At 34.7% G+C, this 72,089-nt stretch overlaps 5 protein-coding genes across 10 annotated transcripts in view; 3 read left to right on the forward strand and 2 right to left on the reverse strand.

Moving 5' to 3' along the window:
• LOC138696773 (1-phosphatidylinositol 4,5-bisphosphate phosphodiesterase epsilon-1-like) overlaps positions 1 to 3,283 on the forward strand; it is a 561,655-nt gene extending 558,372 nt beyond the window's left edge. For all 5 annotated transcript variants that reach the window (XM_069822163.1, XM_069822165.1, XM_069822164.1 and 2 more), the window contains one exon: positions 1 to 3,283. This exon is cut by the window's left edge and continues 8,125 nt beyond it. The gene's annotated coding sequence lies outside the window, so the exon portion shown is untranslated.
• A 3,862-nt stretch (positions 3,284 to 7,145) lies between these two features.
• Positions 7,146 to 14,901, forward strand: Dpm3 (Dolichyl-phosphate mannosyltransferase subunit 3). The gene is made up of 4 exons (XM_069822162.1): positions 7,146 to 7,303; positions 8,261 to 8,432; positions 9,619 to 9,696; positions 13,214 to 14,901. Exons 2-4 carry the CDS (start codon positions 8,283 to 8,285, stop codon positions 13,274 to 13,276), a joined length of 291 nt encoding a protein of 96 aa, XP_069678263.1. The 5' UTR covers positions 7,146 to 7,303; positions 8,261 to 8,282; the 3' UTR covers positions 13,277 to 14,901.
• A 5,061-nt stretch (positions 14,902 to 19,962) lies between these two features.
• On the forward strand, positions 19,963 to 36,364 carry LOC138696774 (A-kinase anchor protein 7-like). 2 transcript variants are annotated; one of them, XM_069822168.1, is made up of 8 exons: positions 19,963 to 20,115; positions 21,100 to 21,278; positions 25,496 to 25,624; positions 27,559 to 27,695; positions 28,026 to 28,125; positions 28,534 to 28,701; positions 31,773 to 31,920; positions 33,335 to 36,364. In XM_069822168.1, the coding sequence occupies exons 2-8, from the start codon at positions 21,120 to 21,122 to the stop codon at positions 33,619 to 33,621; spliced, it is 1,128 nt and encodes a 375-aa protein (XP_069678269.1). In that variant the 5' UTR covers positions 19,963 to 20,115; positions 21,100 to 21,119; the 3' UTR covers positions 33,622 to 36,364. The 2 variants fall into 2 exon arrangements, with proteins under 2 accessions (XP_069678269.1, XP_069678270.1); XM_069822169.1 differs by lacking the exon at positions 19,963 to 20,115 and adding an exon at positions 21,377 to 21,450 and having other exon boundaries at positions 21,142 to 21,278.
• A 2,044-nt stretch (positions 36,365 to 38,408) lies between these two features.
• LOC138697068 (esterase FE4-like) lies at positions 38,409 to 58,578 on the reverse strand. Its single transcript, XM_069822663.1, has 10 exons — positions 58,381 to 58,578; positions 54,689 to 54,826; positions 52,153 to 52,312; positions 50,781 to 50,966; positions 49,880 to 50,082; positions 48,627 to 48,798; positions 47,336 to 47,508; positions 42,678 to 42,825; positions 40,256 to 40,388; positions 38,409 to 39,076 (listed from the first exon to the last, which is right to left on the reverse strand). The coding sequence occupies exons 1-10, from the start codon at positions 58,426 to 58,428 to the stop codon at positions 38,884 to 38,886; spliced, it is 1,554 nt and encodes a 517-aa protein (XP_069678764.1). The 5' UTR covers positions 58,429 to 58,578; the 3' UTR covers positions 38,409 to 38,883.
• A 10,567-nt stretch (positions 58,579 to 69,145) lies between these two features.
• The window catches only part of LOC138696776 (esterase FE4-like), a 47,169-nt gene continuing 44,225 nt past the window's right edge, over positions 69,146 to 72,089 (reverse strand). Inside the window, exon 10 of the mRNA XM_069822172.1 lies at positions 69,146 to 69,491. Coding sequence (XP_069678273.1) covers positions 69,308 to 69,491 — 184 coding nt within the window. The 3' untranslated portion in view covers positions 69,146 to 69,307. The remainder of the gene's footprint in view (positions 69,492 to 72,089) is intronic.

Consider the following 72,089-nt stretch of genomic DNA (forward strand, 5'->3'; position numbering starts at 1 on the left):
ACTAAAACATATTTATTCAGAAAGAATATCGGTATGTAAGAGATAGGCGACATTTTTGTCTGTGATATACTGTATCGTAATACAAGTGACTAAGTTGTAGAAGTAAGAGCAACCATATAGTAAACATTATATTATTTGTTAAATTATATAAAAAATTGTCATTGTTACATCAAAGATCAATTTTTATAATATTGTAAACGACTATTCTGTATTTCTGTACAGTTAATCTTGTTTAATAAAAATAAGTGATGATTTTATTACGCAATCCTGCTGGTTGGGAACCGTCTCAGTTATTTAATAAAAGTATTTAATGATGTACGTATTGTAGCTTACAGCAGCCACTATTTACAAAAGCAATGTTGTGTGCCCAATATAAACGGAGAAAAATTTATAAAATGTAATATTTTTATTTAATAATTTATGAAGATGGGAATATAAAATGTACATGAAGGAAGATATATTTGTTTTATCCAATGTTGATATGTATACATGCACCAAAATCAAGGATGTATTTCAACAAATTGGACATGTCTGCTATTGCATTTATTACGTTTTTCTGACTAAGCACGCTGTAGAAAGTAGAGTGCTCAATTAACACAAATGGTTGTTCTTTGAGTGACAATCAGCTTGCCACACTATCATTCAATGGGGGCCAGGTTTTTTTTCTGTGCCATATTTTTTATTACTACGGTGAGTATGAAAGCATTTGCCAAACTACGTTAGTTGCATCACGTAAATAGCACTTTTTTATAATTTTATTAGAAAAATGTAATTTATTTTAAGTCCAGTGCACAAAATATATGTATAAATTACCCCGATTTTATATAACGTCTCTTTCAGTCACTACACTAATAAGTAGGCCTACCTATTGTGGCACAGAATGTCTGATGAAGTTGGAATATATCCTTTTGCACAAGAGGATTTGTTAATCTTTACTGGTAAGATAGAATGCACTGATTGCATATTGATCATACTTTTGAGTAGCCTAGGTTATGATTATGACACAGTTTAAATAACATGAAAAAGACATTAATAAAGTCCTATAATTTTCAGCACCCCTAATTCAGCAGAATAACATTAGCTGTGTTTCATAGAAACTACCAATAGCTTTCCCAGTCCACGGCCAATCAAGAAAAATTATCTATTGCAGCAAGTAATAAAAGCTGAATATTAGCATAAGGTAAATATATATATACATAAATAGAAAGCATAATTTGTATTGAAGAATGGCAGCTACGTATAATTCCCAAACTTCATCTTTTGGGTCAGTGTTTCTTATTAAATAACTATTACCGGTATTTGTAATATTAGTTTCTGTAGTACAATTCATTCATAATACAACTTTATCCGTATTTTCCTCATGGCTATTTAGAATATTATAGGTATCAAACGCAGAGACAGGTTGAAAGATACATTGGAAATAAAACTGTCTCAAAATTTGTGAAACAGTGTACCATCTCAGTACCAGTACCACTTTAAATTTTTTTTCAAATCGAATACAATTAAACGCTATAGAAATGTAATAAAATTTATGGTGATCACTTTCACGTGTTTAATATGAACTAAGTTTATAAATAGGCCTACCTAGTTGACTAGTTTCAGCTTAGTAGGAGCCATCTTCAGAACTAGTTATTTATAAACTTAATTCACAATTAACACGTGAAAGTGATCGCCATAAATTATATTCCTAAGTGATATAGTGTTAAAAATTGTGCAATCAAGATGTGTAAATGCTATATTGGTAATTCTTAAACCACAATTAATATGAACAAAGTGATTTTAGATTAATATTTTATTCTATTGAAGAGATGGGAGTACCATAAATAATTGTAAAGGTGAGTAATAATAATAAATATTTCCTCTGCATATATTCAATTACCGGTATTTTTGATAAATAAGTCACCTTACTGTAACTGGTTTTACCGATATTTTCAATAATTCATCACTTTTTTTATATTCTATGTATGATGGACCATAATTATTTCTGCAAGTAAGTGTAGGCTACTCTATAGCCACTTACTCTTCAGTAATAAATTATTTACATTATAAAATTAATAAAGAAATGACTTTAGAATCATTATGAGGTAATACTAATTTAAGTGTATATTACAGAGTAGCAAAAAAAAAAAAAGCATCCGGTAGTCACTCATTAACAGTGAAATATGTAGCGTACTGCAATAAAAAAAATTCTTCTCATAATGAACGTTTTTTTTCCTCCAAAAAATGTTAATATGACTATTTATCATAAAAATTATCATCAGCATTGTTCTTCTTTCTCTCTTTTAAGTTTAGTACATGACACTGACATGCAGAATTACTAACTCTGTAAAATTGTTTTCTTGAAAAAGTAACGAGTAAATTTGAGTCACATGTCGGACAGTATTAAAAACAGAAGACAAATGAAAAATATGATAATTATGTACCGGTACCTATCTTACATATTATATTTACAGTAAGTAATTACATGAATTATTACATTTTAACAAATCGAATTAAAATCGTTGGGAAAATTTTAAATATGGATTCAAAAGAAGTAATGTCAGTTTTTCTGCTTACTGGGTATGGAAAATTTTAGTTATTGAAGGCAAAGTTCTTGTTTGAACTAATAATAAACAAGGATGAATACACTTCTTCCCTCTTCCAAAACAATACCAGTAATGACATAATAAACAGTATATTAAAGATTGTAAAGAATATGAATATGGCATGTGACAATACAGTTTTAATAAATTAACAAGCTTGAAAAGTTTAAAATAATACTTATAAACTGTCCTCTCTAACGTTATATTAAAAAAAATAATAATAAGACGTATAACTACCCCTGTTAGTCTAAACAAAATATTTTGAGTTTCTATAACTATTTCTTCTCCCATCCCATGTAAAGGGGTAAATATAATTTCTTTATACATTTTGTTTGCTTTGCTGTAAATATAATCACAACCTATTAAAAATGTACCTTGTTCTTTGAATATTAATTTGGAAAAGGAAATAACGGTATGCATATTACATTTTAATCAAGATAATACACTGTAGGTATAAAAAAATAAATAATAAGTGTAACTACCCCTGTTAGTCTAAACAAAATATTTTGAGTTTCTATAACTATTTCTTCACTCATCCCATGTAAAAGGGTAAATATAATTTATTTATACTTTTTGTCTGCTTTGCTGTAAATGTAATCACAACCTATTAAAAATGTACCCTGTTCTTTGAATATTAATTTGGAAAAGGAAATAACGATATGCATATTACATTTTGATCAAGATAATACACTGTAGGTATATCAGAACTGGCACATGCAAAAATTACTGTATCAAACGTATTTTTACGTACCTAAACTTCTGAATTTATTTACGGGAGAGATAAATTAAGTCGCCTAAATTTTGCAGAGTACCAGTAACTATAATTTTACTTCATAATTTAATACTTGAAGTCTGTGGAGATAGTTTTAAACACCACATGTCTCGTGATTATATGGAAATTATATCTCGAAAGGAAGAGAGAGTGATTACGCAATTTCTTCTCTTTGAGAGCATATCCAAATACGTGTGTAGTTTACTTTTGTTACAGTAATTTACTAGGTGTATCTTTCAGTTATATTTATTTTCTTTATACGTACCTCTTTCCCTAAAAAAAATAATATCTAGTGACGAAACACTGACCCATGTATAGTGACGTCATGTCACCTTCTGACTGAGAATAGCCGTGTGCAGCCACATGCATCAGAAAACTTCAAATTGTTATCCATTTTAATATCAGTGTCAATATCGTAGATTTATAAGTCATGTGACACACAACACAAGACACAAGTTAATGTATATAGAAAACACATTTCACTATCATATAATAACATATTTATAAATACTGTAACTTATAGAGTATAAAAATTCTTTTTCTGTGTCACATTACACGTAGTCCAGTGCTGTGCTAGAATTTCTACTTTTCGGCCACACTTTAAGATGTCTCTTACTTAGTAAACTGATGAATGTGTTACAAGAGCGAAATAATGAAGAAAAGGAGGTAGACAGATGCATGAGTATAGTTATTCTCTGGACCAGTATTTTGCTCTACAGTAAGTGGTTGATTTTGCACATTTCTTAAGAGTTCCTCATTACTTACAAGTAGCTGACTGACTTGAATAATAACTTGGAGGCAGCTAAACCCTAGCTGTTAGTATATACTGTACCATGCATGTGTTCTCTTTCGCCTCAAATGTGAAATATTATTTCTTTTCTTTTCTGTCAACACATTGTTGAGACATCACATATTTTGATAAAGATACTGTCGATCCTTCAGATCTTTAAAATTAATAGACAACTCTGTTCTTCTTGAAGATTAGATCCATGAGGGCATATTTCAAAATAGAATTTGTTGTAAAACATAGGATTAATTCCCTAACAATTTTTAAATTATTAAGAGAACAGAAGTCTTGTTTGTACCTGATTTTTTCCCAAAATACCATAATGTATTATATTTTATATAAAGACAAGCATATTTTGCAAAATAAATAGATCAGTGCCAAAGTATGTCTTAAACAGTAAATATATTACAAAGGAAGGGCACTCAAACACTTAGTTCAGTAGAGATGCTATATAATAAATCAGTATTAGACATGAACACTTAAAGTGTTAATATTCTACCATCTATAGTTGAAACCCCATTCCCACCTCCAGTAGTTGGGTCTTCATACTTCATATTGTTATTTTACTATTAATAATACTAAACAAAATAACTTTAAAGTTTAGATTGTTCCCAAGGTCTATGCAACAATTTCCTAATGGGTTTATAAGCATTAACATATCCCGAATATTAATGAAGAAGAATATAGCATTAATATTTACAAAGTTGATAAAGTGAATTTGTTGTTTATTCTTTGGAATGTGATGTTGGAGATTCTGACAGTTGTTGAAATGTTTAAATCTGAAATGCAGAGGACAGGATGAAAAATGTGTTTGTAGAATTGAAATCTGTCCTCATGGCCTGAACAATAACTTGCCTAAGGCGAGTATTTATATCCTAGATCTTAAATTACTGTGACTCTTCAGTCATATTTGTTGTATTTTGACTAAGTGTATTTATTTTAAGAACCAGAAAACTCTAGAATAATGTTAGCTGCTTAAAAAGAATAACTCTGTTATGAAATCACTATTTTAAAAATGTTCAGCGCAAGAGTCTTAAAAGACATCTGTGTGTTTATATTTTGCAAAGAAAAAGAGAAAAAAAGAAGGCATATTTATGTCGATTTAAAACATGTATCATACAAGTCAACCCTTTAATTACCCACATCTTTCCATATCAAAATGTTGCTTGTAAATAATTTTCCACTTTTATATATATACATAAATATATATGTATATCTTGTTCTTGTTTCCTTCATGTTGAAGATTTTTTCTGTGCAGCTGTAATTACCATAATATTATATTTGATATATTGTTCTCAACATATCCTGCCCCCTGACTTGAAAATTTCCAATAAATGAAACAAGTGAGCAAAATATTTATGTTTTCTTTAATATTCTGTGCAAATTTTTGTGTGCCCAATATTTCCTTTCCTGCTGTAGTTATGCTTCAGAAAAATAGTTCTGTTCTAAGTTACGGTATACATAAACTCTTAAATCTGTTCCAGCTCCTTTGTTTGATCTACAATTACACTGCTAATCCAGAAATGCTTCTTTTACCATCAGTTCATTAGACCTAAAGTTCGTGGGCTCAAACGTGACTGAGGATGATGAATTTTAAAAAGAGATAAAATTCTAAGCATGGTTTCCTCTAGAAGGGAAATAAAGCTATAGATTCCGTGTCACAGATTTATGACATGTAAATGAACCCTGTGGGGGCAAGTGGTACCATCGCAGTTAAGGCATAATGCTGCAATGTCGAAAGGTCACGGGTTCAATTCCCATTGACCTAATCTTTTCGGCCCTGGGGTTTACTCAACTTCTAACAGAAATTAGTACTAGGGACATTTCCTTGGGGGGTAAATGTGACGGGCACATAGAACTGACATCTTTACTGTCATTTATGCAGCTTGTCAGTAAAGGTTGGAGATTTAACTCCCCTGTCAGCTTCTGGACCCATTTGGCCTGTAGTGGAATTGACACCATTTGTTACGTCATCATTGTTGTTGATTATGTTGATACAGTGATTAATTCAGGAGGTGGTCCGAGGGTTTTCCTTCAACCAATTGAAGCAGAATTTCTAGGTGACCTTTGGCTTTGGATCTCGGAGTCATTTCGCCATCATTAAGTCACATATCATCATCTATTCTATAACATAGCCTGGGCTAAGTGCACAGTGTGGCATGATGTACAGTATGGTACTTGTACAAGAGTGTGGCCATTTGGCTACAAGTATAAGCTATCATTCACAGAACAGGAGTGGTGAGCACAATAAGCCTCATGCTGCAGTTTAAGCCTTAGGTCTCTCTTCTGCAAAAAAAAAAAATATATATATATTTTCATCTTTAGGAGGTCACTAAGTGCTTGGAGTTTTAAGCTGTTTGTCATTTTTTATTTTATATCAACCATCATAGTGAAAACCCCTGTTTACTTCTGCATTTATGTGAGGACAACACTAGCCTCACCTCATCTCACCAAGAAATTGTATAACTCTTGACTTGTTCCATATCTTAAAGCTTCAATGCTAATAAGATCTATGGAATACAATAAATGAAATCAAAATGGAGAACATTTTATAATAGCTAACTTGCAATGTTTGGAAAAAAAAAACTCATTATTTTTCTTAATTTTTTTCTACATAAATAATTGCAAAGAAAGGGACTGAAAAGCAAAAAGTTTCTATTATAGATTTATTAATTTGTCATACAGAATAATATCTGTAATATCGACAATTAATACTTGAGGAGAAAAATTCGCTCCGGCGCTTAGCTGAGTGCGCTCCTAGTATAATGGCAGTTGACATTGGACATACAGGTTATAAAGGGAAACATTGAAGGAGGAGAATTCGATCTGGTGCTGTGGCTTAGTTCAGTGGTCAGAGCGCTTGGTACGTAGAACCAAGGACCCGGGTTCGATCCCCGGCGCCCAAGCGAATTTTTCTCCTCAAATATTAAAAAGTTTCTACTTTTCTGACATTTTTCAGCGCCTTCCCACAGGCCTCAAATTCTGCTACCTTTGCAAAATTCCGCTACAGTTGGCAGCACTGTGCGTAACACATCACATCAACCTTTCGTTGCATCATCACTCCCATCTGTGAATCTGTCAGCTGGTCAGCACTTACATTCTGTAGATTGACGCAAACGAAGAACATGTTACGTATTGCTTCGTAAGCAGGAATATATCACGGTAAGGATTTTGATTTGCAAAGGAGCCGGAAGAAAGTGCGTATAAATTTAGGATTTAGCGTTAAGTGACGTTTATGAATATGACAGTAGCCTTTTTGTTAGGGTGTACTGGCTCTGTGCATTTTCTTCAAATGACTATTGCGAGAAATTGCTAAGGTATATGAGGTTATAGTTGTTTTGTTATACTTTGCAGCGTAATAAATGTATTCGTATTTGTAAATCATAACAAGAACAGGGAATTATTAATTAAATTAATATTGAAGTTAATGCTTAAACATAACCTTACCTAACCTTTATATATTTCCTATGTTGTAAATAGCCATGTGACATGGGAATCATTCAATTTCGGCGTGTGAAGTTTTTTTTAATAAATTTCTGTAAGGGATGTATTAAAAATTTCGTTAATAAATTCTGGCCAATCCAGTGTAAATTGTAGAATGATTACTTTTATTAAAAACATAAGGCAGGCCCTAATGTAAATTTAATTATGATTTCCCGTGATAAGTTGGCACATTGTAGAATTATACTGTGAAAGCGAGAAGGTCGTATTATAATTTAGTATGCTTCATAGAAATTTTGGTAAAACTTGAGTAAGGGTAAGCAGTATTGCAGCATACGAGGAGTGTCTTGAAATCATTGCTGTCACATCTCAGGACTACGTATCACACTATCACAGATTTCGACCTGTTACCCCGATCACAATATTGTGTACTTAGTTAACCCTTCATGAAGTTCTGTATAACCTTGACACAAACCTCTTCGTGCTGTTATTGTGAGTAAAATGGTGCTCATTCGTATTCAAGTTTGTCCATATGTGTTAATATTATACACCACTTTGTATTACATGTTGAACACTGTTATAAAGGTAGATCTATCTAATTTGTCTGATTATGAATTTATACGTTATGACCATTGTGTAATTTTCATATAGGCCTACTGTGTTTTTTTTTTTTTACAGAGAGACCTAATATTTTAACGAGATGACGAAGTTACTGGAATGGCTTCTTGGTCTTGGAGTTTTCGTCGGGGTGTGGGGAGTTTTGATTTCAAGACAGATAAGGTCCAGAGTTGTCGATGAGTGGATGTCTGTAATCATTCCTTTACCAATAATTATCATTTTAATGTTTGGGGTAAGTATTCATTCATTTAGTGTTCTGTCCAAGGGCAGGTCTTTCACTGCAAACCCAGTTTTCTGCAATCTTTCCTATTTTCTGCCTTCCTCTTTGTCTCTTCATATGGTCCATATATCTTAATGTCGTCTATCCACTTACTATTGCTGACGGCACGTTTTCTCGACAAAATTTATTTAGAACTCCTTCATTTGACTTAGGGAATGCATACAAATTACCAAAGTTGAGTGGAAAGCAATAATAAGTTACTCTAACCTTGTCAGAGTCCTTGGTCTCCTGTCACTTGTCTATCCCACCATCTAACTCACTCTAACCTTGTCACAGTCTTTGAGCTCATGGCAATTATCCCCTCATCTAATCCACTCTAACCTTGTTACAATCATCGATCTCATGTCTCCTAGTTATCGCCTCATCTAACTCACTCTAATCTTGTCATAGTCCTTGGAAACTTGTCACTTATGTATCCATTCATTTAACTCAACTTACTTTAACCTTTGTTCGGTCTCCTATCCCCTCATCTAACCCACTCTAACCTTGTCACATTCCTTAGTGTCATGCCTCTCATCTAACCAAACCTTTAACTCACAATATTTACGAAAGATAAAACGTAGTGCAACACGATCCCCACAGAGCAGTAGACACTAACACCACAGTCTAGTATATACAGTCACGAAGCTTGAGTTGTGAGGATGCTAGGAACAATTGACTGTGCCAGTACTATTTCACATTGTCTGTAATGAGGCGATATTAGCGATCCTAGTGGTTAGCAACTATCTATGTATGCATATTTACTACATATTGAGCTTCGTGACTGTATATACTAGACTGTGCTAACACTAATGTACTGCTTCCATGATAGCACAAGACAGAATGGCAGACTAACTCATCACAACGCCCTCAATACAACATCAAAACAAACACACAACCTCAGTCGTTCCTATTAACTATACCATACATTGAAGTCTACCCAAGAATACATAGGTACCTTAAAATCGTAAGCACTAACTAAGTAAAATAAAAATTACTGTTTTCCGGTCAGTTTCAATAATATCCCCAAAGCCAAATCAAGAAGTTCTGAATAAATTTTGCTGGGAAAAGGTCCATAAATAATTACCATTTTAACTTATTTTATTTTAGATGGAATAACAGTGGTTTATGTTTTAATACGAGGCCTTGTGTGTTACAGGTTTACTCTGCAATAGTAGTGCTCTGGAGAGTATATAATTTTAATAATTGTGAAGAGGCAGCCAAAGAATTACAGAAGGTGAGATTGTGCACCATTTGTATACCTTACTCCATGCTATAAGTATAACATTTATTTCTCAACAAAGCTCAGTTCTTATTTATAGACATAAAATATTTTTCTTTACCATTGTTAACTACAAAGATTTCTGTGTTTGTTTTTCATATAACAAAATGTCGAAAATGTTTGTCCACAAAGATCAGTTGAAAAAAAAAGTGGAGGGGGAGGGGGGGGGAGTGAAAGAACTGTATGTTCCGAAGTTTTTAAATGTAATTTCTTATAATCAGAAAAAATCATCACCCAGAATTGATTCAGTCTAACTGATTATTTAACAAAATGTTTCCAATGAATTGCCAGAATCTGTAAGTGAAACTTTCTTTCGCAGATGGAGTTGTTAATTGTACAGTGCATTCAAAACAATCACTAAACTGGGGAATTCGTTACTGTAGCTTTCAACCGTGTCATTATGGTTACGACCAAATGGAACTAAATATACATTGTCGCCAACATAAGGGCTTGATGTTGGCCTGTGGCATTGTTAGGAGGAGAAATTGTTCCCCCCCCCCTTCTATTCTTTCGTTCTGAACATTACTGAGAGATAGCACCACTGTTAGCGACAAGGTTAGGTAGGTTTTGACGGGGAGAATCATATATTAGTCTAAATTAGACACACGGATAGTGATAATGCTTATTAATGAAATTGTTGTTTCATATTTTGAAATATACTCTCGTTAGGATTATGTTGTTCTTTAAAAGTATTTTGAAATATATTATTAGGATTATGATGTTCCTTATGAATATGTTAACATATATTGACATTAGTATTAGATTACTTCTTGTTATTTTTCTTATCAACAAAGAATCTTGTGTTCCACTATGTTTTACTCTACCCCGGCGTGTATTTGTGTAAATATTGCGAGTAGATTACCCAGCTTAGATAAGATGATAGCTAACTGGCATGAAGTTGTGGAATGTGACAAGGTTTTTTTAGAGAGGAGGGGCTCGCGACAGGAACAGTTTGACTATGGTGCATGCGCTGACCTTCTCATGCAGTGCCAGTGTAATCCTCACCTGGATTTATATTCGCATGTACATTCCAGACCAAATTAAGAATTTATTTCATGCTCCGGTTACACATATTGCACATACGAAGGCTAGGTTTGGTTAGTTTAGGTTTTTATTAACAAAGTCCGCACATTTCACAAACAGCCAAGATGATTCCAAATGCGAGCCGCACGTGAATGGGTTTATCTCTTCACTATCTATGTTATGATAATTTTTGTTTTGTAATATTGATAAACAATAATATGATGAAAACAGTGAATAATTTCATGGTCGCTAGAAGTTTTTTTCGCAAAAGAAGAGATATTTTCTCTAGACCACAAATAAAATGGCAACGCAGTCATAATTATGTAGTTAACGCTTTGGCGAACATTAACTGCAAATTTACTTTCGTTCATTTCAATGATATTTCCTGAAACACACCTTTTTTCTATTTATTTTGTTGTGATAACTTACTTTAAGATCTTACTACATCCGCATTTTCTTTCAGTGCATTCAAAACACCACCGTTGAACTTTGTAAATCTTGCATTTGACTAATGGAGTCAGTTATTTAAGAATATAGTCTCGAATTTTACTACCACCATTTCGATTGTCTTTTGTTTGACACAGCTCTCTATGGCCTGTTGATTAATGACCAGCATAGTCTGTATTGCTCTACTGTGCTTATTATCCAGTTGTTCCAAAACAATTCTTTGTCATGAGTTTTCAGTATTTTGTGCAGGAAAGAACCGTATATACTCTGAATACTCAGCGCTATTGAATAATTCGCGCATCCTAATTTCAGTCAATCTTCTTAATGTATCCAGCTGTTTGCTGACAACATAAAGTCCACTATAGTCCACTGTAGTGTATTCAGTTGTTGTTTTTCACGAAAAATGAGGGGTATTTTGATCTGTGTTCATTATAGATGCCTGTTGCTAGTAGCCAGAGTTGGGGTGTAGTCAATATATACTGCAGAGCTGTATCTGCAACCGGTATTGATGAGTTTAATTTACTTCTTTTGTGGTTTATGGATGGACAGTGTAGAAGAATGTGTTACAGATCTTCATCATGATTATTACACCACAGACAAGTAGGATTATCAGAAATGTGAAATCGGTGTATGTACAAATGAGTAAAAATGTGACCTGTTCTGACTCTTGTTAAAAATGTTTGAACCTGTCTGGGCAAGTTTTTGTACATTTTCAGGTCATTTGGTTTCTTTTGTACAGACTGTAAAATTTTTCCTTTGTCAGAAGAGAGCCAATTGTTGATCCATAGGTTTGTAAAATGAGACTTTACTGAAGCAAAAGCACTGGATAGAGATATCACTTGAAGAGATCTTGGTTGCAAATGTGTTGCATCCTAATTTAAGGAGAGAAAATTAAATAAATAAATAAAATTTGTTGTAATTTGTGTTTCAAATAATGCACACATCTCGGTTTTTCTTTGCTAAATTCTGGAAAATAATATGCGCCGAGTATTCACCTATATAGGCCTATGTTAATTTCTGAAGATAAGCACTAAGTATTAAGTATTAAGCATTTAACTTTTCATAGTAGCTCTTCATCAGTGAACTCAGAAATGTCTCCAGTGTTCAGATATTAGTGATACTACCATCTTTAACTCAGCTTGTCCATAACTGTAATTATTTAATTGTTGCCCCAATCTCCTCTTCAACGTATATATTCCTTGAAGCCTACTGGTGAGAGTGTTGAAGCATGCCAAAAGTCTAAGTAGAGTAACATACACAAACACAGCCAAGCAAAATTTGTTTAACTGGCCACATGGAAATTTAGAATCTCTAACAAAAATTCGTATTTCATGATTGTAGTTTTTCCCTATGAGTAGTGCCTTGGATGGGTTATGTAGACACTCAGGGGTCTGCAGACCACCAACTAGAAGAATTATCATTTACTTATGATATGATGAAAGAAAACCTGAACAGGATATGCACCTATAGTGGCGCTGCTGTTATTCCTGGCGTGACTCCTCCTCTTTGCTTATGTCTTAGGAAGTGAAGGCTCTATAAAGTCTAGGTAGGTAGTATCGTCCGCCATTTTTGTTCTTTTGTTGCCGAACTACCATACGAGGAATCTATTTGGCACACCGTTAAACATTATCATGTCGTAGCTCCTATGATAATAAATCAAACGCACTGTAATTCAGCAAATAATTGAACGGCAAATAACATCTTCGTGTGCTTTCTGCGAACGCCAATGAAAGAGCCAAAATGGCGGGCGATTATATTAAGTATTTATCGAGCCTTAAAAAATGAATAACGTCTTCCTCAATGAATCACAAGATGCACACGTTTAAATGTAGCCGATCTGCAATGCGATTGGCTGCCGGAAATTAGAGCGACGGGACTATAGTAATGCCTATATAGTCCACTTGTTGGTTAAGAATCATAAAAGTAAAGTGATTTATTTGTTCATTGCCTAGTATAAATTATTTAATAGTTGTAAATTTATATATTGTGTTTGCATTTCTAGGAAATCCAGCAAGCAAAACGAGAATTAAGGTCAAAAGGCATCGTATTTAGTGAAGATGAGTAATTACGAATTTAAATTCTGTTCACTCTCTGGAGCCTCACATAGTTGTGCTTGACTGGTTGATTACAAAGGCCTTGCAGTTGGAAATTCTGAAGATGAGGTGATAAGTGCCTTTAATATGAAATATTACGAATTACTGGTTTTTGTTTTCAACGTGTTTTCATTTAATATACCCTCACTGATAAGCCATATCCTATGCCAATACAGTGAGGAAACCATCAAGTTACAGATGTGACATTTTCATTCCCAAGAAGAGAAGAAATATTTAGCAGTACACTAAAAAAAATAAAATAAAATAAAACTACGAAGTGAGTATATATAAAGACGAATCTGTGTCTTCAGTCATAACTTTTTGTATAGTTTGAACATGAAGTTCTAATTTTTGTCTGCTTTGTATATTTATGAATATAAGAGAATGCAAGTATTTTATAATATGCAGAAAATCACTACATTTCGTCTTAAGGTTACTGTATGAACATGTAACTGTAAATATTTGGATGAAGGTGTGAATGATTTGATCTTCTATTGTGTCTGGATGGTATGTAGGATAGAATTCATATTACTGTCTTTTTTTATATACAAGTTTTCCTAAATAATCGTAAACTTCCAACAACTTCAGAATTTGTCTTGTTGAATTCATTACTTAGCTACTTATTTCACAAATTTAATTCAAAATATTATCTGAACTAGGAAGAGGAAAAGCTTGAAAATTGTATGTGGTCACAAACCAGTCAAATTTCTTATTAATGAGATAGAAGTCTGCAGTACAGCACCTAATGCATTATTGTCTCGTACTGAATTCCAGAGCTGATCAGAATTTAAGATTTTATGAAACACTTTTATTATTTCTTAATTTGTCTTCATTCTTTCTTATATATAAATACTCGCCATGTACAGAATGAGTCACGAACTACAGACTAACAGCACAGTCTAGTATATAATTATAGTCACGAAGCTTGAGTTGTGAGGGTGCTAGGAACAATGGACTGTGCCGGTACTATTTCGCATTGTCTGTAATGAGGCGATCATAGCGATCCTAGTGGTTAGCAACTATCTATGGATGCATATTTACGACGTATTGAGCTTCGTGACTGTATATACTAGACTGTGGTAACATGGCGCGCCATCTTCCATTGAGAAATGGAACAATAGGTATGAGAATTTTAATGGTTATATTATGCAAAATATGAAGCTGGTTTCAGATTAACGTGAATGTTACATATTTATCGCAAGAAATGAGAGAGAAATATTTTGAGTTTTGTTATAGCATTGTTTATTAACATCTAAATCATGAACGTACATTGACTAAAACTTTAATCTGACATGAGATAACCTAACTTAGCAAAGATGTCAAGAGTCTTTTGTAGCAATCTATCAAACACATGATTATCAGGAACATATTACAGATGTTTCCAGAACATGTCAGATTGAGCCAAATACAGTCAGAAATCTGTCTGCATTTTATATTTTAGAAGAGTAGCCTTTAAAAGCTTCCAGATGCGTTTGCTGGGTTTGTGTAAGTATCTGTTTCCTGATAACCAAGTTGTTGATTTTTAAATGATTGCATTCATCCTCACTGGATGGTGTAATTGTACATAGGAGATACACATAATCGTTTCGTAAACAAACAGCACAACTGAGTAATAGTAAAGGTAAGTCACCTGATAGATGAACTTTCTGTTAATTTTAAGTGCACATTTAGTCAGGTGATTACATTTTTTAGGAGTTTTGGATTATCTGAAGGCATTCTTCTAGAAATAAAAAAATATAGATAAATCTATATTTAAAGATTCTAAATCCATTGCACTTATCTGCCAAAGTAATAATTAGTTAATAATGTTCATAAAACCAAAGAATTTAAGAATTCACACTTACAGCAGCTCATAACTGGGAAACAATAGATACTGGGTATGCAGGATGATTCTGAAGTATTGTCGCAAACTCTTGATCATTGTAGATGGATTATGATGCATTGACTGTATCAGTGTCGTTTTTTTTTAGACAAGGAAGCCATTGTTTGTTATTAGCATAAGTAGCTACAGCTGTCTGAGCAAGTGACTTTCGTTACATATTTCAAGTCATACGACCACTTCATCTTACCACATGAATATCACTGTAGGTTGCAGTGATATGAGCAGTACTTAGTTTTGAGTTGTGGGTTAGTGAATATTTTATAAACAGCCTTTCATAAAAGTAGAGTTTCAGTGCTAGGCAACTATTTTAAGAAAGAAGTCTGACATTGTTCAAACCGTTTCATTGCTTGTCGTTGCTGCCCTGTGCAATCTGGTAGGAATCAAAGTTGAAAGTCGGTGTTAAAAATGCTTTTCACACACAACTGTATAATAGAAAATTTTTAAGAAATGTGCATAAATTAAATAAATTGCTTGATAACCGCAACTTTTTTGCTACTGATAGTGTACTTGCCAAAATTTACACAAAGTAAATTAGGGTTTGAAACATGCAATGTCTGAATGAATGAGAAAAATCTTTGCATTGTACTTACTTGAACATTTATCTAATAAATTTTCTGCCAGATCGCACATCCAGCTCTTTCAACTAATTGAAATGTAAATTAATTATAACATTATCTAATGTATTTATAAATACTGAACAGCCTTTTAAAAAATGGTGTACAACAACGCTTATCATTTATGAATACTATTGACAAAATTGGATTTATTTGATGCGGTAGTTTGTCGAATACTTAAATTTTCATTCAGTTTCCTTATCTTTTTATTGTGCTTAATAAACTGAATGAGTTCATTCAGTTGTTTCTAAATTGTTCGACATCTCGATACTTTTTCATAACCTATTTATTTCATAATCATGATAGAATTTGTAACAGTATGTCCTCGCTGTAGCATCATAGTCTCAGGCTTCATCCTTGGACTAGCATTACAGAATGAGTGCTGGTTTGAGTCTTCAGAGGGAAAGAAATTTTCTCATGAAATCTCCATTCCATTGGTGTCCATTCTCGTGGTAAATTTGTGGAGCTACGGTGAATAGCAAGTACAGAGAATATAGAATGAATCTTGTATAGGCCTAGTACTTTAATTTTAGGATGTTGAATGAATGTTGTGATATTTGCACTGTGTCCAGATGTTCTATTATAGGTTCAAAACCTGGAAATATAAAACAGTATTGATAACGTCACCTCATAAGGGCTCCATACACGTAATATTTCAGACTTATCTGTACAGTCTTACCTCTTAGACTTCAGTCCACAAAGAAGTCGTTTAAATCTAGAATTCCCCATGGAAATATGTGCTCGCTCAAGAAATAATGTTTCTTCATGGTTCCATGTTCATAGAAATTCGTGAGAATAGTTGCTCAAATCTGTACTTTCATAGCTTGCCGCAATTTCGCTATAGAGATCTACTAAAACGAAACAATGACGAAATCTCGACCACATGCTCGCAGTATAATTTGTTTCGTGTTTACTTTTTCTCCCACTTAATTTGGGAGAGCACTACAGTAGGAAAAATTCAAGCAACCTCTGATCTATGGAGACTAACCTCAAGGACAAAAGTCTGATCTGATCTCGAATATACAGTCACGTCGATTCTGATCACTAGGCCTATTGTATTTATGAAATGTTAAATGTTATGTTTTATTTAACGACGCTCGCAACTGCAGAGGTTATATCAGCGTCGCCGGATGTGCCGGAATTTTGTCCCGCAGGAGTTCTTTTACATGCCAGTAAATCTACTGACATGAGTCTGTCACATTTAAGCACTCTTAAATGCCATCGACCTAGCCCGGGATCGAACCCGCAACCTTGGGCATAGAAGGCCAGCGCTATACCAACTCGCCAACCAGGGCGACTGTATTTATGAAGATGCCTTACATGGCAGTAACGTGATTCCTGAACAGTCTAATCACAAGAGTTTTTCTATGTTGCGTATCTTAAAAATCTATGTAGTCTGGATACCCTGATTTTGCTTCCTGTTGATGCTGTCTGTAATATTTAGTCAAGTGTTCGTCTTCAAACTGCATCCTGTTGATGCTGTCTGTAATATTTAGTCAAGTTTTCGTCTTCAAACTGCATCATTAATATAACTGCCATATGCATCTGAGCCACTTCTTCCATCACACTTTCTTAGAACTTCCTGTTGTAATACTGTTTAAATGTAAAACTGTCACGAGTGACTCAGATTATTTTTATGTTGAAACATACTGTATGCTGCAGAAATCTTCTCTGTATATGAATATTGTATGTTGTTAAATTATCATATTTTCAAGAAACCTGTGTAAATTTTGGCACATTCTTAAAATATAAATGAACTTAACCCAGATTATCCTGACCTCCTTCCAGAAGGACGGAATGCTGGGCCTAAGAAATAGTTCAGGAACATACATCATGGAACCCTTACATAATTTTCTCAATTATACTGTAATAATAATTAGCATGACACATACAGTAATATATTCTACATTCCAATTTAGGAGACTGCTATGTAAAAGGACTTAAATATAATAAACATTACATTACTGGTACAATGTATGTTTCTGCTTTTTATAACATTCATCATTGTCGCCTTCAGTGATTGTTCGCGTGTTGTATAATTCATTGTTGATCATCAATCGTGCACAAGTTATATTATCTGAAAGTAAATGGATACAGTGGCCTGTACAATTTTCTCTATTATAAATTAAGTGTCTTTAAATGCTTTTTCTGTTTAATTGTAATGAACACGACATTTGTAATTTTTTCGCAACATTTTAAACTTTTAAACTCTTCCCTCCCCCCGCCCCCAAAAAAACTTTATCATGACCACCACAATGTTTCTTGCCCTTGCCTAAGCTTTTCCTTCATAATTTAAAATTGTTTGGAAATATTGAAGTTTAATAGTAGTCGGAATTATTTCGATTTCATTGAAGAATATGCGTGTTAAAATATCATACAAATAGAAATCACAGTCTACTATATACAGTCGCGAAGCTCAATATGTAGTAAAAATGCAAATATGGATAGTTGCCCACCACTAGGATCGCTACTATCGCCTCATCCCAGATCTCTCTCCTAGCAGCCGACAAAATATGTTACACTTTCGTTGTGTTCTTTTGGAAAAATTAACACCTTCCTTCCATTATTGAAATATCAAATGCATAAAGTCAATTATTAGTTTAATGAAGTATATTAAATTCCACCATAAACTCGAAGGTACCTGCAAGAAATAGGTTAATATTATTTTTGTTTGTGCAAAACGAACTGAAATTTACTATAATCGCTTCACTCATTCAAGATTATAGCGAAATTAACTATGAAACCAATAAATATTAATTTGCATTTCCTTTTACAACAATAATAATGGAAATATGAATTAATGGATTAACTTATGTGTACCGGTACTTGTAGTGTAGGCTTACGTAGTTAAAGTGGGATGGGGTTAAGCAATAATAATCACACCAGAATTGGAAATAAAACGTGATTAATAAATTTTATTGTAACAGACTTTTTTCTGCGTCTCTAGTAAAGTAACAAATAAAAATAACAACAAAATTAACAGCTATAATTAAAAGCATATCCTTCGAAAAAAAGTAGGCCTAAGCAATAATAATCCCACCAGAATTGAAAATAAAACGTGATCAATAAATTTCATTAAAACGAACTTAATTTTTCTACGTCTCTAGTAAAATATTATTATTCCAGTTATTGTATTTTAGCCATTAACATTTTCATTACAACCAATAACGAACATTTCACAAGCATCAATGTGAAATACGCAACGAGCTAGCACTCGATGGAAATGCGATTCAATCCAAAGTCGACCGTGGACAGTCTATTGTTTCTAGTTGCTAACCGCTTGGAGCGCTTTATCACGAGATTTGCAAAAAATCACCTCAAGCTTCGCGACTGTATATAGTAGACTGTGTAGAAACCATGAATGTGTTAAATTAGGTATAAATAGGCTATGTAAGTGGATTCAGCATGGTCATCGCTATATTTAAAAATCGCGCCGTGAGAATGCGATAGCACCGATTGGTACACAACACCAGTGTTGCCAAGTCAGCGATTTTCCAGCTAGATTAATTAGAGGGTAAAATATTTCAAGTTTGTATTCCTTGTATGGGAATTTAGCTTTTTTAACAGAGTGGCAATAGTTAATATTAAATAGCCTACATTCTCAGTTTACATATTTGAATTGAATTTCGGGAGAGGGACACTGCAACCTTTCGAGATTTATTGCGCAGATTGCGCTAACCCTCGAGCTACATAGGCGCATTCCCAAACTCACGCCGGATTTATTGCACTATACTATTTTAGATTCACTGCGTATCCTAGTCGGTGATCTCAACATTATTTAGTATAGAGCTCAATGATCCTAGTTTCGAGCAGGCAACTCCACTCGTCCCTAGGCCAGCTATCTCTGTGCGTCTCCAGCTGGCGTTCAGAGAATGCTATGAAATAAAGGAACGATGTAGATGCCGGAGAGACGGGAGAAACCCGAGAAAAACCTCCAGCTGCGACTTCGTTCGCCAGAAGTGTCAACTTTTTTAATATAAGATAATTCTCTTAAAGCCATAACAAAAGTAGCTATGGATTTTTCAGTGATGGAATTGGAACCCGGACCGCCTGCGTGACAAGTTGAAGCTCTCATCACTCAGTCACAGTAGGAGTAGGGAATCTCATTTTACTTGACAGTATTATAAATTCAGCTATTTCTGCGGCGTTTTATACCTTGTCAAGAATCAAATGGCAACACTGCACAACACAGCTGACTACATTCATTGCTAATTGCTACACTCATGAAAGTGATTGAAAGCGCATAAATGTAACGTTAGCGTCATTATGGCATCGTATAATTTTAAATTCTTGTTTTCCCCAAGTAATTTTGAAGGTATTTTCAATTTCAATTATGTATAATGTATCAATCTGGCGTTTCGTGTATTAAATGGTAGTAACGCTGTTTTAGAGGTTATGTTAATGTGATTCTGTTCCTGAATTTACAGTATTTGATAAATAAATTTTGTGCTTCATATTTCAGAATATTGTTCATTTTAAGAGAAAGAAATGGAGCTGTAATCCAATTGATTGTTTGGCAAGGATCGCGATCATACTTATAATTTGTTTATTTTGTTGCGTTTTATAATAGGGCGTAGGTTAGCTTTTAGAAATTTTATTACAGGAAGATGGATTTTCAATGAAGTTTGATTATACGTGCGAAATTCCTCGAACGTCGCCAAAGCAGTATATAATTATGGCCACTTTGGTGTTGCACTTTTTGGTCCAGGGGAAATAAATAGTCTTCTACGAAAATGTATAGAGAATTGAGAAGCCACATGCCTGCAATAGAGGTCCAGGGCACATACTTTCCCAAATTTTAAAGTTTAAATAGGCTGACGATATGTCAATCATAAGAAGACGTTGAACATTTAATTAAAATAGATATAAGTGCTCTGGATCTCTCTTGCAGGAAGATGGCCTGGCTTACTAAATAATTTCCGAGGATTCTTCTAATAGTCGACAGGACGCTACACATTGAAGTTTAAACTTGACCTAGCCTAACCTTACTGTACCAAACTTTATCCCACTTTGAATGAAATGCCACTTCATATGTCTACATGCATTACAATGCATTAAGAACAGTGTCTTAACAAATTGCTTAATTTGCAGAAGGATGGCGTAAATAACTATCGGCTAAACTCAAAAAACTAATCGAGAATTTTATATACAGTTGTATTCACATTTGCATCAATATTATTATTCTTTTTTTTTTTTGTGTGTGTAATAGAATCTTAATATACCTATCTAAAGTAGATAGAGATCAATGTGGTTCAAATGTTAATATTACTAATTGTTAATAAATTGCATTTATTCACAGCCTATCGGTAAATAGTTACCATGGATAATCAAGATAGCGTTATATATGAAGAACTTTCAATGTTGAATATTTTACTTGAAGACGATAATGAGTCAAAGTCCTCAGGGGAAAGTCAGTGTTCCCAGAAACGAAAAGCAAGTGATGATTTGAATGACACTTCTTGTAAGCAGCGTAAAAAGGTAAGTAATATGGATTTCTTTAAGTTGGAAAAGTAAATTGTAAATCTTCAGTAGTAATTGAGATGAGATTAGGGGACACTTTTCCTTTTGGCCGACAGGTCTTCAGCCTTTCTTGCACGGAATCCTTTATGCACATTTGCCATGTGCAGAATGAGTGATTTAAGATTTTAAAGTAAGTATGAGAATATTTATGTTTATACAGTGAAGAGCATTTATTGTGATGGGAGATAGGTGGTGCTAGTCTCCACCAAGCTATAATTTGGTTACCGCAATGCACATGCCTATATCCCCAGCACTGATACAATACTTAAATAAGACCTGTAGAATTTATACTTACCTAACTCACATTGTTGCTCAAAATGTCCCCCATTTGCTGCAACACCTTGTTCACACTTTTTATGAAATTGTTATGTACTTTCACTAAGATCCTTACTTTTCGATTCGTGACTTGGTTCAGCAGGCACCACACTGTTGATAAATTTGGAATTTTTTCCAGGAAACTAGCCTACTAAGTTATGTAATAAACATAACCAACAGTACTGGTATGTTGTAATTATTTGAGAAATTGTGAAACAGCTGTTTAAAATTGAAAATGTTGATTGTCGGTAACAAGAGGCACATAGATAGCAAAAGTGTGATCTAATGTGCCTCATACTAGTCTCTAGACGCACCTTTGCCAGATAACAGGTGCTACCTTGATATTGATAAATGCTCCACTCTGTATTATAGCATCTAAATATTAAATAAGAATTGTTGTGGTTCTTCGTCGATACTGTTAGGTCACTAAGCTTTACTTAACTTAACGGTAGTACGAGGCGCGTCCAGAAAGTAAGTTTCCCTGGGGCCATTTACAGACAGAAAACACAATTTCGTGGCGAGATTTATTGGAATAGATACAACTGTTGAGCTATTTTTCAACATATTCCCCACTGCAACTGAGACATTTGTCGGGCACTCCTGTACGTGGGCAGCAGCATTTCTCTAAGGTTAGAGCCCTGTTTAGGTGTGTGTGTGTGTGTATTAATCGAAAAAAAATGTCATATAAACATGCGTCCTATTCTCGATATTTTCTAGACCCTAATTTTCGATTAATACACACACACCTAAAGTGAGCTTTAACCTTTGAGAAATACCACTGCCCCTGTACGGAAATGCACCCAAAAATAGCTCAACAATTGCTGTATCTGTTGTAGTAAATCTTTCTATGAAATTGTGTTTTTTTTTCTGTAAACGACCGCAAGGAAACTTACTTTCTGGACGTCCTCGTAATATACAGACAGCAAAGCTCGTGATTTAAATGCAAATATACAAACTTATTTGACTATAAAAATTTCATTTTTTTTATCTCGCAATATGAAATTGTGTCTGTTATCTGTGGTAGTGAAAAAGTGATACAAGTGACAGCCAGCTAAAAGAAAAAGTAAGGAGAGCTAATAAATTTATATTACTATTAACTGGGATGACTTTGAGTTAGTGGGATACTTTGATAATGGACATGGAAAGTTATTGTCCGCATTCTGCATAAGTGGAGAATTAAGATGAAAAATATTTTTCTGAAGAGTTCGGTACCTTGATATCTGAAGCTTGTGACCAGCCTGGTTGCTACACAAAAGATGGATAATGTTTTCCGTAAATTAAAATTTGATTTGAAGTCTCATATGTACAGCCATGAGCGTATGTTCTTGTTGAAGTATTTTTGGGAAAGCTAAATTCTGCAATATTCATGTATGCTGTAGTACAGACGTGGACAAATTATTAGACTAAATTAATTATATGTGTAACGAAGCTGTATTTATCGGTAGAAATAATGAACAAAAATGTATTTTGCACAGATATAATGGAACAGAAAATTGAGTTTTGAGGTTAATATTTTGTGAACATTCCCTTATTCTTTATTAACACGTTGATTTTGTCAGGGATGCTGTAAACCAAAGTTTGACACTTTCTTTGAATATCAGCATCATTTAGCCAGACATCAGACAGTGCTTAAATGAGTCCATGTTTTGTTGTAAGCCTCTTTTTGTTCACTTCCTTCTTCAATATAGATCACAGATTTTCAATTTTGTTCATGTCCGGTCTTCTTGCAGGCCATGGGAGAATATCTTCTGCAGTATATAATTAAAACACCAGTAGTACCAACACAGCCAGAAAAAACAAACTTAACCATTGGAAAAATATACCAGAAGATGTAAACAATGATATTACAACAATAGAGACTCTGTGAATTATACTGATAATTGATATGACGAATTATATTATGTGTCCAAGAAAAACGTTTTAGTCTAATAATTTGTCCACGTCTGTGGTACAAGAATGTGTTGGTAATAGTGGATATTGTGTGGTGGGTGTGAAGTAAATGGCTATTAAATATACCTGCATCAAAACTGTGAAAAGTGATATGGTTAATATTGATATGTGTGACATTGTATATAAGAGTACTGCCTGAAGCTCTTTTTTTATTATTTTAGCATAGAGAAAACTGCTTGAAGAAATCATGGGCATAGAACATCATATTGGAGCATCGTTAAGTAAAGGTTAATAAGCAGAAGTTTCTTCTTTTGATACCTTTCACTCCTCAAAGTTTGTAATAGGCTCATAGGAACAAGCTGTATATTCTGCTATTATGTGTGATACCTAGTCCCATCTCTAACTGTTAAGAAGTGACATTGAAGGTCTTCTTCTCATTCAATTTTACTCTTGGCAGTTCTATCATTCTGTGTGTGTCATGCTACTCAGTAAATGGATGTGATATTAGGTGTCAATATTGTCCTGTTGGCTTCTGTAAGATCAAAACATGGAGCAAGTGTCCAGCATCCAAGAGTCATGGTTGCAGAACAGACAGTAGAAAATTTTTGCACCCTCACTGTACGCTAAACGCTTAACGCTATGTTGATGTCACTGATGTAAGATAAAAAAGCCAAGCAAGGCCATTCATCTCACGTTATTTCAATAGTGGAACCCGCTATCTCTAGCTGGATAACGTGGATCCAACTGAAGTTCACCATAGGCCTAATTCAGTATTAAAACATAGCATTTCGTTTGAGATTTACCGCTGTGGACGATATTCGTCTACTTAGAACAGCTCAAGATGGACAAATTATTCAAGTCAAAGTGCAAGAAGGCTCAGGAAAGTATTTTTCGTTGAGATTTCAACAAGGTGTGAGTACTTCGCCAAACGAAAGCACTCCTTTGTTTAACTCACTGTAACTCAGTAACCAGTAAAGATTTTGAGTAGCGACCACTTTTAAAAGTAATTTCCATTCTTTCTCAATGTTTCTCTTGCTTTGACCGCTAACGTGAAAAACAAAAACAGTTTACCGCTTATCAACTTTTGAAGGTGTACATATTTATTCTGAACAGATCACATTGAAGTTAGTATTTATTTATTTTTTTTTTATTTTTTAAAAAAGATTTTAATTTCGAATTTTTTTCTATGTCTTCCTTAGACATTGAGCTATCAAATAAAAAATTACAGTGCGATTGATTATCTTAGGAGCTATAACATGATGAATGTTAAAGGAGTGGGAAATTCCTAAGTTTTACGAACATTAACATATGTCACCAAATATGTCACTATTGACGTCAAAATAGCGTTAACTGTTTGGCGTACCAGGAGGGTATGATAATTCTATTAGCTTCTAGAGAGTACGTCAAAGTGGTGCACATGGGCTGCAAGGTAGTTGTAGCTAGTCGTAGTTCTAAATACAGCAACATTAGTTTGCCGTGGTAGGTTAAGGTGAATAGGCGTTTTTTTACTATTCCCTCTCATCTCTTTTCAGTGGCAGCAGCTAGATATTGGTTTTTTGTTCAGAGATTAATGGTATTATCAATATATGCTTCAGCTAATTTCAGAGATGCCGGTGAAGTTGCCTGAGGGAGGTTGGAGTACAGTGGATAGGTTAAACAAGCGTTGAGCGGATTCCGCCGATTTTGGAATAGACACCGACGCACTTAGGTTAGGTTAGGTGAGGTTAGTTTAGTCTTTTATTATTCCGTCAAGATGAAGGTGAAAGTGATTGAGTGTGATTTTTTGTTTTCTATGTTGGCAGTTCAAGTACGTCGGTGTCTTCCAAAATTGGCGGAATCCGCTCAACGCTCGTTTCACCCAATGGATATATATACACATTTACACTTTGTCCTATGTAAGTTACAACATATGTTAAATCAGTGTTCGTTTTTATGGGCACTAAATTGCATTGTTATTGTTCTGTTTATAGGATAAATCAGTGAAAAGTAATCATAAACGAAGAAAGAAAAAATATAAAACATCTACCTGTGATCCAAATGAAAGAAAAATGATTCTTCGGCCAAATTACTTCGTAGGAATTCAAGTATCAAATCCTGAGGTACAGTATCATTTTATTACTTTGTAGAATAGTAGTTATAATGTTGCATATGTTGATATTGAGAACTGAGTTGATTTACTGGAACCAGTCAGTAAAAAACATGACATACTTCTTGAAATGAAGTCCATACAATAGCAACAATACATGAGAACCAGTGGCTGAGAATATTTACTGATGAATCCTTACTGAATAACAGACACGAAGCAGGAGCTGGTGTATATTGTAGAGATTTTGCACAATACATAGCATTAGAAGGTAATGCCAACCATTTTGATTGAGAAATAGAGGCGATTAGAACAGCATTATGTGATGTTTTGTGCAAACCATATCTCAAGAGAAAAATAGTAATTCTAACTGATTCGAAATCAACAATTGACAGCATTACAAGCTATAAAAACAGAACATCTCACAGAATCTAGGAAATCAGAAATTTAATTAAAACAGTAAAGGCAAAACATGGCTAAATTGTTCTTCAGTGAATACCAGCACAAATTGGAGTGCAAGGGATTGAGCAGGCAGACCAACTTGCACAGGAAGGTTCTACAATAAAGTTTAAGTTTAAGCCATCAGCCAAAATAGAACTTCACAAGCAGATCAACAATATAAAACAGCATTTGCCAAAGAGCTATTCAATGCAACTTATTGAAGGATAAGCCTTATGCTAATATATATCGCAGAGAGGACATACAAAGCATGCAGTGGCGTTCTTTAGGATGGAAACTTGTCATGACTGCCTGGCTGAACACTTGTACAGGATAAACTGCGCTGCATCTGATAGATGCATCATTTGCAAGGACACAGGAGCAGTGCAAAATAAGACCATCTGGAGAAGTGCACTGGACTCACAAGTGTCAACATTGCAGGGCTTTATTGGGAAGCTAGGGAGAAAATAGTGCAGATCAAATAATCCCCATGCCATTGGACAACAACAGTAATAATAACAGAATAGTAATAATTATGGTGATACATTTTTCTTCTTAACATTTCATGATCATCATCACAATCATCAGTAAATTTAGTAATACTAATCATCATCATCATCATCCTTGCATGTATTGATCCTAGTGTCCTGTTTCGGTCTCTTGCCAATGCTTGAACGGTCTGCCCAAGGATCTCTTGCCCACAGGATGGTAATTTAAAATTTGGCGTGGAATTCTAGAACGAGGCATTCTGATGACATGTGATCTCCAGTTTTGTCTGTATTTCTATAGATATTCCGTAATCGGTTCAATCTACACTTCTTTCATAATGTCAAAATTTTTAATGTGATCCATTCTCGTGTATCCCGCTGTACGACGCATAAATCTCATTTCTCCGCCGTTAATCTTTGTGAATCAATATTACGAATCGTCCAAGCTTCACTACCAAAACAGAGTATAGGTCTGGCCAATGTTTTATAAATTCTGGTGCGCGTGTATTTTTGTACTAAGGTTGGTTTGAATATCTGTTAATTAGCCCCATTGCTGTGTTGAATTTAATAATTTTCTCATTCAAATCCTTTTCTTCTTCATATGAAATTTGGTAACCGAGATAACTAAAATTTTTGACTTGTTCGATGATCTTATTATTGATGCATATTTTGCTACGGACTGGTTCCTTTCCTAAAAAGCCATCACTTTAGATTTGTCAGTTGAAATTTCCATATTGAAACTTTCTGCCATTTGATTAAAGTTGTAAATCAAACGTTGTAAATTATCTTCTGAAGTTGCCATAAACACAATATCATCAGCAAATAATAAAGTATCTATTTGGGACAAACGACTTATCGGTATACTTCCATGTGGTTTCAATCTCCATTCCTTAATAATGTGAGTCATGTATATTATAAATAATAGAGGAGATAAACTAGTAATAATAATAATAATAATAATAATAATAATAATAATAATAATAATAATAATAATAATAATAATAATAATTTTTACTCTATCTAGATTCATCAGGTCGTGAAAATGGTGCAAGAAGTAATCCTGAGCAAAGAACCAGCTTTGCGGACTACTCTGTCGTCAATTCCCACACTTCATATAACATTAGCTGCAACTCATCTGCGGGACATAGAACATGTTAACAGGTTAGCAAATCTGATATGCTTGTCAGATATTGTATGATATTTCTTTACGAATTTAAGGGATCAGAAAACATTTTAATTCTGATAATCTATTGCTCTCGACAGTAGAAGAACACACAGCACAGAGAAATTATAAAGTGGAATGGGATAAGATTATATCTGGTGTATGTAGATTAAACACTAAATGACAGTGAAATCTGACATTTTTTTAGAAGTATTGTGGAGTAGTGGCAAGATAACTGCTGATGATATTTGGGAATATATAGTTACACTAGGAGTTTGAAAATTTCAACTAGTTTAAGGCCTGGTGATATATTAAATGTTTCTTTCTAGGGCAGCTGAAATGGTGGAAAAATGTGTTTCTGACTATAAAGAATTCTTCAGTAAATCTACTTCTCTGCATTTCTCAGGTCTTCACACATTTGGAGATAAAGTAAGTTGATGAAAACGCTTTTAAAAATGATAATTAATGGAAAGTGGTTATTTTTGTAGCTTATGGAAAAAGAAATGTGCAATTGGAAGCAGGAGAGATTGCAAGCTTTACCTGAAAACTGATGTCAAAAGATTAAACATATTAATAACTTCGATGTCATCAGCAGGAGGCCTTGTCAGTTTGGGGGGGGGGGGTTTTCAAACCCCGTAACCTCTCCCTTGCGTACGCCCCTGATATCGAGTAAATATAGTGTTCATATATTTAAAAATGTTAACTCGTTGTAGAAATTTAATTTTAATTCAGATATAAAAATAATTAAAGTTGTAAATAAAACTAAACTTAAAATTACTTTAAGTGTGAATTCTTTTTGTTTCTTTTTCTACTGATCAAATAGTTGAAATTTACTAGGTTCTGTTTGCTGGAATTCAACAAGGAGACGTACTGGAGGAAGTAGCGTTGATGGCCAAAGATCTAGAAGTTTCATTTCAAGAACTGACTGGTTTTGCAACTAAGAAGGGTTTTAAACCTCACCTGACAATTCTGAAATTGTCGAAGGATCTCAGACTTAGGAAAAAGGTACATTTCTATAATTAATTTTTCTTAGAATAATCATATTGATTACTTTACATTGTGGGACTTGCAGTATGATAGCAGTACAACATAGTTTGGACAAACTGCCTCATACGAACACTAGACCCTTGTGCGACAAAAGATAAAACAGCTTGTTCATTGTCTTGTCCAGTTGGCATTGTAAACAATGAACTTAAAGTTTTCCAAGCAGAATGCTTCATGTTTCCCTGTAATCACTGGTGCACTATAGGAAAGGAGAAATTACGAGAGTCAAGGTTAAACATTGTCTGTCAAATCTATCTGAACTAGCTCATAACAATATTATAAATGAACTATGAATGAGATGTCGAGATAAATGTAAAAATCATTTGAGAATTTATGGAAACTTTGTTGGATAGTGCAAATTAAATTAAGAGCAAATGCTGGGTAACTTCTGACTCTGGATCCCAGATTCATCTAGCTAGCATTATCACTTTCATCTCACTCGGATGCTAGACAACCACAGCAGTTGATAAAGCGTCGTAAAATAACCAATTAGAAATATATATATATATATATATATATATATATATATATATATATATATATATATATATATATACCAGTTTAAACATTGTTGAAGTTCACTTGTTTGATGAGATCATAATTGTGAAAAATGTTCTGAATTCAAAAGAAGATAGTGAATTGAAGGAAATTATTCTCAAATGAAAACATTTAGCCTGGGTGGATCTGTTCAAGAGTAGCTGAAAAGCTCCCAAATTAAAAAAAAAAGTGATGGAGTTCATTGTATGTATCCCTAGTACAAATGCAATGAAAGATTGTTCTCCCACATGAACTCGCTGTGGATTGATGAGCAAAACAAATTTCGTACAAAGACAGCAAAATCAGTGCTTATTGTGAAATTATTTTTCAGTGAGAATTGTGTTGCATTCATGACTTAATGCATCAGAACAAACAATAAATTGTTACAAGAAATTCATTTCGGAATGTGTATTATATGACTTTCTCATGTTAAATTCTATTGTACCTGGTTAACATGTTTCGACCTGTTATTGCTGTTCTTCAGAACTGGTTGTTGCTGGTCTTGGCACATTTTGTTTTGTTTCCTGTGGGGGTATGTTTGTGTAGTGTAATGTGGAGTCAAAGAGTGTGTGTGTTCTGAAATTGAGTTGTGTGTTGAGAATTTCATTTGGGTGTGTTTTTGTATGTCTGTATATTTCATATTGTGTGTGTGATTTTGTAATTTAGTTCCATATATTTAATAATAAGACCAGCCTCATGGTCTAGTGGTCAGAGCTTCTGGCTATAGTTCATGAGGTCCCGGGTTCGATTCCCGGTTAGAGCACAGGAATTTTTCCTTAAAGGGGATTATTCCTGTGTTCGTTCATGGTCTGGAATTTAGGTTAAGTTTAGATTTAAGACCTCTCCTGACACCACATTATCATAATCATCCTATCACATCATCGGGGTAATGTAACTCTGCCTTCCAGGCGCCCCAACCTCAGAAGTGGGTTACAACTAAGCCACGGCCAGGAGAGAAGACCAGAAATGTCGAAAAGACAACCTGGTGGCATTGGAAAAAAAAAATATATATATATATATTTCATATTGTTCTAGTGTGTTTAGTTTCTGGCTTTTGGTTGGATATGTAGAAGTTCCATGTCTGTGTTGATGTCTCTGTAGGTGTGGTTAGCATTTGTGATGTGTTCTGCATATGTGGAAGTATTTTGTAATTTAGTTATGGCTGTGATAATATGTTCTTTGTAACGTATTTGAAATGATCTGCCTATCTGTCCTATGTAGAAGTTGTTGCAGGTGTTACGTTTGAGTTTGTATACGCCTGTGTGGTTGTATCACAGACATCAACACAGACATGGAAATTCTACACATCCAACCAAAAAGCCAGAAAGTAAACACACTAGAACAATATGAAATATACAGACACACAAAAACACACCCAAATGAAATTCTCGACACACAACTTAATTTCAGAACACACACACTTTTGACTCCACATTACACTATACAAACACAATCCTACAGGAAAAAAAACAAAAGGCGCCAAGACCAGCAACAACCAGTTCTGAAGAAGACCAATAACAGGTCGAAACATGTTAACCAGGTACGATAAAATTTAACATGAGAAAGTCATATAATACATATTCTGAAGTGATATAGTGTTAAAAGTTGTGTAATCAAGATGTAGAAATTCATTCTTCAGAAAAATATTGTACGTGTGACTCTAATTTATGCAAGAACAGTATCTTCTCAGGTGAACCTATTTTGTAAGGAGAACATTTTCAATTGATTTTGTTCAATTTATTCTTTAAGCACTTCATTTTCAATGTAGTATTTAATGTGATTTAATTGTATTGATTGAATCTGTTCAAAGACAACATGGATAAGCACAATGGAAAATATATACACCAAAGCTCAATTTTTAAAGTCAGTGCTGAGTGTCCTGTATTTTCTTCTGACGTTTCTGGGAACCCTATAGATGACACAATGGAAATTAAGCTCAGATCATTGGTCCTAATCACATATTATACCGGGGACAGAACAACTAGAGGCTTCAGTGACGTCACTACATAAGAACCCACACACAGCAGAATTGTTCGTTGCACTACAAACTGAAAACGTTGACCACTTACTTTCACTGATCCAGCTGCGCTCTCACAATACAATAACTTCCGTTCAGAAAATGTTTTACAGATGAAAGGTACCGTACCTGCTAGTACGGGAGGAGGGGGTGTTCGGACCACTTAAAAGTAACGGTCTCCAAGCTTCTAGATGTTCGGTCCCCAGTATACTTTATATTCTTCTGTGAGGAGTTTTTGTCATCTTTGTATCTGTATTTGGATATGAGGCTGGTTTTACTTGCATAGTTGAATCATTATGAACGTTAGTAAATTTTGAGCTTTTAAGATTAAATGAGTACAGTATTGAATTCAACAGAGTCTTATGCATTGAAACTTACATGCTGATCAAAATAACTTATTCTACGTATTTTAATTTATAAATAATGGGTATAAGTTAGAAACTCGTGGTATTACTGATACAGAATTTTCTGCTTACAGGGTATCTCAAAAATCTCTAGTAATTTATATTCAGACATCTCCAACACGGTGTTTGGAACACAGACAGTGAAAGGAATTCAGCTTCTGTCTATGAATAAGCCGAAAGATGAAAATGGCTACTACTTCTGCAGTCACCAAGTTACATTTGGTCAGTATAAGTTCATATTTCCACGAGCTTTACTTGAATACAAAATTTCTTAGATGTAATTAATCATTAACGTGTATATATATTGATGCTGATGAACAGAAATTGGTGTGATGTACAGTAAAACTTCGAGTCTGTTTTGTCCATTATCGACTACTATTGAATTCGATTTTCATCGAAATTCTACTAAGAAAGGAAACTTTAATGAGCTTATATCGAAAACTCCCAGAAAACTAACTGTGCACATAGTTAAATCTCCACAGTGAGACATATATAAGAAGAAAAATAGCTGCCCATACATGAAGGGTTTTGACACAGCTAAATGGCCAGTTGGACGTCATTTAGTAGTAGTAATAATAGTTTTATTTTTCCTGGCAGAGCCATAAGGCCTTCTCTTCCACTCAACCAGGTTTGAACAATATACATGAAATACAAAATTATGTAATAGAATACAAAACAACACAAAAGAAGATACAGTACCTTAGAGATTACATAAAATATAGTAGAGAATTACAAATAATCAAGATCAGCTACGTACATAATATAAGGATAATATAAAATAAAGTAGAAAATTACATACAATCAAAATCAATTACATAAATAAGCTGAAGCTAGAAGCAAAGAAATACTGAAATTGGCAGAACATTTCAAAGATTCCCTTCCAAAATTCAGTGGAGTCGCTTGATGAAAGGTTTGAGTCAAAAGAAGTGTACAAAAACGTATGTTTTGAGACACTGAGTAAAAATGTTACAATTCATCCTCATTATTTCAAGATTTCTTGTGTATTGTCCACACCTGTGGAGTAACGGTTAGCCCGTCTGGCCGCGAAACCAGGTGGCCCGGGTTCGATTCCCGGTCGGGACAAGTTACCTAGTTGAGGTTTTTTCCGGGGTTTTCCCTCAACCCAATATGAGCAAATGCTGGGTAACTTTCGGTGCTGGACCCCGGACTCATTTGACCGGCATTATCACCTTCATCTCATTCAGACGCTAAATAACCTAAGCTGTTGATAAAGCGTCGTAAAATAACCCAATAAAAAAAAAATTCTTGTGTATTCCCAGTTGTTGCAACAGTGCCAGTGTCAACTTTTGCGTGTGAAAGTGGTTTCAGTTATATGAATCGAATAAAATCTACTCACAGCAGCATGATAATATTTAAAATAGCTAACAATTTAATGACCATTAACATCAATGGACCATCTGTCACCACCTTTGATCCAACAGAATGTATTCAAAACTGATTTGTTATGAAATGAAACCAGCTTGTCTGTAGATTTTTTGCTGGGCCTCTAAATATTCTGTGCTTATTTGCAGGGCAAGGTTACTTAGTCATTTAGTTACTTAATCATTCAGTCAAAACACATATATACATCTTCCATAAACTTGACCAACAGTAATTCAACTTACTATCTCTTTAGATGTATCCTGCTCTGAATCAAATGACCACACTGAGTGCTGCAAGAAACCTTTGTCAGTGAAGCCAGAGTTGAAAAATGTGTCTGATCTTAAACAGACTCTGAAGGAAGACAAAAACATAATTAAACGAAGATTCCACTCCTTGAGTATGGCTGGACTATCCTCAGTATTTGGAAGTGCCAATGAACCCCCAGTCCAGAGAGATTCACTATTAAAGACGTTGCTCATTATTGGTGCTGTAACTGGAGCCATTATAGCTATTGTACGAGGAATGTCTTCAAATAAGTAGTTTTATTTTGTTTACATGATTAAGGGTCCATTTACACAAAGTGAACTTATTAGAGGCAAGATCATTTCCACAGACATGAACAAGCTTAAGAACTTGCATATTATTATCACAGTCCAGTATATAGTCACGAAGCTCAATACGTAGTAAATATGCATCCATAGATAGTTGCTAACCACTAGGATTGCTACTATCGCCTCATTACAGACAATGCCAAATAGTACTGGCACAGTCTATTGTTTCTAGCACCCTCACACTCAAGCTTCGTGACTGTATATACTAGACTGCGTTATTATCTTTGTTGTTGTTGTTACTGCTGTTACTTATGTTTCTTAGATCGTGTCTTTGACTCTTTGTATGACATTCCTCCATACAGCTGACACAACAGCTAGGTATGTGCTGTAGTAACTCACCTCCTTTGCAACCATCACTTACAAATGGCTATAAGAGAACCCAGAGGTTCATTGTTGCTCTCACATAAGCCCGAAAGCGGTCCCTATCCTCAGCAAGATTGGCCCAGAACCTAGTATCATATCCTACCTCCCTCAAATCCATTTTAATATTATCCTCCTACCTACGTCTCGGCCTCCCCAAAGATCTTTTTCCCTCAGATCTCCCAACTAACATTCTATATGCATTTCTGGATTCGCCCATATGTGTTACATGCCCAGCCCATCTCAAACGTCTGGATTTAATGTTCCTAATTAAGTTATGTGGAGAATACAGTGTATGCACTTCTGCTTTGTGTAACTTTCTCCATTCTTCTGTGACTTCATCCTCTTAGCCACAAATATTTTCCTAAGCACCTTATTCTCAAACATCCTTAGCCTCTGTTCTTGTCTCAAAGTGAGAGTCCAAGTATCACAGCCATACAGAACAACAGGTAATGTAACTGTTTTATAACTTCTAACTTTCAGTTGCCCATTGTGCAACTCAAACCAAGAAATGGATTCAGAACACCTCAAAATGTATGTTTCAGTGGCTGACCATGATAATATCTTTGAAAAATATTGGAGTGCAAGAGGTCAAATGACTTTATTGTCAAATGCCTGGCATTAGAAAACAACAACAACTTTCAGTTTTTTTAAAGCAGATGGCAAAAGCTTCACAACCGAATAATAACAGGCATTTCATATATTTATTCTCTAGTGTAATTGGTATTTGTTACTGTTGCTCCAAGGTATTTGAATTTTTCCACCTTTTCAAAGATAAATTTACAATTTTTATATTGCCAATTTCGTACTATGCTCTGATCATGAGACATGATCGTATACATTGGTTTTTTCGGAATTTACTTCCAATTCTTTCTCGTTACTTGCTTCAAGTAACCATTGCAACCATTATCTCTAGTAAATACAGCAAAACATCTCTCTCTCTTTTTTAAGGGACTAGGAAGGAAAACAATAGTTGCAGGAAAACATTAAAATGCACAAGAAACACAATAGAAAGAGAAATTATATTACAGAATTGGTCCTATACAAACCTTGAAAAAAAAAAAACTCTGTCTTATGCGCCTTTAATTTTTTTACATTTTTCCCAGATTTATTTCTTGATGGATGTTTGATTCATTTAAACTTTTTATTTGCACCCTTCCTACTTTGAAAACATAGGCTGCATCTCTCATTGATGTGAATGTGTGAAAAAGGCTCTCGTATTTTTGTTGAGTTGGGTTGTATCTATTTATTACATCAGACTATTTCTTTCAGTGGGGTAATTTATCATACAAATCTAACAATCCTATTGAGTTCCTTGCTTGAGTGTATAATCGTTCTGTTTTTGTCACCACTTTACTATTCCAGTCCCCTGTGCTTTGTGTGCTACACTTTTGCCACATGTTATCATTTATGATTCTTATTGTATTTTGTTTCACTATTTTTCTTATTACATTCATGTTTGTGGTCTCAAGAACTTTTTATGTTTCATACGTATCTGCTCTTGATTCTGTATTTTGAGTCAGGATTGGTGCTAGAAATTATTTATACCTACACCTCTATTTTTGTAAGATTATTTTTTTCACCAAATTAAATCATTCAGAAATCCTCATATTCTTGTTGTTCTGTTGAATTATCTCAGTTTCAGTCGTCCCTAACTTCAATATTTTTATTTCCGGATATCTGAAGCTCATTACAAATTTTTTTATTTTTCACTGAAAAACAATGTCCAGTATAGAATGTTCTTGATATATTGAACAATTGTCTGCTAATATTCTTAACAATAAAAAGATACATATTGAAGATTTCTATCCATGTCTTTTTTTACAATTGCATATCTGTTACTTACTAGGTGACCATTTTGTATGTGGAATGTAAACAGCAGCATTGTGATCTTATGTTGTTACTCTGTGCGAGAGAGAAAACATTGTCTATGACTAGAATGAGAGAGTGACTGTACTGCACAGGTGACATAATAGTGGCGCCCTGTGTTAGTAAAGCGACTGCCGTTAAACGGAATGGTTGGGTAATAGTTGCAGTTGGATATTACACCAGATAATGTCACATTGTTATGTTTATGAAAATTGTATTCATTTAAATACAGTATATTTTGTTCGAGCCACTTCTATGATGAATTTGTGTGAATGGACCCACAATTAATATTCATCCTGATGATTTGTTTGTAACTTAGAAACTTCTGTGTAAAAAAAAAACAAAACAAAAATAGTCTGTACGTACCTGATTTTATGCTGGGACAGAAGTACACTCACAAGCTGGATTGAATTGCATAAAAAGAGTTCTTAATTTAAATGAAGGTACCTATAAAGCAAAAAAAAAAAAAAAATATGTAGCTTATATTGAAAATAGTTAGTGTTTTTTATTAGTGCAAATTTCTAGATATAAATCATTTTTGTTGAAGTTATATTTGAAGCATTTCTATATCTTTGTTTCGTTAATAACATGTCTATTTGTGTGATTTGATTGTATTTTGTTAATACACATGTGTAAAGTTTGTACTTAAACAGAAATAAAGACAATAAAATATTTTTATTACTTACATATAATTTGTTTTTATTTCAATTATTTTAAGTAAATGCAAATTACTGTTTTCTGGTAAAAGTATCGTTAAACTGTGCTATGTAACTTTGGTCATTGGCTGTAATATAAATATTGTTTATTTAATGAAAAATTGATTTGCAGAAGTTGTTGAGAATCAATAGAATGAAACAGTAATGGTGGTAGAGGCGGCAATGATTGTTGCACATGGACAATGACAGCAACAGCAGCAGTGACACTGTAGCATTAAATAGAAACGAATTTGTAGGCAGTAATGATCCGCCTGGGATATTTATAAGAGTCTTAAGTAATGGAGTCCTTTATTTCAGAATCAGTGTAATGTTGCATAATCTAAGTTAGAAACTTCATTATACTTTATGAATTTCTTGTCTGGGGTCTGTTTCATTAACTCACAAATGATATTAACTATCTTATTAGAGTCATAAAATAATCTACATGGGACAGTTTTGATTTATTGTTTCTTTCTTTAAGAAGTTACAAACCAAAAGTACATTTAAATTAATTCAAATTTTACACTTTCGAAGTCAGAATTTTATTGTATTGGTGCACTTACTAATAGAGAAATTGCTGCATAGTTACCTCTAATATAACGTTGCCATTTGAGTCGATGTATAAATCAGAATATTGAAAAACTGGAAAATACATATTCTTTCTTGCTTTTTCTCTCTATCATAACATCAATACTTGATCACGTGATAACATGCTATAAATTCCCCTTTACACATCATCTCTGTATTCATCCTCCACTCTTCTCGTCACTGGAACTCTCTGCCACCTGAAGTCAAGGGCTGCTGAATGTTGAAATCTTTTAAATATAAGTTTGAAAATTATCTCATGACAAGTTGACTAACTTTTACAATACAAGTGTTGTATGTATCTTTTTTATATTTGGTTATTTAACTACTAGGTTATATAGCGTTGTTAGAATTGATGATAGTGAGATAATTGGCGAGATGAAGTCGAGGATTCGCCATAGATACCTGACATTCACCTTACAGTTGGGGGAAGCCTCGGAAAAATCCCAAGCAGGAATCGAACCCACGCTAATGTGTGAGCTACACTGATTTCTTGTGTGTTTCTATGTGTTCTCTACATTTAGGTATTCTAATGATATTTACTTATTTCATATGTTTTTTATTTAATTTCTTTTTTCTACATTGCATTTCATGTTATGTCTTATCAAGTGAGAACTCTTGCCACATTGATTTTTTTCTTTTGTGCATGTGCGTGCATCTGTGTGTGTTTAAAATTGGGTTTATTGTATGCTACGTACTTCAATATCTTTTTATTATTATTATTGTTTCACATTTCTAATCATTGTGTATGTAAAGCGACTCATAAGATTAATATACGAAAATATTAATAATCAATATTTCATATTGAAATCACTCATATTACTCTGTGAAAAGATTTATTAAACCTACATACTTAGACTTCAACAAACAAAATTTGATAACACAATCTCAAGGGAAAAAATGGAACTCTCTGCATCATAATCCACAGTTGATTCCCGATTTACCAGGCAAATCGTCTGTAACTGCATTTAGATTGGCAACAGGCCATGACTGTTTGACCAAGCATCTGCATAGAATTGAAATATATCAGTCTCCTAACTGTCCATTGTGCAACTCAAATCAAGAAATTGATTCAGAACACCTCAAAATCTGTGCATCAGTGGCTAACCATGACAATATCTTGGAAAAATATTGGAGTGCAAGAGGTCAAATGACTTTATTGTCAAATGCCTGGCATTAGAAAACAATAACATATTCAAATCGCATGAAAAGAAGTGGAACATTTTATATCAAAATTCACATGTGATTCCTGCTTTGCTATGGAAATCTTCTGTAGCAGCATTTAAATTATTGATCACAGGACATGATTGTCTGGCCATATATTTGCGTAGAATTGGAATATATCAATCTTTAAATTGTCTGTTATGTGACTTACAAGGAGAAATAGATTTAGATCATCTTAAAATCTTTACATCAGTAGCTCATCTTGAAAATGTCTATAAAAATACTGAAGTATGAGAGGACAGATGGCTTTGTTGCCAATCGTCCGGTATTAGGCAACAACAACAACATTGTGTATGCATGTATCTCACTCATTTTGACTTATTGTTTACATTTTATTATGCTTTTCTTTTCTTTCTAAATTTTATACATGTGTCTCATCTCTATTGACTTGTTGTTTACATAGTATTTTGACTTCCAGTCGTGGCATTTCTTGTTACTAACATGTTCATCTTCTTTAACTAGTGATGTACCCAGCATGAAGATATTGCACTGTAATTTTGGTACAGTTCCTCCCAGAAAAGCATGCGTTCTTTCTTAAAGTTATGTTGCATTGTGAGTTCACTATTAATGTCGAGATAGACTAAATCTGATTCTGTAACTGGTTTCCACACAACATTTTCCAGCAGTGGATCCATTTCAGGCGTGGGATTTCTGTAGAACAAAATATAATGGAATATTAATTATAATTAAAATGTCATTAATTTTCAGATTTGTAATTAATACTTAACATCTTATCCTAAAATTTATTTATTTATTTATTTATTTATTCATTTATTTATTCATTTATTTATTTATTTACTTATTTATTTATAGTCAGTTTTTAAAAATATGGACATATTTCAGTCTTGAACTTTTCATAAGATTACACAAACTTTATTTTAAAATTAATTTATAACTTAATTACATGGTCATGAAATAATACATCTTTACCTTTTAAAGTTAATATGCTGACTAGCAGTGAATTTACTCCATAATTTTTTTCAATTCATAAGGAATGTGTAAAGAGGAATAAATGAAAAGATGTTTGAAGATTATGTATAATATTGGAAGTAGGTTTAACTTTGTGATGAGCTGCATCGATATTTGTGGATGATTGGTTTTTAAAACTTTTTTTTCTCATACGAAATATGTATAAGCGGAAAATATTGTGATAATGCAAAAATGTTGAATAATGTCAAGGGAAAAATTGTTCTGGGGCCAGGTATCGAACCCGAGACCTTTGGCTAAATGCACCAATGCTCTACCAACTGAGCTACCCAGGAACTCTACCAGACACCGACTCAATTTTTCCCTTTATATCCACATACCTTAAAGTAGGCTGACAAACCATCAAACAACCAACACTGAGTGCACATAAATTCTTGCATAATTATTACAGCCTAGTTATTGTAAATAGTGTACAGTAGTATTTATTACTTTAAAATAAATAAAACTGGGCCTTATTGCTCACTGATATTATATAAACACAAGTAATAATGAATGTTTAGATAAAATATTGATTCATGTCAAATTTAATGTGTCCCGGTTTTTTATTTTTAAAATTTGGTCACCCTAGCCTACCCCTCTGTCAGCCCCCACTTTCACTAGCCTACCTCTCTGTCAGCCCCCACTTTCACTAGCCTACCCCTCTGTCAGCCCCTACTTTCACAGCAACTTTCCACCCTTATTTTGGTATGAAATTGATGTCGACATTCAGTTTTTCTTTTGGTTACGGCACATATGACTCGACTAAAAGACAAGTACGTAAATACATTTGTACCTTAACATGGTAACACAATTGTAAAAAAATACCTTTACACCTTTCAGTTTCAGTGTTTTTACGGTATTTACCCTGTTTTAGCAAAGTTAGTCCATAATTTGACCATTCTCATCGACGTCATCAGTTCCGGAGACCCAGGCACAAATCGTCTATTTGAAATTGTTCTTCGAAATAAATACGCCAAATCATCAGCATGGCTAGCTCCTGTAATAAAAGAAAATTGAGATTCAGTTTGTTAGGGTCTATTACTACATCTCCGTGATTGTACAATCCTTTAATAATACAAGATACAATGTCTTAAAATAATTCCATTTTCATTCCATATTTGAACATTTCTCATACTTTGGCAAGATTAAAATTATTATTATTGAAAGGAGCTGAAAATTTTGTAGTAGCGAAAGACAGAATTTGTAGTAGCGAAAGACAGAATTGTGTTAAATAGGACTACTCGTTCAATAAAATGGCGATTTTTAATAAGAATGATCATCTGTTTCTTTGGGCTACTTATTTTGAACCTTCGAGTGGAAAAGTTTGGAGTGGAATAAGGAGAGGTGTTCTGATAAAATTCGGACTTCGGAAATGTGAAATTTGGATTTGGATTAATTTAAATGTATTTTCGGCATGAAACTTCTTAAAGAAAGGAACATTGAATCAAAACTGACACATGTAGATTTTTGAGAAAGCTTAGCTCTGCAGTTGATTGATGTAGGGACTAGCTCACTACAGAAAAGAACTCTACAAGATGTGCTTCAAAGATAACAGTAGTGGAAGACACATGCTCTTTCCACTGTCAATGAATGATGGCAAGCACAGAGTGTAAAGAAAGTGCTTGATTTGTCCCATGGTACGGAAAAAGCAAATAAAAGCCAGCTATAACACTTTTAAATATACATTTTTTATGGTACTCGACTCATATGTGACTAGTTCATTATAGAGCTGTTCTGTTCTAGTTTCCAATAATGCTTATTTTGTTAAATCTTAAAAGAAATTAATTAATTAAGCTAATCCAAAAATGTACATCATATGTGACTAGTTCATTATAGAGCTGTTCTGTTCTAGTTTCCAATAATGCTTATTTTGTTAAATCTTAAAAGAAATTAATTAATTAAGCTAATCCAAAAATGTACATCGCATAACTTTTATTTCATAACTGAGTCATTGCCAGGTACTTTATCAATAAAAGAATAAAATATATTTCTGTTAGTGATAGTGATAGATTTATTGATATTAGCTCACAAAAGTACAAACTTAATAATTTAAAAAAATGATCTATATACAAAAGTAGTTATACATAATAAATATACAATTTCCTAAACAAATTAATTTATTGCAAATCTCAGTAATTATTTCTTTAAACTTGCACTTACGTCTAGTTTTAGTGCATGTTTAAAATAATCGTGATAACTATTAAACCTTTAAAATTTATTTATCTGCTCCTTTTCACAATTTTCTACTATGAACATTTTTAAATTAATTTTTTCTTCATTTTTTTTTTATTTTTTATTTTAAACATCTAAATTTATTCTGTAACTTCCATATTTATGTTTAATTATAGGTTCACTTATGCCTATTAACTAATTCTTCCATGTCATCACACTGCATCCAGGTTAGCAGTTGTTGACATATAGCCAGCACACTGCAATAGCTGAATCTAGATTTCTGTTATTGGTATTCAGTTATTTCTGACTGAATAAATCACGTACTATAGTTGCGACGGTGTTATTCCCGGCGTATTCCTCCTCTTTGCTTACGTCTTAGGAAGTCAAGGCTGTATAAAGTGTAGGTAGGTAGTATCATTCGCCATTTTTGTTCTTTCGTTGCCATGCTACCATGTGAGGGATCTATTTGCTACACCGTTAAACATTATCATGTCGTAGCTCCTATGATAATAAATCAAACGCACTGTAATTCAGCAAATAATTGAGGGGCAAATAACGTCCACTGCGAACACCAACGAAAGAGCCAAAATGGCGGGCGATTATATTAAGTATTTATCCAGCCTTAGGAAATGCTTAACATCTTCATCAGCGAATCACAAGACGCACATGTTTAAATGTAGCCGACGTGCAATGTGATTGGCTGCCGGAAATTAGAGCGACAGGACTATAGTACTAGGTTTATGTCGTGCTAGAATGATAGGAGGAGAATTTTTACAAATGAAGCCCATATCCTTCTTGCAGTCTACAGAAGATCCTTTTGACACGACAAAAGCTTCTACAATCTATCATTAAGAACTTGGGAATTCTTCAGAACACTAGCACATTGCCCCATTTCTTAGCTTTCACCTCCATTTTCTTACTTTCACTTGTTGAAGAACACTTGAATCTTCTGATAACCTTTATGTAAACTTTTAATATGTAATTTCCCTTATGATTTGCTTTCAAGTTCCTTTTTTAATAATCAGGGATGTCTCGTCCATTGCGGCTTTTGAGGCATCATTTTAGACATAACCCAAGGCCCTACACTGAAGAATGTTGTGAAGTGTGAGCCTACCTGGCATTTCTGGACCTCCAAACCAGCGCTTTGATGACATAGATCCAGTGAAAGAGAGCTCATACATGTAAATGGGAGTTGTGGTTAGGGATGCTTGCTTCTGAACAGTGCAGTATATTCCATGAACCATTACAATATCAGTCACCATCTGTGAGAAAGTATATTAATGTACAGTAATTAATTTTTAATTTGTAAAAGATACATCTCATATTCACTATTCGAAAAAAAAAAAAAAAAAAAAAAAAACATGCATATGTTAATGAGTGAAGTTAGCCAGTAAAAATCCTTTGTTTCAATTCCAGTGTAGTACAATGTCTGCAGCTTGAAAAAAAAGCTCTGTATAGCAGTACAACAACAAATTTAAAACATCTAGTCAGTGTATTTAATATTTTTTCATATATGAAATTGAGTGTCCTTTTTAAACTACACAACAAGTTGCAAGTAGACTGCTTACTGGCAACGACCATGCTTCTACCAGCAAAATGTATGGATGTAACTCCTGCACTATAAAAGCAGATAAGGTTGATTTTTATTAATATGTTACAGCAGTATGCACCCATTACATGGCAGTGATTGAAATAGTTTCTGGCTGCATCTGTTTCGAAATTTTAAAGAAATTCTGGGAGCTTATGACAGACGCTTGTGTTTACAAATTTAACGTGATCAACAGTTCATGAATAATGATAAAATTTGTCAAAATAAAATTGGAACTTTGCTTCCCATCACCTCATTTTCTTATTAATAAATTAGTGAGTATTACTTATTCAGGTGTGATATTATTACTGTTATTATTATTATTATTATTATTATTATTATTATTATTATTATTGGACAGGGCATGTAGTACGTATGGGCAAATCCAGAAATGCATATAGAGTGTTAGTTGGGAGACCGGAGGGAAAAAGACCTTTGGGAAGGCCGAGACGTAGATGGGAGGATAATATTACAATGTATTTGAGGGCGGTGGGATATGATGATAGAGACTGGATTAATCTTGCACAAGCTAGGGACCAATGGCGGGCTTATGTGAGGGCGGCAATGAACCTATGGGTTCCTTAAACGCCATTTGTAAGTATTATTATTATTATTATTATTACTATTATTATTATTCAAAGTACTTTGAAATCTCTAATCCCTTCTCACACTCCTCTTTTTGAGACAATACACAGTCGGTTTTCCCCGATCTCTGAAAGAAAGTAGAGACAGTCCTTCTGAAATAAGTTGTTTTAAGTTTGCTCCAATCACTTCAGTAGAAGGAGAAAGATCTTTTTCCACCATGAAAAACGTTCCCTCTGACAGGCGGCTCACTATGACAGTTGACAACTTAAAAAAAAGCATCTTGTGACATATAACCAAAGAAAGTGAGTAGGCCTACCATATGGGATAGTCTATTAAGTATTTGTCTGTTTTCATGAATAATAAATGCCTATTTCACTACCTATTTTACCATTTTAGTGCCTATCTGCCTGCCTATTTTAACTAAAATAAATGCCTAAACATTCGGGCCCTAGTAATGACTCTCGTTGGTAAATTTGTCTACATAACTGTATTCATATGGGTGAATGATGAACAGTCAAGCACCCGCCATTAATGTAATATATATATATATATATATATATATATATCTACATATCTACAGTATATTTTATTATAAAATTGTAATTACGTAACATGCCATATTGTGCAGTTACAAAATGGCATATCTTTCCTTCAAAATCACTTATTTATACAAAGTTATTGAATACTTAAAATAACTTTAAAACTACAGTTAACTCCGGTTATATTGAACCTTTATGGACCAGCACATTTCGTTCACTATGTCCGAGGTTAACTGAAACCGAAGTATCTGTTTTTATACTACTGACGTTGCTATACATACAGTATTAATGCCCGTTTGGGACAGACCATGTTCAATATCAGTGCTAATGTTCGCTTTATCTTCCAACTTAAACACTTTATGCTTCGACATCCTGATGTTCACAGATCGAAACTTGAATCTAATCTGGCCATGTAGGTAGCAGGCACTGACCGATTTCGCACCTCTTCCCACTGGAGGTATGCTACTGTGTACTCGACTTTGGAATTTCCCCAGGTTCACTTTTACAAAGATGCAGGAGGAAGGGTGAGGACCATTATACTCTAATCCTTCTTTTATTTACCCTTTGGTCATCATTCTTACTTACTTACTTACTGGCTTTTAAGGAACCCGCAGGTTCATTGCCGCCCTCACATAAGCCCGCCATTGGTCCCTATCCTGAGCAAAATTAATCCAGTCTCTATCAACATATCCCACCTCCCTCAAATCCATTTTAATATTATCTTCCCATCTACGTCTCGGCTTCCCTAAAGGTCTTCTTCCCTCCGGCCTCCGAACTAACACACTATATGCATTTCTGGATTCGCCCATACGTGCTACATGCCCTGCCCATCTCAAACGTCTGGATTTTATGTTCCTAATTATGTCGGGTGAAGAATACAATGCATACAGTTCTGTGTTGTGTAACTTTCTCCATTCTCCTGTAACTTTATCCCTCTTAGCCCCAAATATTTTCCTAAGCACTTTATTCTCAAACACCCTTAATCTCTGTTCCTCTCCCAAAGTGAGAGTCCAAGTTTCACAACCATACAGAACAACCGGTAATATAACTGTTTCATAAATTCTAACTTTCAGATTTTTCGACAGCAGACTGGATGATAAAAGTTTCTCAACCGAATAATAACAGGCGTTTCCCATATTTATTCTGTGTTTAATTTCCTCCCGAGTATCATTTATATTTGTTACTGTTGCTCCCAGATATTTGAACTTCTTCACCTCTTCAAAAGATAAATTTCCTATTTTTATATTTCCATTTCGTACAATATTCTGGTCACGAGACATAATCATATACTTTGTCTTTTCGGGATTTACTTCCAAACCTGTCTCTTTACTTGCTTCCAGTAAAATTCCCGTGTTTTCCCTAATCGTTTGTGGATTTTCTCCTAACATATTCACGTCATCCGCATAGACAAGCAGCTGATGTAACCCGTTCAATTCCAAACCCTCTCTGTTATCCTGGACTTTCCTAATGGCATACTCTAGAGCAAAGTTAAAAAGTAAAGGTGATAGTGCATCTCCTTGCTTTAGCCCACAGTGAATTGGAAACGCATCTGACAGAAACTGACCTATACGAACTCTGCTGTACGTTTCACTGAGACACATTTTAATTAATCGAACTAGTTTCTTGGGAATACCAAATTCAAAAAGAATATCATATAAAACTTCTCTCTTAACCGAGTCATATGCCTTTTTGAAATCTATGAATAACTGATGCACTGTACCCTTATACTCCCATTTTTTCTTCATTATCTGTCGAATACAAAATATCTGGTAAATAGTTGATCTATTACGCCTAAAACTACATTGATGATCCCCAATAATTTCATCTACATATGGAGTTAATCTTCTCAAAAGAATATTGGACAAAATTTTGTACGACGTCAACAAAAGTGATATTCCTCGAAAGTTGCTACAGTTAGTCCTGTCCCCCTTCTTGAAGATAGGTACGATAGTGGACTCCTTCCATTGTTCTGGTACAATTTCCTTTTCCCAAATAGCAAGTACAAGCTTATAAATTTCGTTAGATAATGCGCTTCCACCCTCTTGTATTAATTCTGCTGGAATTTGATCGATACCTGGAGACTCATAATTTTTCAGATCTTCTATCGCAATTTCGACTTCAGAAAGTGTGGGTTCGGGTATAAATGGCTCAGCAGTTTGTATTTCAATTTCGTCCCGATCATTTCTATTTGGCCTATGTATATTTAGTAGTTGTCCAAAATAGTTTTTCCATCTGTTCAGGATTGAATGAGCGTCTGCAAGCAAGTCATCATTCTACTCCCTTTTATAAAAGAAAACACTTTTTCTTCCTATTCTTCTAATAACCTCTTTTAATGGAGTCAGAACTACAATCCTTACTTTGTCCCTCATTGCGTACAATATTCTCTTTAACATGTTTCAAGCTGTCCAGGAAGCTGAACAAATCCTTTGTCTTTCAATGCACTTAAGGAGTAGAAGATTTGAGATTTTGTTCTGAACATATTCTTGGAAGTTTATAGGAGAAAGGGTTTCCTGAATTACCATTTTGGCCATTTTGAAATTACATTTTCTTGGGGGCGTTCTAGTTTTAGGTTTATTATAACCGAAGTGAGGGTTCACTATAAACGAAAATTTTAATGCATGTGGGTCGGGACCAACGATTTAGGTTCACTATAGCCGAATGTTCACTACAACTGAGTTCACTATATCCAGAGCTGACTGTATTACATAAGCATGTGGTCAGATCTGCCAAGAAATGTACTCATATTTGTGTGCATTTCATTGTCAAACACAAATGAAATGATCAGCTGTTTTTGACCTTTTGTCAGCTGCTTATATCAATTATTATCTTATTTGTCATAGTTTAGTCACATGAGAGAGAGAGAGAGTTAAAATTGAAAATCAGACGAATCTTTACCTTCTTGTACCAATACATTATATACCAACTGTAACATCTCTCTTTCCCTCCCCCAGTTTGGTGCCCCGAAACTTGCCATCCTGTGTGCAGACATAGAAATAGAGACCTGAATACGAAGTAAAATTTGTAAAATTGCTGACAAATTTAAACATATTATATACTTACGTTAATGTAACCAAATACGGTTTCATTTGAGGTTTGTGCATTACTGAAATAAGCTTCTTTGACCTTGTCAATAGCTGTGCAAATTCCTTTGTTCACATCACATCCCTGGCCTCCCAGCAGTGCTGCCACATAGTCGTCAATTTCTGTATTGCTCTTTACACTCTGCTTGATACCTTTAAAATAGAAACAAATGTATCGTGAAATCTGAGTCTCTGTTTCCTTGTCAAATTTAACTATGTGCTCTTGTACTGCAGAGACGTAGAATAAAATAATAATTAATTGGTTAGTTATTAATAATATCCCAGATCACATATAAGTATAAAACACACACACACACACACACACACACTCACTCACTCTCGTGCATACATATACAGAGCGTTTGCCTACGGGTGGGGCCAGGAAAGCGGCCTGCCTGCGGTGTCGCTTGCGGGAATCGTCTATCCGTAAGCTTCCGCTTTCTATACTATACTCTGTACGGTTTTAATTTTAAAAGTTTAGCAGCAGTAAAGACTGATGTTTTTGAAACACCAACTTCCTGTGAAACACGTCTTAGAGATTTATTAGGAGAGCGTGTAAATGATGCACTGATTTCATCAATTTTTTCTTTCGTCTATACTCTTCGTTTTCGCTTAGGAATTGTAGCATTTATCGACCCTGTTGATCTTAATTTGTTAACAGGACGTCTAACAGTTTCTCTACCCTGAATTGGAGCACCCGGATATTTCACTTCAAATTGCCTACGCACCTCTCTATATGACTCTGTTTTCACATATGCATCATACATAAAAACTCTCTGTTCAAGCGTGAATTTTGCGTTTTGCATTGTTAACAAATTTTACACACACGCTGAATATTTAAGCAACTGTGTCAAGAAACTGTACGTGTTACATACTGCAACATCTGGCTCACAACTGATAACTTGTCGACCTTGATGTCCTTGATTGTCGAGCGTGTCTCAACAACTGCGCGCACAAAGCGGCGTATCAGTACATGCCGCTTTCCTGGCCTCACCCGTAGGCGAACGCTCTGTATATATAGACACACAAAAAAAAATACACGCACACACACATTTGCGTATATTTCCTGGTCTGAAATCATTAATTTTTCAAGTAGACAAAATGCAATATGAAAAGTACGGTATTTTTAATTCGATGAGAGAATACTAGTGCACTAGCTTGTTCAGAAAAATCACATGGTACAGTAAAGACAAAAACGTTGTTATGAAGTGTGACGTACTCGCAAATTATTCTTATTTCCTGATTTGTTTGTAAGAAAGAATTTATCTTACCTTTTGAGAAAATGATTGCTTCATACGAAGTGGCACCTGAAATGTAAGGAATTTTTTGAGCCTTTCCATCATTAAGGAGGTTGATAGGTAAATCAGGAAGAAATATCTGATTATCAACAGCCATTATGTCTGTAGTTGGGCGAAATGGCATCTTCAGGTCCAGATCTCCCCACTGAAAGGGATAAAAGATGTGTAAGTCTAAGACGTAGGCAATAGAGAAGGTCATTCGGCTACGATTATAACAGAATTAATTATTCATTACATTTATTTTGTTTAGGATATGTAAACGAATTATACATATAGGGCCGTATTCATAGACATTTTTAGCGCGGGCTTCCGGTGGATGATCAGCGTTTCTCGTATTCATAAACCAGTGTTAGCGATAGGATATGATTTGAATTCTGTACAAGTAACCAGTGGATAGCCGGGGCTAGCTTAGTACTATCGTAGCGCGTGCTGCGAAATGTCTATGAATAGCACACCCCTAAGTATTTGCACAGTTGGAATATGCCATACTTTAATTTATTAATAATTGCAGTGAATGAGCCAAAATGCAGAACTTCTGTTGCAATATTTTGCGTTTCCTGGCTTGAAGTAGTTTTTATATTAATAGTGGATTTTACTCTTGGACTTTACTTAGACCGTTATATTTCTTCATAGACGAAGGTTTCGATATATGCTCTATTGAAGTATACAGTAATATTCGACGCCATGAAAATAATACCACAAGTATTAAGATCTGTTGATTAATTTTACTTGATTGGTCGTTCATTGCGATTGGTCTCCTTAATTTGTTTAATTTATTTGTTTGGTTGGTTGACTGATACATTTGGTTGACAGGTTTTTTTAGTTATGTAACGACGCTGTATCAACTTCTAGGTTATTTAGCATCAATGGGATTACAGATAGTGATATTTTGCAATATGAGGCCGAGAATTCGCCAGGGCATTAGCTGCCATGCGCCTTACAATTGGGGAAAATCTCTGAAAAAACCGGTGGCCATTGATAAAGTCATTTATAGAATTGAATGATTAGCGTAAGATAGATTGATTTTGTAAGTTGAATGAATATACGGAAGCTTAGATGGATGGGCGGACGAACGAATCGTTGGTACATGGACGAATTGGAGAGGTACCGTAAATATCTATTGAGTAATTTCATTAAAAGTTAAGAAAAAAAAAAAAAAAAAAAGAAAAACGTGTATGATTAGCCTATTACGCAACTGCTTCGGTAGTAGCAGAGTCGGTACTTACTTCAGACAGTAAGCCGAGTTGAGCTTCCATGAGCCGACTAGACGACAGCTTGCGCAGTTCTTGAACCACCTTCTTAGGATCAGATGGGTCTATTCCTAGTTCTTGCAGATAGCTTATGGCAGATTTCATAATTCTGTCAGGCGTGAAGAATCCCCACACGTTCAATGGAGAGCCACTCTGCGAGATAGCGCGTTGAAACAGACCTTGAGTGTCGGCACATAAAAGCAAATGTCAAGACGGAATAAATACAGTTATTATTATTATTATTATTATTATTATTATTATTATTATTATAGTTGGTTATTTAACGACACTGTCTCAACTACTCGGTTATTTAGCGTCGATGATATTGATGGTAGCGAGATGGAATTTGGCAAGATGAGGCCGAGAATTCGCCATAGATTAAGTGACATTCGCCTTACGGTTGGAGAAAACCTCGGAAAAAAACAAACCAGGCGATCAGCTCAAGCGGGAATCGAACCCACAACTCCAGACGGCAGACTGAGCTACGCCGGTAGTTTATTATTATTATTATTATTGTTATTATTATTATTATTATTATTAATATCAATATCATATCCTTATGCTTTTTATAAATTCATCGTTAACTAGCAGTTTCACTTAAATGAGTCAGCACTGTTCTATTCTCCAGATCTGACGACACTGTCTCTGATTTGAAATGCCAAGAGAATAGAAAAATAATACTAGCCTATCACCTTGTTGAAATACCATAAATGTTCTTATAATTTAGGTAGGCCTATATTTTTCTTTCAAATCCATGAATGTATGGCCTAGGAACCTGAAATTTTTTAACATGTTTTGCAAATTGTGGTACTAACTTTGTTTTCTTACTATGGCCTATGAAATGTTCGCGTGCTAGAATTTTTTTAACAGTACGTACCTTTTGACATAGGCGAAATCATGTGATAAAACACAGACGCTCCACCGGCGCTCTCTCCAAAGATGGTGACTTTTCCAGGATCTCCTCCGAATTTCGCGATATTTTGCTGAACCCATCGTAGAGCCATAACTTGATCCTTCATGCCAAAATTACCAGGAATTTCTTTGTTCTGTAGGCTTAGAAAACCTGAGGATGAAAGAAATACACGAACGGAAACTATTGGAAATTACATAAAAGCATTAATTTGTGACATTACGAGATGATGGTTAATTATTCTTTTCTGACTTCTCTGGTTACTACTGATGAGACATGGTTTCGTTACCGACTATAAACCAGGCAGTAAGCGGCAAATTTTAGTGTGCAAATAGGCCTATCCGTCATACTAACAGAAAGAAAAATGTTTAAGATTCAGTATACTCGTAATATTGATTGCACTCGTTTTAGAATAAATGAAACATTTTTAGGATAGACTTCGCATACGCTGCCTGTTCATTTGTCAGTTACCTATCGTGAGAACAGTTTTCCTGAAAGTGTAAAATTCGCCTTTTAAATGTCGTATTTGGTCTCCTATAAAATCATCAATCTCTTATTCTTTATTTTCTTTCACCCGACTTTTCTTTTGATGTAGACAAAAATGTATAGTCCTACTTTCTTTAGCTTGCACAGCAGTATTGCCTTCATTTATTATTTTTGTAACCAAACTTTTTGACACGCCAGCAACCATGTTAGCGAATCAGTAACGTTATACAATAGCTCGTGTTTTTTTTCATATCTTTTCATTGTTGCGTAATATTATAAACAGAGTGGCAAAAGTGTTGCGAGCATGTTAGTAAAATAAAAAAGGAATACTGTTAAGTCCAATGAACTGATAGACGACCTGTAGCAGCTAGTCACCCACTTAGCATCACCGACGTCTCTGAAGTTTCTCCCGCAGTGTGGTAGGGAAATACTTCTCTGCATATTCAGAATCTGCGAGTGGCTAGGTTGAGGGCCGGGTTGCTGCGTTGTGGTTTCTGAACAATCTATTTACTCAGTAGAAACACGCAATGCATTATTTTTTAAGTTGGTTATTTAACGACGCTGTACCAACTACTGGGTTATTTAACGTCGATGATATCGGTAATAACGAGATATTTGGCGAGATGAGGCCGAGGATTCATCATAGATTACCTGACTTTCGCCTCATAGTTGGAGGAAAACTCGGAAAACCCCAACCAGATAATCAGTCCAAGCGGGAACTGAACCCACGCTCGAGCGCAACTCCGTATCGGCAAGCAAGCGCCTCAACCGACTGAGCTACGCCAGTGGCGTAATGCATTTTAAAACACTAATAAAATAAATAATAAAGTATATTTTTACTTATATTACTCACCGAAAGCTCCAAGTCGATAATTGATAGTCACTACAACGACATCTTCAGTGATGAGAAAGTCTGGTCCATACCAGTCTCTGTCTCCAGAACCGAAATAGTACGCTCCACCGTGGATCCACACCATTACTGCTTTTGGAATGTCATTCCTTCCATTAGGGAGCTGTATGAACAAGAGTTAGATAACATTGAGCGTAATGCAGGTAGAGAAGAAGTGAGTCTCAAGTGAAACATAGATTAATTTGAATTCTTGCTACGTGGAGTTCTATAGAGATGCCAGATGAATTGAGTTGTATTATAGAATATGAAAAAAAAAATCCTTTTAATGGTTAGGTTAGGTTAGGTTAGGTACAGCTTACAGCAGTAAAATGTTTGGAAATATTCAACATTTTTTTCCTCCATTAGGGGAGAGTTGGGTAGTATCGGACATCGGGTAATATCGGACAGTGCGTTTCTTTCATCTACCACCAGATGGTAGTACCTGAATAACATGGTTACGTTTATGTATGCGACATTACAGAAACGTAACCATGTCATTCAGGTACTATCATCTGGTGGTAAATGAAAGAAACTCACTGTCCGATATTACCCGATGTCCGATACTACCCAACTATCCCCTACTGTATGTAGTACAATAATGAAAATTGATATGTGTAAAACACTGTTCTTCTGCTATATGAAAAAAAATATTTTTAAGATTAAAAAAAAATATTTATAATTTTTTTTTTCAAAATTCAAAACGGTAGCAGTTCATTGTGCAGTGATAAAGAGTTTCCCTCATAACTCATAAACTTGTTAAATTTTTAATGTTCTCTCTCTTTTATTTTATTGCTGAAACTCATGTTTACAATATCAGGCTCTTTCAACTACATTCTTAATAAATAATATGTTTTTATTTTGTGTTAGAAGAAAATACTGATATTTGACCATTTTTAAAAATGAATTTGTTTTTTGTCAGACAATCTATCAAAAGTAGAGAAGTGATTTTGCATCATATTGTAGATATGACATGTATAAATACACACAAAAAATTTCATCACAGAATGTTCGATAGTTTTTGAGTTGTGAGGGAAACGCTTCATCACTGCACAGTGAACTGCCAGCATTTTGAATTTTGAAAAAAAAAAATATATATATATATATAAACATGTTTTTAAATCGTAAAAATATTTTTATCGTATAGCAGAAGGACAGTGTTTTACACATACCAGTTTTCATTATTGTACTACATACAGTAATGGAGGAAAAAAATGTTGAATATTTACAAAAATTTTACTGCTGTAAGCTGTACCTAACCCCTTAAATGATTTAGCATAAATTACTATACACAGATATACAACTCAAGTTTCATTTTTCTGTGTCATGAATGCTTCTATAAAGAGTTAGGTACTGTCTTAGCACGTAGGACGCTTGGGTGGGGCCATCATATTACCCGGAATAGAATGGTATACATGTCCCACGCGCTACAGATTCCACTGTGAGCTCTCTCTCTCTCTCTGAAGAAATTATATCAGTTAATTTCCGTGTTCCATAAAGAAGTGCTCTTGTAAAAAATAATTTCGTTAAATTATATTAGCTACGCCCAAGTCCCGATTCGGGTGGTGATGAACTCTCGCTTCTCTCTGTACGCGTGACGTAAGCAAAAATGTTTCTGCACTGCTAGCAAAATGGCAGATGAGTTTGTTCAAGTGTGTGTTCATATGAAATCGGACGGAAAATTAGAAAAAATTACCAAACAATTTGTAATTGTCATTATATTTATTATACAATTAGAATAGAGAAGTCCACATCTGTGGAGTAACGGTTAGCGCGTCTGGCCGCGAAACCAGGTGGCCCGGTTTCGATTCCCGGTTGGGGCAAGTTACCTGGTTGAGGTTTTTTCCGGGGTTTTCCCTTAGCCCAATATGAGCAAATGCTGGGTAACTTTCGGTGTTTGACCCCGGACTCATTTCACCGGCATTATCACCTTCATCTCATTCAGACGCTAAATAACCTAAGATGTTGATAAAGCGTCGTAAAATAACCTACTAAAATAAAAAAAAAGGAATAAAGTATCTCCTACCCCTGTATACACATTTTTTTTTTCTCGAAGAATTACATAGTTGTAAGGTGTTTTGCTGTCCGATTTCACATGGAATGCCCCGTATGTTCTTCATAGTTTGTTACACAGCTATTCATATTTTACAGTATTTTCAGATTAAGTCCAGAGCACGATAAAATAATGGGCTGTAGCGGTAAATAACAATACTAGGCCAATTTGATGATCAATTCGGAAATAAGTATCAGTGAGCGATACTATAATAAAAATCCGAACGCGCCGAACGAAGTTTTCCCGGTAAGTGAGCCCGGTAGATGGCAGAGCTGGCTTAGCCAGGTGGTACATTCGGTACTCAACTCATTCCGTAATGGATGCACAACGAGCCTACTTGGACTGCTGTGCGTAGAGATGTTCCCGTCATGCCATTTAGTTGACAATGTCGTCTTGTGTACTTCTAAGAAGACGTAAATACATTTCTTTATTCAGTTTATCCTGACGTACCTTAGGTGTATAGACGTTAAGGAAGAGACAGTCTTCATCACCTTCGATCGTGTATTCGAGACCGTTGTATTGCAGGCAAACTGAACCTTCCACACTAGCATCTCTGACTCCGCTCCATTTCCCCGGTGGCTGTGGATCCTAAAAGAATGATCACAATATGAAATAAATGTTTCATTGCTAAAATATTTTCATTCCTAAACCATAATTTTCCGTTTTCACTAAGGTCCAGTGGTCTTAAATCTCCTCAATGTTCTTTTAGGCTCAAAATTCATCATTCTGATTGTTCTTCTCAAAATTGTGAATGTCCCATATTATCCGAATCCTCAGAAGTTAAGTATTTAGGCATTACAATCGACCAACACTTACGATGGAATAAACATATTACATATTTATGCAATAGATTACGTAAAACAATTTATATCTTTGTTATACTTCGGTCATATTTACCAGTTAATATTTTATTTAGCTTTATTTCAATCCATTCTCCAATATGGAATTTTAGGATGGGGAAGTGCTTGTATTAATCTCACTCCACTAATACTTATTCAGAGAAGAATAATTAAAATATGCCTTAATAAACCAATTGATTACTCATCCGAATTTTTGTTCACTGATTTTAATGTTTGGAAAATTAAACAAATTTATTATATTGCCTTATTAAACTTCATATATAAAAATCGTAATAAATTCAAATTGTATCATCATAAATATGGAACTAAAAGATCCGATTTTCTACGACTAGAGGAACCAAAGTGTTTCACAATGGTACCTACTTTGGTCCAAGATTATATAATAAAATAATTGAATAATACCCAAATTTGGAAAATTTTAGTATCATAAATTTAAAAAATAGCGTCAGGAATTTAATTTTTAAAGAATACACATTGATTTAATATGTATATGTATTCGTATGATTTGAATTGTTAAAATTGAAATTGTATTTTTAAAGTTAATTTATTCCTATAATTTTTTTTTCTTGACCCACTTTGTGTCAAATAATTATCTTTGTTTGTGTTAAGTATGCGTTTAGGTAACTCCCTGAGCACGACTTTTTACTCCTTCAGGGAAGAATTAAGACTGTATTTTTATACATGTTGTTTTACTAACAATAAACAAAATAAACAATAAACAATTTGAAGCACGTTTAGATTATTATTTACAAAATAAGCCTTTAGAGATTAGAACACATGTCATTGTTTCAAGAGTACATAATAATGGTTTTGGAGCAAAATTTTAATTGTAGTGTGTTGTGATAAGAAATTATGCAGTCTTCAAAGTAAAGGCCATTAGTTTCTATGGTCTTGAGCCTCCTTTCAGCGAGATTTGTTATTCCGCGACTGTACGAGTTTCTGGTTTCTGATACAAAGAATTCTGTGATACCCATTTCAACAGCTTCTCAGTTTTGAAAATTTCTTCCGCGAATGGATCGAAACAAATGATAATATGAAGGCGTAAGATCAGGTCTATATGCCGGGTGTGGTAGCAGTTCGATTGCTCACAATTCCTGGGTTTTTCTCATGGTTGTTCGAGCGGTATGGGGTCTCACATTATCCTGTTGCAAGAGAATTATATTTCGATTAACTAATGGCTAGTACCTCTCTCTCAAGATTTCGTAAACTTCTAGCTGTTGAGAATAAAGATCCGCACTGACTGCATCCTGTTTGGAACAAACTTCCACGAATCACACCTTCAAAATTTCACCAGACAAACAAAATTACAAGTACTTTGGACCAGAAACCGATTTTGTTTAACTACGACTTTGGCAGATAGACGAGTATCAGCCACTGTTTTGAGGTGTCAGGGTTGCTGTAATATACCCATTTTTCATCACGTGTAACAATTCTTCTAAAAAAATAAAATACGCAATAATAACTATAGCGTCCTGTAAATTACATTATCAAAATCTTACAAAACACCAAACTTAAAAAAAAACGACATTATTTATGTGACTACTTAATAGTTTTGTTTATATTTAACAAAGTTGGTAAGCGGCAAACTTTTTTATTTTTCACTTCAGATGGTATTGGGGGGGGGGGTCAAAGCGAGAGAAATGTTGAGAAAGATTGAAAATTACTTTTAAAAGTGGTCGCTACTCAAAATCTTTATTGGTTTCCGAGTTATAGCGAGTTAAACAAAGGAGCGTTTTCGCTTGGCAGAGTACTCACAACTCAACCCTTTGTCTGTTGGAATCTCAACGAACATTTCTTTCCTGAGCCTTCTTGTACTTCGGCCAGAGTATAATTTATCCATCTCGAGCTGTTCTAAGCAGATGAATATCATTCACAGCGGTAAATCTCAAACGAAATGCCATGTTTTAACACCGAATTAGGCCTACGATAAACTTCGTTCACTTCCACGTTATCCGTCTAGAGCAGTGATGTCAAAGCAAGCGCATTTTTCTGACCTTGACGTCGTGCGCGGGCAGCAAGCGCTAAGTATGGAAAGAGAAAGGGTTGTGTATATGAATAAGCAACCTGTTGGATTAAGAAAACAGTGGTGCACAAACTTCAAACGGAACGTGAAATTTTATGTCGTTATTTTTTTATGTGGCTTCTTTCTGTTTAATATTATCTATATTGTCTGTAAAACAAAAGTACTAACACTGATTTCTTAATATTGCACTTGTGTCTTAAATCTTAATAACATAATAGAGAGTTAAGAAGGAATATTCACTTAAATTCCATAGTAGTAAAATATTATACTGTATTAAGTGGATGAAACACTTCATTCATAAAGAAAGTAATATTCCAAAGAAAGAGATTGAGTATGACATGATAAATTGGAATTTATATTGATGGTATCTTTAGCCTTACAAAAGTAATCAATAAACTAATCTAAACAATATTACAGTACAAAGCAAAGTTACCTGTATCTGTTTTAAGTGTAACTAATATTACATCACAAAACTCTTATTGCATTATGCTTTTATGGTGATATTTGTGAGCAACTTCCTATCATCAGAATATTAAATTATTTTCTGCAAATCTGCTGAAGCTATAGAGCTACATTTTTGCAACACATGGGTACGTATCTTTTGCTTATGATGTAACAGTAGTTGCTTTGTTAATTCATTTCCTTACAAACAATTTCCATGCAAATATTTTCAAAATTTTCAATACACTATCTTCAGTACCTAATATGTATATACGGTATATTAGATTTACGAAAACATTCTGTAAGGCTACTAAATAAATAGGCCTATACCTGAAATTTTCACTTTTTTAAACGAAAAGTTGAGAAAATATTTCTTTTGAATAAAAAAATCAAACTTGTGAAAAATGAGCATTAAAATTAAAACTTACATTCTTATAATACACTTATACCTCTCAGGCAAATCTAAAAATTAACAAGGATACAGTTTCAATAAGTTCTCTTCCCTTTATCTATTGAATCAGTGCTGGCCATCTCTGAATATAGCTCGACCAAGCGGCATATACCACCTCTTTCGTTTGTCTGTTTCCTTTCCGCTGTAAAGCGCTCAGGCTCTCCTGGGCTCTAAAGAGCGCGCTTGCTCCTGTGGGCATCAATTGACATGCCTGGTCTAGAGACAGAGGGCCCGCTATTGAAATAACTGAGGTGAATGACTCTGATTGGCTAGTTCATCAATGACGTCAACATAGCGTTAATCGTTTAGCGTACCAGTAGGGTGCGAAAACTCTCTATTATTACTCTGAGAAATGCAGCTGAGTTACCTTAAATCTGAGATCTCCTACAGGAGCTGCGGCGTAAGGAATTCCCATGAAGGCGAAATACGTCGTGTTATTTCGGATTGACGTGAGCTTCGTGCCCCTAAGACAGCCTTGTTGTAGCTTCACGACAACTCCACGGCGCTGGGGTGCGCCTAGTGACAAGACAGTAAGAAATAAAACCTGAAGTGTTAAATTAAAATACATCGTTTCCTGTACTCTTTACTTGAAAGTGACTGAGGAATCAGAAAGAAAGACTGCATAATCAATATTTTTTTCTGTCTCTTTTATAGTACATTCAGTTAGTCATTAAATTGTGATAGCATGCACAACGATGTAATGTATGCTAATTGTGATGTCATATAAAATGAAGGAATGCTATGATATGTACTTAAATGTTAAAGAACTGTGTATCAGAATTTTAAAAAGCCTACAATGGTATAAATTATATGATGTCAAGTATAAATCTTCGTTCATGTCCTTCAGAAGAGGGGAAGATGAGAAAGACCGATGCAGTGGTTTCCAACCTTTTGTCACAGTCTAGTATATACAGTCACGAAGCTCAACACATAGTAAATGTGCATCCATAGATAGTTGCTAACCACTAGGGTCGCTAATATCGCCTTATTACAGATAATGCGAAATAGTACCGGCACAGTCAATTGTTCCTAGCACCCTCAAAACTCAAGCTTCGTGGATGTATATACTAGACTGTGCTTTTGTGTGTCACGAACCCCTTTAAGCTCATATTCCATTTTAGCATACTCGAAAATGTTTTATATAATTCTGTGGTGCGCGGTAAAAAGAGAATAAGTCAGAAATTGACAGTGGCGAAGCTAATGTGTAAATACTGGGTAGAGTGAAAAAATCTACTTACCTTGTATCTTTTTATACAGCAGATGTTTCTCAGCTTTTCTATCAACATTTTTTGTGACCAGGCTTCGAGACTTCGGATTCAATAGAGCAGTTCAGTGGGAAATCCGCATAACGGTGTACTGAGTATAGTGGTAAACCGTACAGTGGGTGGGGGTACCGTAGAATGAATGCTAACAAATACGCAAAGGAAACTGCTGTGGATTTGAAGGTTCTGACGAATAATTTGGTTTTCATACAAACCTATTTTCAAACTGTGTCTAAACTATTACACGGTTAGAAAAGTCAGAGCAAGAGATGCCGGAAGCCCTCAAATTAATTTAGAAAATGATCCAGAGAATTAATGAGACACCAAGTACACCGGTTACTGAACGTGTAAAACAGAAGTGGAAATCAATTTTATGTAAAAATAACGGATATGGAACATTGTGTAACATAAACAGCAAATTAGTAGACATAGAGTCACCCGAGAGTAAAGAACTGTTTCTAGTGATGTTAGGTTTTTTCGTTTTGATCCTATCACGTCATGCGCAGCTTTCTACAGTACAAACTTTGGCAGATAACCGAAAAAGATTTACGTTTGAGACACTGAGAATGTATCTTGTAGTAGGCACATTGCAATTCGGTACTGTAACTGTACTTCCTAAAAACGACCAATAGGATAAATGAAAAAATTAAAATTGCTACATGCTTATTTCCACCATTAACACTGTGTATAATTAAACACAAATGCTTATAAAAGACAGGAGAATAAATACTTTTCACATTCTTTTGACATTGTCATTGTGTAATGTATATTTACTTTCAGAATGTACATATGTGTGTTTCCCCATACTACCGTACTCTACTCTAAATAGCAACGTTGTTACCTCAAGACATCTCTATCTGCCTGCAGCGAGTCAACAACCTATAGTGCATGCACAGTAAACTTATTGTATCGGGTCCAAAGTCTCGAAGCCTGTTTGTGACAAAACAGACCCCACAAGAAGATGATGAGCACTCATTTTCACCCCAAAAGAAAATACAGGTATAACAATACAACTTATTTGTCTCAAAGCAGTCTGTTAGTCAAGGATATTTCTTATATCATGACAATTTAAAATTTATATTTTGTCTTCCTTAATCTGCTATTTTAATATGTAAGTAGTGTCGATCTCCTATCTTCGTAAGCACATTTTGTTTCTTACGTCCAGCGGTTTCTCTTTTAATTCTAGAAATAATTACCTCAATGTTCTCTCTAATGAACCATTTTACACAAAAGTAGTATATAACACACACACACACACACACACACACACACACGCATGTAAGTTACTTTTGATTAAACTACCAACAACGCAGAGCATTCAGAGAACGCAAATACAAATAGCGCAACGTAGTATTGTGACGGAAGGCTAACCTCGTTTCGTACCGAGATGTAGCGAATCGTTACCTCTTCCCTGGTCCCCCTCAAGCCTGCGAGTCAAGATTGTAGCCATTCCTTTAGAGGCTTTTGCCACAAGCCTCGCACTGAAATCTCCATACTGGAATGACTGCCAACAGTCAACTTAATAGGCTTATATGGATGATCGGATTGAAACCAAATGTTACGATACAAAGTTATTGCGAACTTATAGGCATACTGTTACTAGGCATAACTCTAATTTTTTGGGTAGGCTAAGTCTCAAAAGCCTCTTATGAGTTTCGCCACTGGAAATTGATGTTTTGAGTTATGATCAGTATATACAAAAAATATATTTCTTCAGATGGTAGAAAGGGCATTATGTCTGTCTCCTTCCATAATGACGTAGCGCTTCAGATTTTCAGCCCATCATAATGATACTGGCCCTCATTTAAAACTTTGGTTTTTCTCTACTGAAAACTTGCAATTTATGACTTACTGTTTTTTTTTACCGCGCATAATATAATTTAGACTGGTAACCATATTCTATTCATTGATGCATAATATAGTGAATTAATTGACAGCAATATAGCATTTTAATTTTAAGCTTTTGAATATAATCTGAGAGTACATAAATACTAAATTATTTTACGTTATATCATGTCACTAGATGATATGTGTCAGAGGAAGAACAATAATTGTTTGTATGCGTCTGAAGTCTGACTAGAGTAATATGTATCTAGTCGGCGATATATGCAATGGAGGGGGAAAGGAACTGGCCACCCTACCCCATTATCCCCTGGCCTAATTGCCTTATAAGTGGTGCCTTTTTGGTATCACTTGTGAGATTCAGACCTGTCTTCGAACAGTTGACTAAACAACAATCATGTCTTTGTGTGAAAAATGAAACCAATTTTTTAGACTTACCATAATTTGACCCGTTCAGAGCAAAAGTGGTGTAAGTCAAAATTGGGTAATGAGGTTTAAAGTAAAAATTCTGTAAAATACAGTGCAAAGTACAATTAATATGGTCTTCTTGCTATTTACTGACTACTAATAGTTTAAATAAATTGAATATTAATTGCTACTTTGCCCTGTATTTTACAGAATGTTTACTTTAACCCTCATTACTCATTTTTGACTTACACCATTCTTGCTCTGAAAGGCTCATTGATTCGTGAAATGGTTGATGTCTTTCTTTTGAAAAATTTAAACAATTTTTTAGATTTAACGTAAAGTTTGTTGTTGCTTTGCGAAATATGGTTCAATTTTAGGTACTCTTAAGTCGTAAGTCTATCTCAACATTGAGTTTATTTTTATAGGCTACTTCTTTTTTCGAGAACATCAGAGCAGAAAATATCCTATACTCCCACACAAATATACTGATGCAAATGTCATTAAGTGTATTGCAATTCGAGAAACATCAGATATAGTTATGGGTGATAAACGCAAACATGATTTTAACAGGGAGGTTGTAGGAAACACGATTTCTAAGCTGGAATCAGAAGATAATTCTAACAGCCCCTCTCCTTTTTTGACGAAAAAAATATTTTCACCAAGAAGGGGTTTTTTTCATACAATTGCTTTTTCCAGTGGAGAAAGGATAAGGTTCCCTTAATTTTAATATAATTTAATGATATTTTCGTCTACACCTGTGGAGTAATGGTCAGCGCGTCTATATACAGTATGCATCTGGTGACTGGTCATCATGTGGTGGTCACGGCGTGGAGGAAATACAAGACATAAGGCGCACGTTTCTAGAAGGAAAATAATTTTCATTTAGGTTTAGGGAATCGATCCCGGCTCCGCTAGATTTACAGACTGAGCACTTAGGCCTCAGCATAGACTATAATTATTGTTTATAAATCTATTATTTCAGGTAAGTTGCTACTTAAAAGTCAAATAACCTCTAACTTTGATATCAATGTTGTTTTGTATGGTAATATCGCGTTTACGATACATTGTGCATCTTAGACATATAATTTAATTTGCTTATGTTTAAACCATGAGCTTTATTACGCATAATGCACATTTATTTCTTTACCTTGAACTTTTGTCGTTAAAATCCTGGAATAATCATGCTAAACCTTTGAATGTATAACAAATTATATGTTGCGTACATTCGTTCATTTTATCCTAGAATTCAATGAAATACGTTGGTTAATTTGAGGTAGGCCATGTTTTATAAATATAGTAAGAAGTCGAGGGCGGGTTTTGTTTTGTATTGCTTTCATCTAATGTAAGCACCGTTTGTATCTTCCTATAGAGATGAACTGCTAAGTAATGAAGAACAAGGTGCGCCATTGAAGTGCGTACCAGAGCGCGGCGTTTGTGCTACCGTCGAGCGTGGCGCTCGTTGTTTTGTGCGGGTATCGTAGAATGGTGGATGCAATCATATAATTATATAGCTTCCTTGACAATTGGAATAAAACAGCTCAGGTAGAGTAACGGTTAGCATGTCTAATTATGAAACGAGCGGGCCCGGGTTAAAATCCTGGTAGAGACAAGCTGTCTGGTTGAGCCTTTTTCCCGAGGTTTTCCCTCAACCATTAAGAGCAAATGCGCTGGAACCTGGACTCATTTCGTTGGCATTATCACCTTCATGCCACTCAAACGCTACATAAAGCGTCGTAAAATAGAAACAGTTAAATAGTTACTTACCAGTTGTTTGAAAGGAACTACTTAAGCTGATCTCCTTCATTATACACACATTTTCGGCACCACTTTAAGAAATTATCCATCACTCGCTGTAGTTTTCGTTGAAAAATTATGGAAATTTCGTAACATATTAAGGTCAATTTGTTTCAGGATGTGTGGTTTTGCCTTGTAAACGACTCTTTTAATTTACTCCAGAGATAAAAGTCGTAGGATTTTAGGTTCGGGAATCGAGGGGGACATAGATCCCTATTAATAACTCTGTTCGTGTTGAACACTCTCTTAATTTTTGCCATGCAAACAATGACTGTGCCAGCTGTCTTCTTTTTTCATATTTGTTACTATCATTTTCTCTTCTCTTCATACTTCAGTTCTTTCTATCTTCCTTTTCTTCTTCATTCCTATATTTCTGTTCTCCTGTGAATAGCCGTTTCATGTGAATTTACGAGTCTGAGTTCATTTGGAAGTGTGTCAGCTTTTGTGTGCCTGTCGAACGAGGCAACGGGGATCGAGTATAAACTACACTTTAGGAATGTTACGTAACGTATAATTATTCCATTAATGCCCTCAAGTTTTGAAGTTGTGTTTACAGTCAGTACTTCCACTGCTATGCTAGTAAGTTGTATACATCAGACACACAGATAGCCATTCCTACGAGCAGTGACGTGTCGCTGCGCCTCTGAAATGTTGGCATACATCGCAAACCAGTTCTAATTGTGTAGCTACTACTCTAGCATGAATGCCACTTGAAACCGGAATACACAGTTCAGGCGAGTCAAGCCGCACGTACACGGTAGGGATGGGAGTGGAGGACACAATTTCGTTGTCAGTACGACTAAGGAATGAAACGGTATTAATGGAATCCAGTGTACCCAGCGAAGTAACTTATGACGTTATGAGAAAATAAATTGTTTTGGAAGGCATAACTATAAGATGGTCTGTGGATAAGCTTCGGGGCTTCTACCGCGTTGTCTTGGTGTTGGTGGCTGACGTTTCGACCGCTGTGTTGTGGTCATCTTCAGAGTAGTTGGATAAGGAAGCGGTCGAAACGTCAGCCACCAACACCAAGACAACGCGGTAGAAGCCCCGAAGCTTATCCACAGACCATGTACCAGCCGCAGAAGCCTACGCGAACACATAACCATAATATGTTTGATGAGGACTTGCGTATCATCTTGATGACACTGTTTACTAGTAAACATTGTTATATTTAATCGATTAGGGAAAACACGGCAATTTTACTTGAAGCAAGTAAAGCGATAGGTTTGGAAGTAAATCCCGAAAAGACAAAGAATATAATTATGTCTCGTGACCAGAATACTGTACGAAATGGAAACATAAAAATTGGAGATTTATCCTTCGAACAGGTGGAAAAATTCATATACCTGGGAGCAACAGTAACAAATAGGCTATAAGTGGCACTCGGGAGGAAATTAAACGCAGAATAAATATGGGAAATGCCTGTTATTATTCGGTTGAGAAGCTTTTGTCATCTAGTCTGCTGTCAAAAAATCTGAAAGTTAGAATTTATAAAACAGTTATATTGCCGATTATTCTATATGGTTGTAAAACTTGGATTCTCACTTTGAGAGAGGAACAGAGATTAAGGATGTTTGAGAATAATGTTCGAAGGAAAATATTTGGGGCTAAGAGGGATGAAGTTACAGGAGAATGGAGAAAGTTACACAATGCAGAACTGCATGCATTGTATTCTTCACCTGAATAATTAGGAACATTAAATCCAGACGTTTGAGATGGGCAGGGCATGAAAATGTAAACTATTTCAGTGAAAGTCTGGAAATAGATTTATTACAGGGTAACTATGACCTTTTTTATTTCGTATATTGTAGTGAGAATATTAAAAATAGATATGAAACTTCTTTAGACTCTTTAAATTCGTCTATTCTATATCTTCTTCTAGAATCCCAATATGATTATTGCTATAGAGAGACTTTTTTTTTTACTTAAATAACAGACGTACAGCGGTCACGTGACAGAGTCCCTGCAGTTTGTATCGTAATATCTTCAGTTGCCGAGGAGTGTTCAAGGAAGGCGTACGTAAGTGAAAGTCTCGTTGCTAGCTGTTCCGGGCATGCTGGGAGTGAATGGGGCATAGGAAGGTAATGTCGGATTTAGCTATTTATTTTAAATTATTGTATTCTTAACTTAAAATAAGACATTTACCAGTACAAGGGCTCGAGAAAGATAATCAGTACGCCAAGTTGTTTCGAAATGCAAGCGGATAATAGTTGTACATTAATAAAACAAATTTTATTTGCGTATCACGTATTCAATGCGTACAAAATGATATTTTCCAGCGTCATTCAGTAAAAATATATAGCCTAGAATTATTGGGAAAAATGAGCATTTTAATCGTTACTTTATTATGCATACACGATATCACTCTGAAACTGAACTGTTTTCATATAATTTACTATATTAAGAAAATAACTACGTATAAATTTGGCTGTTGGAGTAAAGAAAACGTCTACAAATAGACTCTTTTAATGTAAGTGTTCAATTAGATAGTCTATTATATATAGGTAGCTAGTATTATCAATTTTAGTTATAATGAATTTCGTTTTGTCAACTTTCGATTTCAAGAAAATTCCTTCTATATCAAGAGCTTTTTTTTAAAATCAAATGTTACATCATTTAACTCGTGAGGTGTATAGGTTTCTACATCATATTTTGGGAATTATATTTTTAATAATCGAATGTGATAAGGGTTAATTTAAATTATTTCACTTCAATTATATTTAGCCTAAATGTTTACACTCTTAATTAAGGATTATTTTATGAGATACTTTGTAATTTATAGACAACATTGGCAATGCCAAGTAGCACAGAAGAAAGGAAAAGATAACTGACAATTAGAACATGAGTGATTGAAAGCATAATAATTACCATATCACCAGAATAACAAAACACGTAATTTAGACTTCGACGCAACTATTGAAACGGAGACGTCATTGGGGGGGGGGAGCAGGGTAGAGCAGTTTCCCTTCCCCCCCGAGTTTGAAATTAAGAAAAAATATAGTAGTAGATACTCTTAAAAATGTGAGAATAAAATTGTACCTTTAATATTACAATTTTTCACTTTTGTAAACGCTTAAGAAATAGAAGACGATCTTTGTTGGAGTGATGGCATATCATTCGGCAATGCCTTGTTCCGTTAGAAATGCACCAAAATGTCTGGTGTTCTAATCGACTGCATAGGCCAGGGACACACGAGTGTTGATTTTACGGACGTTATAATGTACGACGCAACGTGCGTTATAGCTTAACTAGACACTATATCAGCTGCTATCAGCACAGAGTACCCTGGGGCTAGCGTCTCTTACCCGAGGAGAACACACTGCACTATGGTGCACTCGTAGCTGCTAGCGGGTATGCTCTCTACCTCTTCCTGCTGCACGACGGGGCACACGGGACGGCTCCGCTTACCCTTTACCCATTTCAGCGAGTGCTGACGATCATTCTCGCTTCATATAGTGACTATATGAAACGAAACACACGGGTAACGTCCATTGAATTTAAGGGGAGAGGATGGTGAAATTTCTAATTTTTTAGTTATGTGTTTAATATTTCCAGTTTTTGGTACGTCACAGTTAAGAAAGTGAAACCTTAAATCCACTGCCAAAAGTGTTTGAAAATTAAAAGGGGGCCCAAATTTAACAAAAAATGAACCCTAGCTTAGGTATTCACTAAAATTGATATAACTCAGTTTCTAAGATATTCACAAAATTATTTCACCATTTTACTCACAAAAAGTAATGTACAAGTTGTCTAGATTATATTTTTAATATCTGGGTACAACAATACAAGCTTATGAACATGATTAATTATTATTTTATGGTCAGCGATTTGCGTATACCTATTGGAAATTATTTTCACATATTCATAAAATATCACAATTTCTAATCTACGCAAAAGTTGACTTATAATCTGCTAAAGATGTATTCATGAATTTCCCTTTAGTGATTCCTGAGTTATATCATTTTTGTAAGTACCGTGTCTGAAAATCAAACTTGCAGGAAATCAACAAACAGATTGCCATTTAAAAATGGCTACTAGTGATATCCAGTCGTGCAAGATGGTCAATAAAATAATATATATTTTGTTCTACACATATAAAAGAACAGTTTTGGGCAATACTAGGCCCTATGTTTTCTTTTTGGTTCAACTTTTTTATGCCAAATTTCACCATCCTTTCCTCTTAACGTGCGTTGCAACGTCCGTCGCATTTTTTACTTGCGTGGTCACGCTACAACGTCCGTTATGTGCTTGTACGCACGTTGCAGCTTTTCCCTATTCGTACTGGAGTAGAGCACACGGCCGTAGCTCGATTGTTGTAGTGTGTTTTGAAGTGCAAGATAGGTATATAATCATTACTAAATAATTCAGTAAAGACCAATGTCAGATTCTCTAGAACCAAAAGATTTTTGAACCGAGTTCTATATCTGGACTGTATTCCTTAATCAAGGTAACAGGGCTGATGAATCGGTATTAAATTATAAAACATAGATGGCACAATAAGCCTAAGGCTGCGGTGTGTCCGGAGCAATGACGAGCCTAAATGTTGAAAAAAAAAAAAAAAAAAAAAAAGAAAAGAAAAGAAAACGACCAGTGTTGTGAGATGCGTCCTCAGTTGAATACAAGGGCAAAAATAAGAAAAATGTAGCGCGGAAAGATGCGGAACAAATGAAATTAGATAAGTAAATACACTTTGTAGGCCTACAATATCATTCTGTGATGCTATTTTTAGCTGACAGCGCAGCTCTATATAAAAACAGTTCTCTTTCGTTTGGTATAGTTGTGATATCTCCATCTAATCTTAGGTTATTTTCATTCACATTTGTACGTAAATTAGAATTATGATTTGTATAGGAAAAGTGAAAATAAAAATGCTTGTATCTCAAAACAGGTTCTTTTTGGAGTTATCATATTTTTACCAAACGCCACAGATATTTGTTTTTATGAATATTGGAATCCTTTATTATAAGCAGGAGTTTATGAAACAAGATCTTAGACATTTGGAAATAAAGTCGTCTAGTGGCTAGAGCGCTGAACTTATAATCCTGTGGACCCGGGTTCGATCGTTATTTAAAACTTGTGTTAGGCAAGCACACAGGAGTTTTTCTTCGGGAACTCTGGTTCCCCTATGGCATCCCAACAAATCCCCATCATCTCATCTCATCTCATCTCATCTCATCTCATCTCATCTCATCTCATCTCATCTCATCTCATCTCATCTCATCTCATCTCATCTCATCTCATCTCGTATCTCATATCATATCATATCATATCATATCATATCATATATCATATCATCTCTCATCTCATCAGATCTCATCTCATCTCATCTCATCTCATCTCATCTCATCTCATCTCATCTCATCTCATCTCATCTCATCTCATCTCATCTCATCTCATCTCATCTCATCTCAGCCTCGTATGGCGCATCCTGGACAAAGATTCTGTCGGTAAATTGGTCTACATAACTGGCTTCATATGGGTGAATGACGTTGAGTCAAGTATCCGCCATTAGCAAAAAAAAATTGCAAGTAAAAAAATTCAGATCATCCACTTTGAGTTGAGGATATAACATGTTCGCATATCTTTGACTATTGACAGGGTGAACCCATCATCTCCGCACACTTTTTTTCTGTTTCTTTTTTTGGTACTTGTAATTAGAGATATGTGAAAAAAGCTTCAGCTTCCATGTTGGAACTGATGACGATACGTCACGAAACAGTGCTCTCGTGTGAATTGGTATTCAATGTCATTAATTCTAGCGTTCGTTGCAACTTACGTCATATCAACGTTCATGTGTTCCCGGCCTTAAATTTGAAAGCTGTGTAGAAAAATATACGATTTTATTATCATACACTAAATTTATTTTACAAATCTTATTCATGTTTTATTCCACAAAGATTATACATGTACTCCGCAGATTCTCTAACTTCCATTTTGTAAATTTTCTATCAGTTAACAACACTGATAGTACACTGTAAGGCACGGCTACTCGCATAAGGAGTGCGTTGTGTAGTTTCTGGTCAGCTGGTCCCAGAAGTTCATGGTGTCGTTCAACAGGTCGTGCTTCAGCGTGAGGTTGGTATCGATGTGGAGGTAGGGAAACTCTGTCTGCGTCACAGGGTTCCACGTTACGTTCTGCAGCAACGGATCTGCCTCGGGCGTCGGGTTTCTGGAATTAGGAATGTAAATTGACAATTGATTTATATTATTACCGGTTCCGAAGACATTTTGAGCAAAAAAGTCATGTAAACATATGCCCTGATCTCAATATTTTCAGAGTTACACTAATTTGAAGTTGTTAGTAAAAATACTTTTCTTCTTTAGTTTTAAGGATAAAAAAATATTACAAATAGAAAATGAACTATTCAGAAGTGTCACTTCTTTAATTAACTAGTGTTCTGAAGCTAAAAATGTGGTGTTACTTACTTTGTACAGATTTTGCTTTTCAATTTTTAACTAAAAATTACGTCATTCTTAACATATAACAAAAATTGTTACAAATTATACGACTTTAGAAACTTGATTCTTTACAGTTTAATTATGCATCTTAATGTACAGTCTTAAAGAATTAAAAGAGCGGCGTGATTTGTAACAATTATTGTGATAAATACGTAAGAAAATGTCATTTTGAAGTTAAAAATTGAAAAAAAAAAAATCTGTACGAAGCAACTATGGAATTTACAACACATTTCTAGCTTCAGAATACTAGTGAATTAAAGAAATGATACTCCTGAATAGTTATTTATTTATCTTTAATATTCTTTTACCCTTAAAACTCAAGAATAATGGTATTTTAGAAACAACTTCAAATTAGTGTAATTCTGGAAATATTGAGATTAGGAGAAATGTTTATATGACATTTTTTGCTCAGAATATCTTCGGAAAGAGATGGTAAATCCTTGTGAATCACCCTATGTATAAACCATGGTTTCAAGTTTAGAGTCTTCCTGAGATCACCAGGCCTCAGACTAAGGGTCACCTAATCGCCAGACTGAAGTTTGGAACGCACGGAGTATAAATGACGTCATGACCCGTAGGATTGTGTGGCACTGCAAGAGTATAGCAGGTTTCATAACAAAGTGCATTATCGTTTTTCTTACTGCTGTTTGGAGTGGCTCCGTGCGATTACCATACGTAATTGAGGTCCAGTGTGTTGTTTAGTCAACTGTCCGAAGACAGATTGAACTTCATAAGTGATAACAATAAGACATCACTCATGAGGCAACTAAGCCAAGAGTTAATGGGGGAATTCCTATGAATAAACAAGTATATTTCATTTTATTTCATTTACTTAATTATTTATGTATCCATATTTGTGTTAGTGTTAACGTCATTGTTTTGTAATTCACAGTATTGTGGAACATGTCCAAAATTAAGAGCACTAAACTTATAGAGAAGTTTGGAAAGGAATATTTTCTTATTAAAGAGAAAAAACATATAGGTGTGCAAAAAGTCTTTATGACAGATAGAATTCTGTTCTTTGAAAAACACTGTAACAGCAAAAGGTACAGTAGTGGCAAAAAAAAAAAACCGGACCGACCCTTGTAGCTGATTTCAGAGCCTTGTTCACTTCAGAGCACGATAGACTGGTAACTAAGACTTTCGTGGTTCGAATCCTGCCTGGGAAGGACACTTCTTTTGTTCCTTATTCAAATTTATTCCCAATACTTTTCGATTGCAGCGATATTTTACTATTTAATTAACTTATTATTCCCAGAACATGAATTTTACACCTATCGAAAAGTATTGGGAGTAAATCTGAATAAGGAACAAAAGAAAAGTTTCCTTCCCAGGCAGGATTGGAACCACGAAAGTCTATCGTGCTCTGGAGTGAACAAGGCTCTGAAATCAGCTACAAGGGTCGGTCCGGTTTTTTTTGCCACTACTGTACATGGAAAATATTAAATTACACAATCAAGACAGACCTTCAACATCAAAATGAGTTGTAGAAAATCAATGTTAAGCAATTCTTTTCTCTACTGTAAATGCACTGTACATATTACAATATGATTACTAGACATGAGACAAATAAGTGTAGATTTGGAAATTCTGCCTTAGGTAGCATAGCGAGCAGTTAGATTCCTGATTTCACCGAAACTTTAAGTGGCGTGCTGTTCTGTAGATTTATCAATTCAAGCTCCAAACCTTCAGAAGCTTCTATCGGCTGCAAGCCAAAAGGATTGCAGAAACACACCATTCCTTGTCCATTGTCACTATCTCTCCAACCTACCAGTGAATTCTGTTGTAACGACTTGAAGAAGAGTCCTTTGTATGATAGGAAAATTTTCTTAATCATTCTTCACGACAGTTTCTAGTGAAGGGAAGTCGGAAATTTGTTTATGTTCCGCTTAATACTGCCTCATTTTAAATATATCTACAAATACTCTTAGCTGGTCGATCATATGTCGCGCAATTCTGTAACTCATGCATAACGTGCTGACGACATGTGACGTCGGTCTCATATTGTTGATATCCCATTTTTCCCTATAGCTCTTGTAAAACTTTCTCTCTTGCAGATCCATACAGTATTACTTTACCAAAACTTTCGCCATGTTTATTTGTAAAATGTCTCGAAATTTGAGAGGACTTGGTATTTTTAAAGCACAGTGGGAAGCTTTTCTCCAACATCTTAATGTTTGCAGATTATTAGTTAAAGAAGACAACCCTTATATTAATCACACTAGGAACCTTCAAGCCGAAAATACTGACAGCCTTTGCCACTTACCAATTAATGTCAACGATATTGGAACCATTAATCCACGTAACA

This window comes from Periplaneta americana, chromosome 3, assembly GCF_040183065.1.
Source record: "Periplaneta americana isolate PAMFEO1 chromosome 3, P.americana_PAMFEO1_priV1, whole genome shotgun sequence".
Classification (NCBI taxonomy): domain Eukaryota; kingdom Metazoa; phylum Arthropoda; class Insecta; order Blattodea; family Blattidae; genus Periplaneta; species Periplaneta americana.

Coding starts and splice junctions, on each gene's coding strand:
- Dpm3 (XM_069822162.1), top strand. CDS start 8,283: ATGACGAAGTTACTGGAATGGCTTCTTGGTCTTGGAGTTTTCGTCGGG. Junction 8,433..9,618: donor TTATCATTTTAATGTTTGGG/GTAAGTATTCAT, acceptor TGTGTGTTACAG/GTTTACTCTGCAATAGTAGT. Junction 9,697..13,213: donor CAGCCAAAGAATTACAGAAG/GTGAGATTGTGC, acceptor TTGCATTTCTAG/GAAATCCAGCAAGCAAAACG.
- LOC138696774 (XM_069822168.1), top strand. CDS start 21,120: ATGGATAATCAAGATAGCGTTATATATGAAGAACTTTCAATGTTGAAT. Junction 28,126..28,533: donor TTCACACATTTGGAGATAAA/GTAAGTTGATGA, acceptor GAAATTTACTAG/GTTCTGTTTGCTGGAATTCA. Junction 31,921..33,334: donor CAGTCACCAAGTTACATTTG/GTCAGTATAAGT, acceptor CTATCTCTTTAG/ATGTATCCTGCTCTGAATCA.
- LOC138697068 (XM_069822663.1), bottom strand. CDS start 58,428: ATGGGAATTCCTTACGCCGCAGCTCCTGTAGGAGATCTCAGATTTAAG. Junction 54,827..58,380: donor TAGGAGATCTCAGATTTAAG/GTAACTCAGCTG, acceptor TCATTCTTTTAG/GATCCACAGCCACCGGGGAA. Junction 48,799..49,879: donor AACTCGGCTTACTGTCTGAA/GTAAGTACCGAC, acceptor TATCCCTTTCAG/TGGGGAGATCTGGACCTGAA.